This window comes from Pan paniscus, chromosome 8 (assembly GCF_029289425.2).
Source record: "Pan paniscus chromosome 8, NHGRI_mPanPan1-v2.0_pri, whole genome shotgun sequence".
Lineage (NCBI taxonomy): Eukaryota > Metazoa > Chordata > Mammalia > Primates > Hominidae > Pan > Pan paniscus.
Window position 1 is genome coordinate 103,046,746 of NC_073257.2, and position 72,089 is coordinate 103,118,834.

At 40.9% G+C, this 72,089-nt stretch overlaps 1 long non-coding RNA gene and 1 pseudogene across 1 annotated transcript; one reads left to right on the plus strand and one right to left on the minus strand.

The window, feature by feature from the left end:
• Positions 1–25,991: 25,991 nt before the first annotated feature.
• Positions 25,992–39,319, minus strand: LOC134731144 (uncharacterized). Its single transcript, XR_010113267.1, has 4 exons — positions 39,202–39,319; positions 29,763–29,905; positions 26,870–27,595; positions 25,992–26,121 (listed from the first exon to the last, which is right to left on the minus strand). It is a non-coding gene; the product is annotated as an uncharacterized LOC134731144 (long non-coding RNA).
• A 3,405-nt stretch (positions 39,320–42,724) lies between these two features.
• On the plus strand, positions 42,725–45,109 carry LOC103782772 (ATP-dependent RNA helicase DDX18-like; annotated as a pseudogene).
• The last annotated feature ends 26,980 nt before the right edge of the window (positions 45,110–72,089 follow it).

The following is a 72,089-nucleotide window of genomic DNA, read 5'->3' on the forward strand; positions in this document are numbered from 1 at the left end:
TGGAAATAAAATAAATGATAATAGACCCAAACAATGGCATCCACTGAAGCAATAAAAAAAGAAGCAGCTCCATACCTACTGAAAAGAACGCCTCTCCTATATATATATTAAGAGCAAGGTTAAGAAGTGTAAATTGTATAACGCCATTTGGTATTGCATAAACATATACTTAGATATGCACAGTGTATCTCTAGAAGGCTTAAAAGCATCTTTTAGAAAGGGATGCCTCTGGGGAGGGCTGAGTGGTGGGAGACAGACTTGGGAAGGAAAGGTTTTGCTCTATACTCTTCCGTATATGTATACACAATAATACATAGATAATACATTATGTATTGTATAATGTGGTAATATGCATAATATAATGTATATAATTTATTTTTATATCTATATTTACATTAATCCATGAATTTTTTTTCTTTTGAGATGAAGTCTTGCTCTGTCACCCAGGCTGTAGTGGAGTGGCGTGATCTTGGCTCACTGCAACCTCTGCCTCCCGGATTCAAGTGATTCTCCTGCTTCAGCCTCCTGAGTAGCTGCAATTACAGGCACTTGCCACCACACCCAGCTAATTTTTGTATTTTTAGCAGAGACAGGGTTTCACCAAGTTGGCCATGCTGATCTCAAACCTCTGACCTCAGGTGATCCACCCGTCTCAGCTTCCCAACCCATTAAAATTTTTAAGAAAAAAAGTTATACTAACATTTTAAAAAATCACTAACTTATTGTCAAGCCTCTCTAAAATCTCCTTTCATTTTTGAATTCCAAGGTCAAAGTTTAGGTTCAAATTTTTACTCTTACTTTTGAATTCTGAGGTCAACCTTTTGAGTTACTAGTAAGTCTACCAAAATTTTAGCTGTTGAACTAATTGCAGTTATTTTTCTTTTGCTATCTCAGATTCGGATTCAAACTGCCATTACTTTTTCTATCCAACATGCTGGTAAAAGCACATCCAAACCCACAAATGTGAAAAACAATGAGACCTAGAAATATAATTCATCTGTAGAAAAGTTCTGAGTCAGTTCCTTTTCAGGGAGTCCAGACGGTTCCTGAGCTTCTCTCTGAATGATTTCTCTGAGTCAAATAAAATGACAAGGCAGGCATTTAAATGACAAGAAGCCAACCCTGGGTCTGGTGTGCTGGGAGTGGAAAATTCTGTGAAGTTTTTATGTTCCCACTGTGTACAAGCACAGATTATCTTTCTCAAGCAGACACAGAAGCATATAGAAGACCCAGAAATTCCATTAGTTTCACAGTCTAGTGCCAATAAATTTAATAAGAAATGGAAGCAAGGTTATTTATTTGTTTTACAGCATTCTAAAGCCTGCACAGAAAGAAACTCTTAGAAGAGTTTAGCTCAGTAATTGACTAAAACATTCGTGATTATTCACCAAATCCCCAAATATTCCCTGAGCACCTTCTAAGTACTAAGTCACTGGGCTAGCCACCATGGTAGGATTAAAATGATGGGTAAGGAGTTTCTAATTTAATTCCATGCTTTCCAAAGACTCCTCTGAGGAGCACTAAAATCTGAGGAATATTAATATTATTATAAGACAAAAAGATTTTCTTGGTAATTAAGAATCAGAAAATAATCAAGCTGTTTTAATTGGCACAGGACTTTTCAGATCTTTTACTATGCTCACACGCAATGTGAACATTCTAGAGAGGGGTATGGTATGCAGTCTTTCCTAAAGCATACCCCAAATAATTCTAAAATTATTCGAACACAATTAACTTTTTTGTTTTGGGCAGCTGCAGGAACTAATATCTATGTAACATACATTAGGAAAATAATAACCTTAAATGCCGAGACAAACATAAATACATATGTGAAAACAAAACTATCCTAAAGCAAACTGGGGTTAACTGCCCAAATACTTGACCTGGATGTAAGAAACAGCTTGAGTTTAAAAGATAGCAGTGGTCTAGAGTTATAGAAGCTGGGTGGAGCAGGAGGAGCTGGGTCTAAGCCTGAAAAAAAGGAAAGTGTCCGTCAAGGAGGAGAAGCAGCTGAAAAGTGATGGAGCTATTTGGAGGATGAAGGAGACCAGCCAGCCAGAGCAGAGGGTTCATCATACAGGAAGGACAAGGAGTTAAGTCTAGATAGGACCAGATTGAAACAGGTCATGACTGTCAGGTTAGGAAGTCTGAACTTACCTTGCAGGCAAGAGGGAGGCTTTAAAAGCCTCTAAGCAAGACACTGAAATGTTCAAAGTGGTGTTCTAAGAAAATCACTCTGGTGCTCATTTGAAGAAAGGCATTGGAGTATGAGGGTGAGTGGAGCGGGAAGAGAAGATGGAAGCCTGGTGCTGACTGTGAGATGAAGGTCTAGAATAGGGTTAGTGCACAGACTAAGAAGAGCATTTTAATGAAGAATTGACAGAAAGGGAAGACTGGATGTCAGAACTGTATAAATGGGTCGTGGGGTTTGGCTTCTGGGTGATAAAGTACCATTTTTATGGGGAGTATAGTTTTTGAGATGTCATATTGCATCTTACTCCTTCCCCATCTCCAAACCCCCACTAATTCCACAAAAGCAGGGAGGCCTTTCCTATTTCTTTGTCTGAAGAGCTGTCAGCTCTACCTGTCTTTTTTAAAAGCTGAAGCTCACCAAGGGATGGTGGTGGATATCCCAGAATCATGACCAATAATAGCTGAGAAAGGAGTTTTTTCAATGTCAGGGGAAGAGAAGGCAGCAGAGGTGGATTTGAAGAGACTAGGAAGAGAGTCCCATGAGAAGCGTGCACCCGTCTCAGCTCCCAGCTGCCTTCCAGGAAGGTGGCTAAATTCAGAGAGGAGGGCTGTAAGGTGCACCTGGAGAAAACTAAAGATAGGTCCTCCCAGGAGGAGGAGTTGAAGATTCCCATGTCTCACATTTAGAAGTGTGTATGGATAAGGAGCAATGGAAATGCTAACTGCTATGTGAATATAATCCACTTTGGAGAGCCATTTAGCTCTAGCTAGTAAAACTGAAGATTCCCAGAAAACATCTAGGTATATACTCACATATAGGCCCAAGGAAAAAGGTGTAAGGATGTAGAAGGGCAAAGTTGTTTGTAAGACTAGAAAATTGGAAACAGCTTAAAAATCCAAGGGTAGGATGTTTAAACACATTGGGTATATTCACAAAATGGACTGCTAAATGAATGAACTAGAGAAACATGGATACATTTCAAAAAACAGTGTTGAATATAAAGAAGAAGTTTTGGGAGGAAGTTACCATTTACGTTAAGATTTCCAATATACAAACCACATGCAAGTATACTATGTATTATCTATGGGCATACAAACAAAGCATCTCAAACCTGCATGAGGTCCACAATCATTAAAGTCAGGATAATGCTTGCATTTGGAGTAAGGGAGGTAAAAAGGAAATTGGATTAGGAAGGATCATAGAAGTTTCAGGTATATCTAATGATTTAAATCTAAAGGAACCGTAGAAAAATGTTAAGATCTGTCAAAACTTAGTAGTGGGTACACGGATGTTTGTTATAATATCCTTTGTTTATCTGCACTTTTGAAATATTTTACAAAAGTATTTTTAAATTATTTTAACAGCTCTATTTAGGTATAAATGAAGAAACTATCATGTTAATAAAGATAGTGAACATATCTATCACCCCAAAAATTTTCCTCATGCCCCTTTTGAGGAGATCTGGCATTTGGTATTTGTTCATGCCTGTAATCCCAGGCCTTTAGGAGGCCAAGGAGGGCAGATCACTTGAGGTCAGGAGTTCAAGATCATCCTGGCCTACATGGTGAAACCCCGTCTCTACTAAAAATATAAAAATTAGCCAGGCATGGTGGCATGCGCCTGTAGTCCCAGCTACTCAGGAAGCTGAGACAGGAGAATCACTTGAGCCCAGGAGGTGGAAGTTGCAGTGAGCCGAGATCGCACCACTGCACACCAGCCTGGGTGACAGAGTGAGACTCCATCTCAAAAAAAAAAAAAAAAAAAAAAAGATGGGGCCTTGCCCCTATGATAAATGAATTGAACTTCCTGCCAGCTTGGGAGAAAGGGATTGCAGAGTCAGATTTATATTAATTTAAAGAAAAATAAGTAATGTGATGTTTCTTGACCTTTTGAGTTTATGATTAAAATTCATACTTGCTACAAACAGCTAGGGAAATTGGGTGGAAGAAAGAGTTTAAAGGTAACAGTGGAGACATGGAGTGGGCAATTAAACATGAAGGCTAGAGCTGCAAGGAGAGGTCAGCACTGGAGGTTGAGGCTTTGGTGGACATTTGCCTGGTGCAAATAGTTAAGACCATGTGAATAGATGAGATCTCCAAAAGAATGAGGGTAGACAAAGAACAGCCCTGGATGTAGGTCCCTGCCTTGGCATGTGCAATTGAGATGGGTACAGAAAAAGGAGATAGTAAAGAAGATCTAACTGTGGTGAGGCAGGTGGTGAATTAGTATATACTAATGGTCAGGAAGCCAAGGGAAGAAAGAGTAAGGCAAATAGCATCACATACCTTAGAGAAGAAAAGCAAATTGAGGCTGAGGAGCCATTAGATCCAGTGACTGAGAGATTGCTGATGTCCTAAAATGTGCAATTTCAGTAAAATTGTGAAAACAGAATTCCACTTTAGACACTTAAAGAGAGAGTGGAAATGAAGACACCTCCGAATAAATATAGATCATTCCAAGAGTTTTCCTGTGTAAAGCTGAGAAATGCAGGAATGGTGTGAGCAGGACCATTAGGAAAAAGTGGAAGGATTTACTGACAGAAAATCCTAGGATGTATGTTTAATAATGACCACCTTCTCCATCCTCAAGTATTACTATTGTAAAATAATTGCCATAATTCCAAAGCTTTATTTTTAGAGAGTTAATTCACTCAATTCATCCACCTAGAATAAAAAGAAATAACATTTGCATTTAAAACACAACTGTCATAAGCAATGGATGTTGCTTTCAAACCCTTAATACAAGTGGAAAAAAATTTGAAAACCTTGCTACTCAGAGTGTGGTCCATGGACCAGCAGCGTGAGCATCACCCAGGAGCTTGCTAGAATGAGAAAAGCAGAATCTCAGATCCTATCCCACATCCACTAAACCAGAATGTGCCTTCCCAGGTGATTTGTCTGCATGTTCAAGTTTGAGAAGGAGAGCTGTTGAAAACATTCAGAAATTATGACATGACTGATACTTTGAGAAGTTCTCTAAGGATCAGACAGCAGAGGAGCAAAACTAGTCTGTCTGGAAGAAATCTTCAGTTGATTAGTGAAACATCAATCAGGGATTAATCAAGAAGGATTTGAAAGAGAACAGGAACCTGGCAGCTAGGGAAACAGTGTAAGAGGCTGAATCTAAGAAGCAAGCATAATCTTACAAAAGCAAGATAGACCAGACTTCAACTTTCAGAAGCATAGTCTTTACTGGAAATTCTTTATCCCACTTGCTGATCGCAGGAAACAGTCACTTCCAGCAAGGTAAGGGGTGGTAGGAATGTGGTTGGCAGGAAGTCCCTTTGGGGACTTTGCAGGCAGGAACCTCCCTCTGTGACAGAGGGGCATTGCTGTTATCTCAGGCTAGGCTGGCCTCCATACTAGCAGGCCTGGGCTACCTGTGCTTACACCTCTTCCTTCTTCACTCAGCCTCAGCATCACTGTGCCATATGGTCAGGCCTCCAAAATCTGCCTTAGCTGTATTCCTCCGTCGTCTTTCTTTTAAAGGTTGAATTTCATCAGGATTTATTTGAAACTCTTGTTTAAAAGCCTGATTCTTGCCCTCCCATCTCCAAGTCCTCAAGGGACCTGATAGTGAAGGTCCAGGATGGGATCTAGAAAATACATTTGTAATAAGCACCATATGTGATTTTGCTGCAGATGTTTCCAGACTAGATTTGCAGAAGCAGCCTTCCTTCTGTCCCACTCCTTTGCTGCTCAGAGTCTTACCAATTGAGAGGTGAGGATATGGAGACTCTCAGATACATGCTGGATCCTTTGTAATATCTACTCCCTCTCTAACTTCTCCTTTGCAGCGTCAGTTTTCCAGACTATGTTCTTCTTCCCTACTCCTTCATCACTTTTTCCCTCTGCCCTCACTGCCTTCCAGTGACCTTCAGACAGGTACAGGCTACCCATCCACAAATATTCAGCCCTCACCAACTCTCACCCACTCTAAATTCCTCTAACATGGTCTCTTTCTTGCTATCTCCAATTCCACTTGTGGAATTCTCCTCTGGATTCCAGCCAGCTTGTACTCTTCTCTTCTACAGTTTCTCCAGGTCTCCAATTACTTCTCTGAGGGCATATTAAAAAGCCTCTTTATGCTTCTCCTCCTTGACCGCACAGCTGCATCTGCCACTGCCAATCACCCTCTTCTCTGAGCACCCTAGCACTGCTGGGATGGGCATGTTCAAGGCTGCATCACACTTTGCCTTTCGACAGAATCAATGAGCCTGGCTCCTGTACTGTAGATAGATCTCAGGATTTAGCAGGTGTTCCTTCTCACTGCCTCAGGTGCTTCCTTTAATCCTCTGGAAATTGTAATACTGCTGGGGAAGCCTAAAAGCTAAACTATCTTCACAATTGATTGTATTAGGACTGTTTGAAGGTCTGATCTTACAGTCAGGACTGGCTACATGGTTTGCAAGGGCCAGTGCAAAAAGAAAATGTGGACCCTTTGTTTAAAAGGTCTTAAGAAATTTCCAGATGATGGTAGCAGAACTTAAACCAGGGGGAGGGCTTTTTATTTTTAAGTGCAGAGCCTGTGTGACTGCATAGATCACATGCTCAGGAAGCTGGCTCTGCTGATGGTTGACCCAGCCTGTTAGCTTGGTGACCCTCAGGACCAGATAAGTTAGTGAGAACATGGTTAAAATTCAGATAAACTCATAGCTCACATTCCCAATATACCAGCTAGTTTTCCCAGTGCAACACCCTCCAGGGTCACAGTCTTCACTTCTCACTTCTGTAGGTTCCAACATGGGCCTCGTCATCACCAGAAGGACAGGGGAGCATGAGAATGACACAGCACAGCTACTCACCAAAAGGATGGGGAAGAAACAGCCCAACAGGGCAGGTCAGAAGCATCATCATCGTTGTTTTCATAATTGGAGTACCGAATAGTATAAAACTCAATCCTAAATGCTGTGCTCTAGCTCTTCCCCATTTCCAGCCCCTAAACCCCACAAGACCAGACTGGAGACAGAAACTGGAATCCAAGCAGCAACAAGCCTCCCTGCTTTCTTTGGGGCAGAGCCAAAAAGAGATAAAGAATGTGTTGTATTAGGCAGCAGTAAACAGGCAAGGGAAAAGCAGGCCTTTAATAAAACAGACCTTTATTGGGGCTAAAATGGCCCAGGGCTGACCCCACCCTAAATCCTGGCAGTGTCCAACGACAGGAATTCAGAGGAACAAAAACGCTGGCATTGCCTGCTGCATCCCATGCATACATAACAGAAAGCACTGCAGAACCTCGCAAGCAAGGAATACATAAATGCCATTATCCAGTCTTTCAGCCAAAACTTATTTTTTAGTCTGGGCGACTATGCTATTCTGCTTTCTCTGCCTCCAATTTCTGTCCTGTGACTCACAGGGAGGGCTTTGGGGAAATGAAATATCCCAAGACCTAAAATAGGTCCTTCTCCCTCCCTCTAATATCAGGATGAGTCTCCTAAGGCATTTGTTTCTTCCTTAATTAACCAGGCATGAATGATAATATTGCCTGGGTTGAAGAACTCATCTCTGTCACTGGTAAATATAAATAACGAGCCCTGTTCATAGAAAAGCATGCCAGAATTTCATTGATTAACATCCCGTGCCACAGCCTCTCTTTGAAATTAAAAACACTTTCAATGACACTGAAGAGAAAAGACATTGCACAAAAAAAAAATATTTCTAAGACAAGGTTGTCATTAAAGCATACCAGAAATAGAACTGTTTTTATTTAACCATCCTCACTCCTCCCCGCCCCCTCCCTTGCTGGCTGTGAGGCTGCACGCAGTTAAATCACAAGGATTACAGAAAGCAATTTCATCCATTTGAATTTTAGAAGCTTCAGAAGCAGACCTGTGGATAATGCTTAGTTGATGTGTCTCCTTGCCCCCATGGCAAGTGATAATTAAGGAAGTGATATGAGCAGATTTAAAATCCAGCTGTTTAGTAATTTACAGAATTTTTTTATTTCTTAACTGCACATCAGATTCTATCCCACTGTCACTGTCTTAGTCCTGACCCTCATTGTTGTCCCCACACAGCCTCCTAATTGGTCTCCTTGCCTCCAGCTTTAAGCCCCTGTTTCATGGGGACACGACTGCTGGACAGAATATGAAAACTGGTGATTGGAGGGCCAGAATCACTGCCGACTTGTTTATAAGTACAGTGGGTTGTTTGGTTTGGTTTGGCTTTTTAGATTGCAAAGCCTTTAAATGAGTTTAGTGTGCTTGCTACACAGCCTCCTCAGTGTTCCCCCTGCAATCTCTTACACGAGATTCTCCACCACATGACCCCCGTCACTTATGTATCCTGATGTGTCACAGTTCCTTTGCTCCTGTGGCCTCTGGTCCTGTCTGCCAGCCTTGGCCATCTATGCATTGGGCAGGAAGTGCTCTTCAGCCCACCACAACTCCTTGGCTTTTCCCAGTTCTGCTTGAAATCTAATGACAAAAACCACATGATTATCTCAATACATGCAGAAAAGGCCTTCGATAAAATTCAACGCCACTTCATGCTAAAAACTCTCAATAAAATAGGTATTGATGGAATGTATCTCAAAATAATAACAGCTATTTATGACAAACCCACAGGCAATATCACACTGAATGCGCAAAAGTTGGAAGCATTCCCTTTGAAAGCCAGCACAAGACAAGGATGCCTTCTCTCACCACTCCTATTCAACATAATATTGGAAGTTCTGGCCAGGGCAATCAGACAAGAGAATGAAATAAAGGGTATTCAAATAGGAAGAGAGGAAGTCAAATTGTCTCTGTTTGCAGATGACATGATTGTATATTTAGAAAACCCCATTGTCTCAACCCAAAATCTCCTTAAGCTGATAAGCAACTTCAGCAAAGTCCCAGGATACAAAATTAATCTGCAAAAATCACAAGCATTCTTATACACCAATAATAGAAAAACAGAGAACCAAATCATGAGTGAACTCCCATTCACAAATGCTACAAAGAGAATAAAATACCTAGGAATCCAACTTACAAGGGATGTGAAGGACCTCTTCAAGGAGAACTACAAACCACTGCTCAAGGAAATAAGAGAGGAAACAAATGGAAGAACATTCCATGCTCAGGGATAGAAAGAATGAATATGGTGAAAATGGCCATACTGCCCAAACTAACTTACAGATTCAATGCTATCCCCATCAAGCTACCATCGGCTTTCTTCACAGAATTAGAAAAAACTACTTTAAATTTCATATGGAACCAAAAAAGAGCCTGCATTGCCAAGTCAATCCTAAGCCAAAAGAACACAGCTGGAGGCATCACGCTACTTGACTTCAAACTCTACTACAAGGCTACACTAACCAAAACAGCATGGTACTCGTACCAAAACAGAGATATAGACCAATGGAACAGAACAGAAGCTCAGAAATAACGCCACACATCTACAACCATCTGATCTTTGACAAATCTGACAAAAACAAGCAATGGAGAAAGGATTCGCTATTTAATAAATGGCGTTGGGAAAACTGGCTCGTCATATGCAGAAAAGTGCAACTTCCTTACACCTTATACAAAAATTAACCCACGATGGATTAAAGACTTAAACGTAAGACCTAAAACCATAAAAACTCTAGAAGAAAACCTAGGCAATACCATTCAGGACATAGGCATGGGCAAAGACTTCATGACTAAAACACGAAAAGCAATGGCAACAAAAGCCAAAACTGACAAATAGGATCTAATTACACTAAAGAGCTTCCGCACAGCAGAAGAAACTATCATCAGAGTGAACAGGCAATCTACAGAATGGGGGAAAATATTTGCAATCCATCCATCTGACAAAGGGCTAATATCCAGAATCTACAAATAACTTAAACAAATTTACAAGGAAAAAACAAACAACCCCATCAAAAAGTGGGTGAAGGATATGAACAGACACTTCTCAAAAGAAGACATTTATGTGGCCAACAAACATAGGAAAAAAAGCTCTTCATCACTGGTCATTAGAGAAATGCAAATCAAAACCACAATGAGATATCATCTCATGTCAGTTAGAATGGCCATTATTAAAAAGTCAGGAAAGACCACTGTGCAACAAACTAGAACTCAGGATCAAGAAACTCACTCAAAACTGCTCAACTACATGGAAACTGAACAACCTGCTCCTGAATGACTACTGGGGACATAATGAAATGAAGGCAGAAATAAACATGTTCTTTGAAACCAATGAGAAAAAAGACACAACATACCAGAATCTCTGGGACACATTCAAAGCAGTGTGTAGAGGGAAATTTATAGCACTAAATGCCCACAAGAGAAAGCAGGAAAGATCTAAAATTGACACCCTAACATCACAATTAAAAGAACTAGAGAAGCAACAGCAAACACATTCAAAAGCTAGCAGAAGGCAAGAAATAACTAAGATCAGAGCAGAACTGAAGGAAATAGAGACACAAAAAACCCTTCAAAAAATCAATGAATCCGGGAGCTGGTTCTTTGAAAACATCAACAAAATTGATAGACCACTAGCAAGACTAATAAAGAAGAAAAGAGAGAAGAATCAAATAGATGCAATAAAAAATGATAAAGAGGATATCACCACTGACCCCACAGAAATACAAACTACCATCAGAGAATACTATAAACACCTCTACACAAATAAACTAGAAAATGTAGAAGAAATGGATAAATTCCTGGACACATACACCCTCCCAAGACTAAACCAGGAAGAAGTTGAATCTCTGAATACACCAATAACAGGAGCTGAAATTGAGGCAATAATTAATAGCTTACCAACCAAAAAAGTCCAGGACCAGATGGATTCACAGGCGAATTCTACCAGAGGTACAAGGAGGAGCTGGTACCATTCTTTCCAAAACTATTCCAATCAATAGAAAAAGAGGGAATCCTCCCTAACTCATTTTATGAGGCCAGCATCATCCTGATACAAAGCCTGGCAGAGACACAACAAAAAAAGAGAATTTTAGACCAATAACCCTGATGAACATCGATGCAAAAATCCTCAATATTATACTGGCAAACCAAATCCAGCAACACATCAAAAAGCTTATCCACCATGATCAAGTGGGCTTCATCCCTGGGATGCAAGGCTGGTTCAACATATGCAAATCAATAAACATAATCCAGCATACAAACAGAACCAATGACAAAAACCACATGATTATCTCAATAGATGCAGAAAAGGCCTTTGACAAAATTCAATAACTCTTCATGCTAAAAACTCTCAATAAAGTAGGTATTGATGGGACGTATCTAAAAATAATAAGAGCTACCTATGACAAACTCACAGCCAATATCATACTGAATGGGCAAAAACTGGAAGCATTCCCTTTGAAAACTGGCACAAGACAGGGATGCCCTCTCTCACCACTCCTATTCAACATAGTGTTGGAAGTTCTGGCCAGGGCAATCAGGCAGGAGAAGGAAATAAAGGGTATTCAATTAGGAAAAGAGGAAGTCAAATTGTCCCTGTTTGCAGATGACATGATTGTATATTTAGAAAACCCCATCGTCTCAGCCGAAAATCTCCTTAAGCTGATAAGCAACTTCAGCAGTCTCAGGATACAAAATCAGTGTGCAAAAATCACAAGCATTCTTATACACCAATAACAGACAAACAGAGAGCCAAATCAGGAGTGAACTCCCATTCACAATTGCTTCAAAGAGAATAAAATACCTAGGAATCCAACTTACAAGGGATGTGAAAGACCTCTTCAAGGAGAACTACCAACCACTGCTCAATGAAATAAAAGAGGATACAAACAAATGGAAGAACATTCCATGCTCACGGATAGGAAGAATCAATATTGTGAAAACAGCCATATTGCCCAAGGTAATTTATAGATTCAATGCCATCCCCATCAAGCTACCAATGACTTTCTTCACAGAATTCGAAAAAAATACTTTAAAATTCCTATGGAACCAAAAAACAGCCCGCATTGCCAAGTTAATCCTAAGCCAAAAGAGCACAGCTGGAGGCATCATGCTACCTGACTTCAAACTATACTACAAGGCTACGGTAACCAAAGCAGCATGGTACTGGTACCAAAACAGAGATATAGATCAATGGAACAGAACAGAGCCCTCAGAAATAATGCCACATATCTACAACTATCTGATCTTTGACAAACCCGACAAAAACAAGCAATGGGGAAAGGATTCCCTATTTAATAAATGGTGCTGGGAAAACTGGCTAGCCATATGTAGAAAGCTGAAACTGGATCCCTTCCTTACATCTTATACAAAAGTTAATTCAAGATGGATTAAAGACTTACATGTTAGACCTAAAACCATAAAAACCCTAGAAGAAAACCTAGGCAATACCATTCAGGACATAGGCATGGGCAAGGACTTCATGTCTAAAACACCAAAAGCAATGGCAACAGAAACCAAAATTGACAAATGGGATCTAATTAAACTAAAGAGCTTCTGCACAGCAAAAGAAACTACCATCAGAGTGAACAGGCAACCTACAGAATAAGAGAAAATTTTTGCAACCTACTCATCTGACAAAGGGCTAATATCCAGAATCTACAATGAACTCCAATAAATTTACAAGAAAAAAACAACCCCATCAAAAAGTGGGCAAAGGGTATGAACAGACACTTCTCAAAAGAAGACATTTATGCAGCCAAAAGACACATGAAAAAATGCTCATCATCACTGGCCATCAGAGAAATGCAAATCAAAACCACAATGAGATACCATCTCACACCCATTTAGAATGGCGATCTTTAAAAAGTCAGGAAACAACAGGTGCTGGAGAGGATGTGGAGAAATAGGAACACTTTTACACTGTTGGTGGGACTGTAAACTAGTTCAACCATTGTGGAAGTCTGTGTGGCGATTCCTCAGGGATCTAGAACTAGAAATACCATTTGACCCAGCCATCCCATTACTGGCTATATACCCAAAGGATTATAAATCATGCTGCTATAAAGACACATGCACACAGATGTTTATTGTGGCACTATTCACCATAGCAAAGACTTGGAACCAACCCAAATGTCCAACATTGATAGACTGGATTAAGAAAATGTGGCACATATACACCATGGAATACTATGCAGCCATAAAAAAGGATGAGTTCATGTCCTTTGTAGGGACATGGATGAAGCTGGAAACCATCATTCTCAGCAAACTATCACAAGGACAAAAAACCAAACACCACATGTTCTTACTCATAGGTGGGAATTGAACAATGAGAACACATGGACACAGGAAGGGGAACGTCACACACCAGGGCCTGTTGTGGGGTGGGGGGAGGGGGGAGGGATAGCATTAGGAGATATACCTAATGTTAAATGACGAGTTAATGGGTGCAGCACACCAACATGGCACATGTATACATATGTAACAAACCTGCACGTTGTGCACATGTACCCTAGAGCTTAAAGTATATATAAAAAAAAATCCAACTCATCTTTCGAGGTCAAGTTGAAATGTTACCTTCTCTATGAAGTGCCTGTTAAGTTTTGTAGTCAATCTAGTGTGGCAGAGAAAGCAAGGACTCTGACATCAGGCAGACCTGAGTTTGAATCCCACCTCTTTCATTTATCAGCTCTGAGAGCTTAGCTATTTTCTTAATATCTTTGAAGCTCCACCTATTGATTTGTAAAATGAGAGTGATTTATACTGCAGGTACCTATTATTATCATTATGTGTTTTGCTTCTTTTTTTTTTTTTTTTTTTTTCTGTTGCCCAGGCTGGAGTGCAGTGAACAATCTCGGTTCACTGCAACCTCTGACTCCCGGGTTCAAGCGATTCTCCTGCCTCAGCCTCCTGAGTAGCTGGGACTACAGGTGACTACCATCACACCTGGCTAGTAGAGATGGGGTTTCATCATGTTTCTCAGGCCAGTCTCAAACCCCTGGCCTCAAGCAATCCACTCGCCTTGGCTTCCCAAAGTGCTGGAATTGCAGGTGTGCTTTGCTTCTTTCACAGAATATTGTATAGCACTTTCTACATTTGTCTTTTATTTATTTTGTTGTTTTGTTTTGTTTTGTTTTGTTGTCTTTTTTTTTATTTTTTTTATTTTTTATTTTTATTATACTTTAAGTTTTAGGGTACATGTGCACATTGTGCAGGTTAGTTACATATGTATACATGTGCCATGCTGGTGCACTACACCCACTAACTCGTCATCTAGCATTAGGTATATCTCCCAATGCTATCCCTCCCCCCTCCCCCCACCCCACCACAGTCCCCAGAGTGTGATATTCCCCTTCCTGTGTCCATGTGATCTCATTGTTCAATTCCCACGTATGAGTGAGAATATGCGGTGTTTGGTTTTTTGTTCTTGCGATAGTTTACTGAGAATGATGGTTTCCAATTTCATCCATGTCCCTACAAAGGACATGAACTCATCATTTTTTATGGCTGCATAGTATTCCATGGTGTATATGTGCCACATTTTCTTAATCCAGTCTATCATTGTTGGACATTTGGGTTGGTTCCAAGTCTTTGCTATTGTAAATAATGGGGCAATAAACATATGTGTGCATGTGTCTTTATAGCAGCATGATTTATAGTCCTTTGGGTATATAGCCAGTAATGGGATGGCTGGGTCAAATGGTATTTCTAGTTCTAGATCCCTGAGGAATCGCCACACTGACTTCCACAGTGGTTGAACTAGTTTACAGTCCCACCAACAGTGTAAAAGTGTTCCTATTTCTCCACATCCTCTCCAGCACCTGTTGTTTCCTGACTTTTTAATGATTGCCATTCTAACTAGTGTGAGATGATATCTCATAGTGGTTTTGATTTGCATTTCTCTGATGGCCAGTGATGATGAGCATCTTTTCATGTATTTTTTGGCTGCATAAATGTCTTCTTTTGAGAAGTGTCTGTTCATGTCCTTTGCCCACTTGTTGATGGGGTTGTTTGTTTTTTTCTTGTAAATTTGTTTGAGTTCATTGTAGATTCTGGATATTAGCCCTTTGTCAGATGAGTAGGTTGCGAAAATTTTCTCCCATGTTGTAGGTTGCCTGTTCACTCTGATGGTAGTTTCTTTTGCTGTGCAGAAGCTCTTTAGTTTAATTAGATCCCATTTGTCAATTTTGGCTTTTGTTGCCATTGCTTTTGGTGTTTTGGACATGAAGTCCTTGCCCACGCCTATGTCCTGAATGGTAATGCCTAGGTTTTCTTCTAGGGTTTTTATGGTTTTAGGTCTAACGTTTAAATCTTTAATCCATCTTGAGTTGATTTTTGTATAAGGTGTAAGGAAGGGATCCAGTTTCAGCTTTCTACATATGGCTAGCCAGTTTTCCCAGCACCATTTATTAAATAGGGAATCCTTTCCGCATTGCTTGTTTTTCTCAGGTTTGTCAAAGATCAGATAGTTGTAGGTATGCGGCGTTATTTCTGAGGACTCTGTTCTGTTCCATTGATCTATATCTCTGTTTTGGTACCAGTACCATGCTGTTTTGGTTACTGTAGCCTTGTAGTATAGTTTGAAGTCAGGTAGTGTGATGCCTCCAGCTTTGTTCTTTTGGCTTAGGATTGACTTGGCGATGCGGGCTCTTTTTTGGTTCCATATGAACTTTAAAGTAGTTTTTTCCAATTCTGTGAAGAAAGTCATTGGTAGCTTGATGGGGATGGCATTGAATCTGTAAATTACCTTGGGCAGTATGGCCATTTTCACGATATTGATTCTTCCTACCCATGAGCATGGAATGTTCTTCCATTTGTTTGTATCCTCTTTTATTTCCTTGAGCAGTGGTTTGTAGTTCTCCTTGAAGAGGTCCTTCACATCCCTTGTAAGTTGGATTCCTAGGTATTTTATTCTCTTTGAAGCAATTGTGAATGGGGGTTCACTCATGATTTGGCTCTCTGTTTGTCTGTTATTGGTGTATAAGAATGCTTGTGATTTTTGTACATTGATTTTGTATCCTGAGACTTTGCTGAAGTTGCTTATCAGCTTAAGGAGATTTTGGGCTGAGACGATGGGGTTTTCTACGTAAACAATCATGTCATCTGCAAACAGGGACAATTTGACTTCCTCTTTTCCTAATTGAATACCCTTTGTTTCCTTCTCCTGCCTGATTGCCCTGGCCAGAACTTCCAACACTATGTTGAATAGGAGTGGTGAGAGAGGGCATCCCTGTCTTGTGCCAGTTTTCAAAGGGAATGCTTCCAGTTTTTGCCCATTCAGTATGATATTGGCTGTGGGTTTGTCATAGATAGCTCTTATTATTTTGAAATACATCCCATCAATACCTAATTTATTGAGAGTTTTTAGCATGAAGGGTTGTTGAATTTTGTCAAAGGCTTTTTCTGCATCTGTTGAGATAATCATGTGGTTTTTGTCTTTGGCTCTGTTTATATGCTGGATTACATTTATTGATTTGCATACATTGAACCAGCCTTGCATCCCAGGGATGAAGCCCACTTGATCATGGTGGATAAGCTTTTTGATGTGCTGCTGGATTCGGTTTGCCAGTATTTTATTGAGGATTTTTGCATCAATGTTCATCAAGGATATTGGTCTAAAATTCCCTTTTTTGGTTGTGTCTCTGCCCAGCTTTGGTATCAGAATGATGCTGGCCTCATAAAATGAGTTAGGGAGGATTCCCTCTTTTTCTATTGATTGGAATAGTTTCAGAAGGAATGGTGCCAGTTCCTCCTTGTAGCTCTGGTAGAATTCGGCTGTGAATCCATCTGGTCCTGGACTCTTTTTGGTTGGTAAACTATTGATTATTGCCACAATTTCAGCTCCTGTTATTGGTCTATTCAGAGATTCAACTTCTTCCTGGTTTAGTCTTGGGAGAGTGTATGTGTCGAGGAATGTATCCATTTCTTCTAGATTTTCTAGTTTATTTGCGTAGAGGCGTTTGTAGTATTCTCTGATGGTAGTTTGTATTTCTGTGGGATCGGTGGTGATATCCCCTTTATCATTTTTTATTGTGTCTATTTGATTCTTCTCTCTTTTTTTCTTTATTAGTCTTGCTAGCGGTCTATCAATTTTGTTGATCCTTTCAGAAAACCAGCTCCTGGATTCATTGATTTTTTGAAGGGTTTTTTGTGTCTCTATTTCCTTCAGTTCTGCTCGGATTTTAGTTATTTCTTGCCTTCTGCTAGCTTTTGAATGTGTTTGCTCTTGCTTTTCTAGTTCTTTTAATTGTGATGTTAGGGTGTCAATTTTGGATCTTTCCTGCTTTCTCTTGTGGGCATTTAGTGCTATAAATTTCCCTGTACACACTGCTTTGAATGCGTCCCAGAGATTCTGGTATGTTGTGTCTTTGTTCTTGTTGGTTTCAAAGAACATCTTTATTTCTGCCTTCATTTCGTTATGTACCCAGCAGTCATTCAGGAGCAGGTTGTTCAGTTTCCATGTAGTTGAGTGGCTTTGAGTGAGATTCTTAATCCTGAGTTCTAGTTTGATTGCACTGTGGTCTGAGAGATAGTTTGTTATAATTTCTGTTCTTTTACATTTGCTGAGGAGAGCTTTACTTCCAAGTATGTGGTCAATTTTGGAATAGGTGTGGTGTGGTGCTGAAAAAAATGTATATTCTGTTGATTTGGGGTGGAGAATTCTGTAGATGTCTATTAGGTCTGCTTGGTGCAGAGCTGAGTTCAATTCCTGGGTATCCTTGTTGACTTTCTGTCTCGTTGATCTGTCTAATGTTGACAGTGGGGTGTTAAAGTCTCCCATTATTAATGTGTGGGAGTCTAAGTCTCTTTGTAGGTCACTCAGGACTTGCTTTATGAATCTGGGTGCTCCTGTGTTGGGTGCATATATATTTAGGATAGTTAGCTCCTCTTGTTGAATTGATCCCTTTACCATTATGTAATGGCCTTCTTTGTCTCTTTTGATCTTTGTTGGTTTAAAGACTGTTTTATCAGAGACTAGGATTGCAACCCCTGCCTTTTTTTGTTTTCCATTTGCTTGGTAGATCTTCCTCCATCCTTTTATTTTGAGCCCATGTGTGTCTCTGCACGTGAGATGGGTTTCCTGAATACAGCACACTGATGGGTCTTGACTCTTTATCCAACTTGCCAGTCTGTGTCTTTTAATTGGAGAATTTAGTCCATTTACATTTAAAGTTAATATTGTTATGTGTGAATTTGATCCTGTCATTATGATGTTAGCTGGTGATTTTGCTCGTTAGTTGATGCAGTTTCTTCCTAGTCTCGATGGTCTTTACATTTTGGCATGATTTTGCAGCGGCTGGTACTGGTTGTTCCTTTCCATGTTTAGCGCTTCCTTCAGGAGCTCTTTTAGGGCAGGCCTGGTGGTGACAAAATCTCTCAGCATTTGCTTGTCTGTAAAGTATTTTATTTCTCCTTCACTTATGAAGCTTAGTTTGGCTGGATATGAAATTCTGGGTTGAAAATTCTTTTCTTTAAGAATGTTGAATATTGGCCCCCACTCTCTTCTGGCTTGTAGGGTTTCTGCTGAGAGATCTGCTGTTAGTCTGATGGGCTTCCCTTTGAGGGTAACCCTACCTTTCTCTCTGGCTGCCCTTAACATTTTTTCCTTCATTTCAACTTTGGTGAATCTGACAATTATGTGTCTTGGAGTTGCTCTTCTCGAGGAGTATCTTTGTGGCGTTCTCTGTATTTCCTGAATCTGAACGTTGACCTGCCTTGCTAGATTGGGGAAGTTCTCCTGGATAATATCCTGCAGAGTGTTTTCCAACTTGGTTCCATTCTCTGCATCACTTTCAGGTACACCAATCAGACGTAGATTTGGTCTTTTCACATAGTCCCATATTTCTTGGAGGCTTTGCTCATTTCTTTTTACTCTTTTTTCTCTAAACTTCCCTTCTCGCTTCATTTCATTCATTTCATCTTCCATTGCTGATACCCTTTCTTCCAGTTGATCGCATTGGCTCCTGAGGCTTCTGCATTCTTCACGTAGTTCTCGAGCCTTGGCTTTCAGCTCCATCAGCTCCTTTAAGCACTTCTCTGTATTGGTTATTCTAGTTATACATTCTTCTAAATTTTTTTCAAAGTTTTCAACTTCTTTGCCTTTGGTTTGAATGTCCTCCCGTAGCTCAGAGTAATTTGATCGTCTGAAACCTTCTTCTCTCAGCTCGTCAAAGTCATTCTCCATCCAGCTTTGTTCCGTTGCTGGTGAGGAACTGCGTTCCTTTGGAGGAGGAGAGGCGCTCTGCGTTTTAGAGTTTCCAGTTTTTCTGTTCTGTTTTTTCCCCATCTTTGTGGTTTTATCTACTTTTGGTCTTTGAGGATGGTGATGTACAGATGGGTTTTCGGTGTGGATGTCCTTTCTGTTTGTTAGTTTTCCTTCTAACAGACAGGACCCTCAGCTGCAGGTCTGTTGGAATACCCTGCCGTGTGAGGTGTCAGTGTGCCCCTGCTGGGGGGTGCCTCCCAGTTAGGCTGCTCGGGGGTCAGGGGTCAGGGACCCACTTGAGGAGGCAGTCTGCCTGTTCTCAGATCTCCAGCTGTGTGCTGGGAGAACCACTGCTCTCTTCAAAGCTGTCAGACAGGGACATTTAAGTCTGCAGAGGTTACTGCTGTCTTTTTGTTTGTCTGTGCCCTGCCCCCAGAGGTGGAGCCTACAGAGGCAGGCAGGCCTCCTTGAGCTGTGGTGGGCTCCACCCAGTTCGAGCTTCCCGGCTGCTTTGTTTACCTACTCAAGCCTGGGCAATGGCGGGCGCCCCTCCCTCAGCCTCGCTGCCGCCTTGCAGTTTGATCTCAGACTGCTGTGCTAGCAATCAGCGAGATTCCGAGGGCGTAGGACCCTCCGAGCCAGGTGTGGGATATAGTCTCGTGGTGCGCTGTTTTTTAAGCCGGTCTGAAAAGCGCAATATTCGGGTGGGAGTGACCCGATTTTCCAGGTGCCTCCGTCACCCCTTTCTTTGACTCGGAAAGGGAACTCCCTGACCCCTTGTGCTTCCCAGGTGAGGCAATGCCTCGCCCTGCTTCGGCTCGTGCACGGTGCGCGCACCCACTGGCCTGCGCCCACTGTCTGGCACTCCCTAGTGAGATGAACCCGGTACCTCAGATGGAAATGCAGAAATCACCCGTCTTCTGCGTCGCTCACGCTGGGAGTTGTCGACTGGAGCTGTTCCTATTCGGCCATCTTGGCTCCTGCTTTTCCTACATTTGTCTTTTAATACGGTATGTGTGCATCTCTCTTTCTCCTCCACTGAATCACAGCACTGGGTTGTCATCATTGCATTTCCACAGTGCCCTGCATGGACCTTAAACTTTGGCACTCAGTGGACATTTATTAAGTGTGTGTTTGTTCAAATTGTCTGCTTTGCGTTAATGAAACTGACAGTCATTTGTTTAATAACTCATGGGAGAGACAGATCTGAAAACTTTGTCAATTCATACCTGTACTTCTTTTCATTCCTCATTTTTAGATTTTTATTCACATGATTTATATTTTGACCCCTTAAATTATAACATAGTGGTAACAACTTATTACTTGTGTGTGTGTGTGTGTGTATATATATACATATACATATTTAAATTTTATTGTAGTTATATAGTGTTTCCTATTAGCAAGAAAGAAGTCTAAGTCCTTCATATATATTTCATGTGTAATTCTCACAACCAACCTGCGAGGTAGATACCACCCTAATCCCCACTTTACAGATGAAGGAACTGAGGCTTGGCAGGATGAAGGTTAAGTGATTTGACTAAAGTCTTGCAGCTGGCGCATGGTGAGCCTGGAGCCAAACCCAGGAAGTCTGGCTCCGGAGAAGAAGATTCTCACCACTAGCAAGTAATGCCTTTGACATACTATCACCAGATAAACCAGAAAGCAAAAAGTAAATGGAAATGATCTAATTGGTTACTGTTTCACACACACAAAATAACCTAGTTCAACTGATGTTCTGGTTAGCTAGACCCCCAGGTGCCCATATGTGAGTTGTGTGAGAATAAAAATGACTGACAGAGGTTTTGCATAAAAATGACTGACGGAGTTTTTGCCCACCCAGCTGCTTCTGTGGCCTCTGGCAGGTAGTGCTGGGTCTCCTGAAGACCCCTTCTCACCTTTCCTGTAGATCTAGATGTAACTTGCCAAGAAAAGCAGTTGTAGGACCCAAAGGTGTGCAGCACCAGGGGGACACTCCGGTCAGAGATCCAGATCCCTACAGAAGCAAAAGTCTCCAGGAGGGAGGAAGAGGATGTCTGCCACAAACCCCTAGCTCAGTCAATGACAACCAAGATGGCCTGGTCCTGAAAATGACTCAAAACTCAGAGCTGAAAATTTTTGGAGGATTCATGGAGTTGACAGCAGCAACCTCAGGCTTGAAGAGCGCACAGCCATTCTATGGCTGTGAAAACCACCCATGCTCATTCCTGTGCTCCAGGATCTCCAGACATACCCACTGGCAGTATGCTGCTACTTCTATTCCAGACTCAAAGACCATAGGATGCCATTTCCGTAATGTAATCTATGGTTGTGCTTCTCAAACGAATGCACAGACAAATAACCTGGGAGTCTTGTTAAAAATGTAGATTCTGACCCAGTAGGTTTGGGGTTGCCTGAGATTCTGCATTTTTAAAAACAGAGATGGGGTCTTGCTATGTTGCCCAGGCTGGTCTTAAACTCTTGGGTTCCAGGATTTTCCTACCTCAGCCTTTCAAAATGTTGGGATTACAGGCACGAGCCACTGAGCCTGGCCAGATTCTGCATTTCTAACAAGCTCCTGGGTGATATTGATGCTGCTGGTCCAGGGATTATACTCTGAGTTGCAAGAGCCCACGGATACTAGCCTGTAATGGGCTAAATTGCACTGCAAATCTTTAAAAAGTGTCTGTAATACACAACATTTCCAGGATTTATTTGCCCAAGGGACCCATTTTAGTAGAACATTTATTAAAATCTCTATTAGTTAATTAAGATTACGGTTTAATTTTGAGTAACATAAAATTCAGAATAGCTGACATTTTTTCCTTTATTACACATAAAAGAAATCTAGATAGTCTAGGGTTGGCCATGGCCCCAGACAGCCTCAGGAACCCTGTCTCCTTCTGTTGCATTGTTCTACCCTCCACAGCTTGTAGCTTCCACATCCATGTCCAAGATGGCTGCTCCAGTTTCAGCCATTACAAACACGTAACACCGGCAAGAACAAGGAAGGACAGCAGAAGGACATATGCACTCTCCTTTCCAATGACACTTCCAAGGAGTTGCACATACTACCTATGCTTTCATATCATTGTCCAGAACCTCATCACTTGGCACAGGTGCAAGGAAGACTGGTCAGTGTGGTCGGCATTCTGAGTACCCATATCCACATCCAAAAATCGAGGGCACTAGTACCGAGAAAGGGAGGGGAGTGTATATTTTCCTTACACAGTCTCTTAAAGAACTAGTAAAAATAGGGAAAGAAGTGATGCTCTGGTCTGACCCCTTCATTTTGCACAACTGGTTGGCAAGTGTCCAGCATAAGCATCTGTGTCTCTTGGCTGCTGTTTCACATCTTGCTCAATTACTCCGTGGTTCCTCTTCAGATGATATCCTTCCTATCCATGGTGGCAGAGAGGAGACCCTAGGAAGTCCCTGTCTTGGCTGCTTGAGAGCTGTAGCCCTGTTGGGAGCATCTGATTGACAGACTACTCTGCCTAGCTCCCACTGGGCTCAGAGAATGCATTAGTGTCACAAAAGAGAGGGAAGAGCACTGGAGAATAAAACCATGGTCCATTATTTTGCCATGTGACACATCTGTACAGGCATCAAAACGTCATAATATGTATGCAGTTTTATAGTGAACCCAGTCTTTGTGACAGCATTTCTGCAAGTTTCTCAATTCTGCATCTTTGCTTCACTGTCTTTGAATATCAGTGACCTGCCGTGGGAGGAAGGTAGGCTCATTCTCCAACACTGAATCATTGTACAAAGTCTCTTATGACTTAGTGCTGAGATTGCTTGCTAAATAAGAAAAGAATAGAATGGGATCTGGGAAAAGGCAGATTTAACATTTATTGACTGCCCACTATGTGCCAGGTATGAGGCTTGGTGTTCATATACGTGTCTTTTCATGCTAATTACAATTTATGACACAATACAGTTTGGTCTGGTAATGACCAAGCTGGGAGTTCAACCAGGTATCCATGCCTCTAAAATCCATCTCTTTTTATCAAAACAGAAAACAGGAGCAGCCTTCTGTGCAGCTCACTCTCTTTGTCTCCCTGATCTAGCCTTCCCCCTACCACATTCTTTCACACATTGACTTTGTGTTCATCTTTTCCCAGTAATTAGTAAATTATAACCCCCACATCTCAAATTCTTGACATTCATTTGCTGTTTCCCAGTAATTCATCCCATTTGGTATTTGCCTTGAAAAAGGATCCAAAGTGCTGGCTAATGCGGCACGCACTCCCTTGCCTGGATGCAGCCCTCCACCTCATTTATCACATTGAGCCGCTGGTCCTGAAGTCTGACAGGCAATTCAGGCTTTCTGAATGCAATTCAGGCATTGATTTTAATCTATAAAGCTTTCGCGTCTGGGTCCTGGCTGCCATGGAAATGAAATAGCTTCTTGGATACTTTTCCCCATGCTGCTGCTAACTATTCTGATATGCAGGGTTTTGAGAGACAGTTCTGTATTTCTGATGTACAAATGTCCAATATGAATAGCCTCGTAACTTTAACCATCATTGTTAAACGGAATGGAAATCTTAAACAAGGACAAATACATGGCACACACTTACACTTACGGCCCTAGGCAATGAATTTATTGATAATAATATCTGGCTAAAAACAAATTTAAAAATACAGACCACAAGGTGGCAAACACATTTGGTTTTCAAACAGGAAATCTCGAAGCCCAGGAGGGCACTGGGTACCAGGAAACCAGTGGAGAAGCACGATGTCTAGACTTTGGTGTGTAATCTGATTTTCTCTCACCCACACAGGGGAAGTTGGTGGCAAGGAAATGATTCTAAGATGTATGCTTTGTCAAGGTGGGGGCAGGAAGAATGAAAACTTGGTGCTTACACTAAAAGTATGGTGGCAGGAAATGAGCTATCATTTCAAGTCATGAAAAGACACAGGGAAACTTAAATGCTCATGACTAAGTGAAAGAAGCCAATCCAATAAGGGTCCATACTGCATGATTCCAACTGTAGAATCTTCTGGAAAAGGCAAAACTGTGGAGACAATGAAAACATCAATGGAGGTCAGAGGTCAGAAGAGAGGGTTGAATAGGCAGACCAGAGAGGATTTTAAGAGCAGTGGAAGAAGCTATTCTGTATAATATTATAATGGAGGATACATGTTATCATATATTTGTCCAAACCGTGGAATGGACAACAGTAAGAATGAACCCAAGTGTAAACGGTGGACTTTGGATGATAACGATGTGCCGATGTAACACATGCACTGCTCTGGTGGGGAGTGCTGGTCATGGGGGAGGTTGTGACTGTGTTGGGGCAGGGAGTATATAGGAAAGAAGTCTCTGTACCTTCCTCTCAATTTTACTGTGAACCTAAAACTGCTCTAAAGAAAAAAAAAAAAAAAAGAAAAAACAAAAGTGCAGTGGCAGGCAGTGTGCCCAGGGAATATGACACCACCTTTGTTCCAGTCGGCCCTAGAGGCTGGGAAATGGGGGAGGATGACGGGAACTGTAAAGGGGATTTAAAGTCTTCCACCACAGTTCTGCTTTCACTCGCTTCCCCGGAAGGTTCTGGCTGGCTGCCCTTACTGCTCACGTGGCTTTCATTCCAAAACGCAATTCCTCACTTCAGCTTTTTAAATTCTGATGACATTGGCGTTAGCAAAGAATGTGACAAAGCAGTTGATATGTTGACATATATCCCTAAAAGGATAGAGTTTTAATTAAAAAAATTAAGAATGTGTCCAAAAAGACAGAAACTTAAGTAAAAGTAGAAATAGAAAAAGATGACTCTGAGGCATTTTCAAGTAGCAAATGATGGTTGAATCCACTCATGGAGTTTTATTTTGCCATGGAAGAAGGCTGGTAGACCATGACTTATCATATAGAGAGAGCTGGGTGAAACATAGATTTAATTGAGTCCCTGAAACAGAACTTCACATAAAATGTTCAGTGGCACATATAAGTTAGGAGGCGGATGCCAGTCTCTGCTCTTATGAGCAGTGAAGCATAAACTCAACTACAGTTTTTCAGGAGCTTCCCCCTGTCCTTTTCCAATTATCCAGCTCTGTTTAGAAAGTGATAATTCTTCCAACACTAAAAAATACAAGTTTAATATCATAAGTATACTTTTTAGGGTCTGGTTTCAGCAAAGCCCAGCCAGGCCGGGAGATGAAGCTGCCATCAGCTGGCGTCAGGTCAATGCACACATAAATTTTTTCCAAACTAAAAACTGTGGTTGTCTGTGTGATATCAAAACAACTGTATGATTAAGTCAGTTCCATCAAGAATCCCTCACAGCAGTTGCTTGGGATGTAAACAGAGACTGACCACATTTTTCCTTTTCAAATGTGAATTGGGTGGCCTTAGATGTGTTATCTAGGAGGGACCAGTAGGCAGGAAAGGTAAGCTACCTTTACATTTTCACAGTTCCAAGCAACAACCAACATCCTTGGCTCTTAGGCGGCTTTGGTGCCTGTCGTCCCTGCCACAGGGCCTCCCTAAGCTCAAGTCCTCCCCATTGTCAGGTCAGCACAGTGGGCACTTGCCCGTGCTCACCAGCACTTTATAAGATTGAGTTTGTAACAAGCCCCCTTCAACCCCACCATTGTGGATTGCTCACAAGCATCCTGGGATATACCCAGCGGTGATGAGGCATTGTCCCGGCCCTTCAGGGGCTCCCGGTAATACTGTTCTCTCAAGCCAACTGCCTTATTATCAGGAATGGCAAAACAGGGTATATAATATTGGGGCTCCTACCTGTTTCCTCCCAAGGAAAAACTCTGTGCTCCAATTCCCATCCAGATTCTTGGATGTAAAAGACACCAACTGAAGCTCGAAGTGATTTTTCCTTCTCTGAGAACAGCAAGGACTCAGGGAGATGAGGTTCCAGGGCTGTGTCTGTTTTACACGGCCTGTTACATGCATGCCTGACAGATCCAGAGGAGAATGAACCCAAGGGGGATTGATCAGGACCCCACCTCTCTATCCACAATCGATCACCCCAGGAATAGGTAACAATGTTAGCTATTTGCCTGCAACTAGCAATTGCCTTTTTAAATGGTCAGAAACTTAAACTGGGACATCTGACCTGGGGAAGCCAGGCTCATTAGATTATTTCCACAGAGTTGGAACTAAAAGAAGAGGACCATCTCCCCTCTGGGGGTAGAAGCCACAGGACATAAGACTTTAGCCCTGTGAACAATCCTGTTCCCTGATTGGTTGAATGCTGGTCCCGATTCAAGGTAGTGATGCCTCTGCTCTTCAGAGAGAAGTAGAGATGAGAGACAAAGACAGCCCTGGGGACATTTGATCACTGGGTCAGAGCTGCCCCTTCCCCACTTTGTTGGCAGTTATATGAGGCACCCCCTTATTCCTCCAATAAATTCTCTTTTTGCCTGAGCTAATTAGCATTGGGTTTCTATAACTTGCAGGCAAAGCGACACACTGGCAAATTTTCTTGCCCTGACAGCTGGCCTGTCCCATAATTAGATGACCCTTCCTGTGTTTTTTGGCTCAAATCATCATCCATGTGTCCCTCTTTCCTAAAGGCTGTGTCTGAGTCACAGCCTGGTGCATGAACCACCCAGGTGCTCAAGATTTCTGGAGAACACCACTCGCTTGTTACACTCAGCTCACCATGGAATTCTTCTCCTCTACTATGGCCCACATTCTTACCTTCTCTCTGTGATTAGAATTCTGGATCTTGGCTCAATACCTTTCCATCCTTCCATTACATCCTTTCTCTGTGGTTGCTTGGAATTTCTGGCAGATGATGGTGCAAAATTGGCAGATGTTCCCCTTCTTCCATCCAGGACTGTGAACTTCCCTGTCCCTAGGAATTTTAAGTAGTAGCCTTTCTTCCTCCTTTCCCTTTCCTCTTTTAGCATTAGACCCAAAGCCATGGACAATTAAAAATTATCTCCCCTTTCTAGAAATCTGAGAGACTCCTGCTTTAAGGCCTTATTTTGAAATATTTGACATTGATTTCGATAGACATTAAGAGATCTTATTTCTGAAAACTATATATAGAGGTCCTTGACATTCTCAGATTTAATTCTCATCATCTCCCCATGTAGCAGATATATTTAGGCTGCGGAGCATTTGAATTTCTTTCTGGCTGGGCTCAGTGGTTCATGCCTGTAATCCCAATACATTGAGAGGCTAAGGTGGGAAGATTGCCTGAAGCCAGGAGTTCGAGACCAGCCTGGGCAGCATAGCAAGACCCTGTATCTACAGAAATAAAAAATAAAAATAAATAGCCAGGTATGGTGATGTGTACCTGTAGTCCCAGCTATTTGGGAAGCTGAGGCAGGAGGACTGCTTAAGCCCAGGAGTTCCAAGTTGCAGTGAGCTATGATTGTGACACAGCACTCCAGACTGAGTGACACAGCGAGACCCTGTCTTAAAATAAATAAATAAATAATTAATTAATTAAAAAAGAATTTCTTTCCTGTGATTGTAGACAAAAACCACTTTCTTCTGTAGAAGCCGAAAAGTGCTGATATTCACTCTTCCAGCTTTGCTTGCTACTAGAGCCTACGCACCCAGAGTAGGCTTGGCCCATCAGATGCACACATCTGGGGCTTAGAATTAGAAGCTAATTAGGCAAAGAAGGAGGAATCATGGATTATCCATCTGTTAGTGGCAGCAAAAGTGGCAACACCAACCAGTCTGTGGGGCAGTCATGGTCACGGTGCCCACCATGGTGGACCAGTGGGGTTCAATGCCCACCGGCAGAGGCATTCAGTGTCTGAATGGGACAACTGTGACATTGATCTTGGCTGTGGTCTGGCTGCCCAGGCCCACTTTTTGCCTGTCACTGTCTAAATCTTGTTCTCCAGCCTCCCGCCAAGGATTCTGTATGTCTCCAGTGTCCTTTCAACACATCACTTTTTTATTTAAGTTGCTCACAGCAAGAAACTTTGAATGGTCCACCCTTATAGGGTTCACTATAGGCAGTCATTTATTTATTCCTTGTGGTGCAAATTTGAAATATGTAGTCTGGAAGGCTGATATGTAAGAGCTGGTCACTTCACTAGTGAGAGAGCCGAGCAGATCTCCAGTTCCGTGACTCAGTACAACTTTAGTTTTTCCTTGTGAGATGATAAAAGATATTTGTTCCTTTTTGGGGGTGGGTATGAAGCATAGCTGTTCAATTGAAGCTGTGGGAGAAGTGCAGAGAAAGGGAGACATAGTTCTTACCTGGAAAATAACTTTATAAATGACTTAAGTCCTGTGCATAAAATATCGTCAAAGGTGTGACAGGATCATTTCCAGTTGGCTTTTTTCATTTTATGACAGAAACTATATTCTGTAGTGATCGTGTGACTATTCGGTTTATCAACTAAACCAGGGTAACACTGACAGTGAAAGGGGATGCTATTATTTATCATTCCATGAGAAACACTAAGATAACAGACATAATAATGGTCACCCTAAGTGATAGAGTGGAGATTGGAGATTCTAGATGGTCTTGGAGTCCCTCAGACACTGAGCTATCTATGGTGGTGCCTGCCCCACAGCACTCTCTCCATGTTCCTCAATCACATTCTAATTCTTTCTCTTCAGGACCAGTGCTGGAGACTGACAGGTGTCAGCCTGCCTGCCCCTTCCCCACACTTCCCTATTCATGCAACTGGCAATCCATTCTAGATTTGCACACATTTCTACAGACACGATTTCCATAGCAACAGCAGGACTCTATAAAAAAGGCACCTGAGTGATGCTCAAAGATAAATCACCCTCTTTCAGAGTCCTCCACTCTAGGGAATTACAGGCTACTGCCACTTGCAATTTCTTAGCTCCTTTTCACATATAGACATATGTACATTTCTAATCCCAGTTTACTGTCTTTCAGTTTAATTAATTACGAACATTTTAACCTCTTTTTTAGGCCAGAGATGCTTGCTGCACAGCAGTGGTTCAGAAGTGTTTTAATGAACTAAGAAGGTAGGAGGAAAAGAAGTCTCATGTTAAGAGTTCCTACTATGCACCAGGCACTTTTACCTAAATTATCTCCTTTTCATAGAAACCCAGGCAGAACAAGGACACCTCTGCAGCACAGGCTGAGCTCATGCTAAATTGGCAAATGTTATGTACAACATCCCACTCCCATATCTCATCACCAAGGAAGCCAGAGAAAAAGAGGGTCTGCATGGGGGAAGGGATAGGAGTGGGAGGAGTGGGTGGCAGGATTGCCAGTTGGGGAGCTGGAAACACAGGGCTCAGGCTGGAGATTCTGTTTCCAAATCATTTGTCTCATCAGAGCAATGGGGAAGGAGGTGGGAATGAATGATATTGATTTATTTTCTTATCTGAGGAGAATGATGCCCTGAAAGCAAAGAGTATTAAGTAATTGGGCCTTGCTTCCTTGAACCTACCTGTCAGCCCCAATGAAGTCTCTCCTCCTTTTTTAATTTCAAGAAATCTCTACACAGTGCTATGATTAAAAAAAAATTAGCAATTGTTTAGCTCCCTACAAGAATCTTTCAATTTTCATGATTTCAGGGTCTTATTTGTTTGGTTGGTTTTTGTGCTTTGGAGCAGATATGAAAAAGATTTGTCTTACCTGTACTTGAAAATTCAATTCATTCATTTGTCGTTCATTCATTCATACAAGAAGTATTCCCTCATCTCCTTTTTGGCCTAGTCATGGGGCTTTGGGCTGAGAAATGCACACAGTCATGGGCCTTATTCTCCTAAGCTTGTCATCTAATTCAAAGAAAGAAATTAACTAGTTCACTATACAATTATGTGATTAAAAACTATATAAGGGCAATGAAAAAAAGTACATGACAATATTAGAAGTGCAAGGGGTGGCCCTTGTTCCCACACTGTCCCACCATTAAGATCTATCCATTTGAAAAACGCGTATCTTAATGCGTAAGTCACCCAACTCATAGCATAAATAAGGTCAATCAGATTTTTTTCCTCCAAATGGGTTCATGAGATCAGTGTGCTGAGGAAGTGGGAGGATTTATGGAATCAATGAAGAGTAAAGGAATAATCTAGGAACATAGGACATCCATCGGTGGGCAAACCTGGTTAGGAGTTCCAAACAGCCTCACTGGAGCAAGAAAGCAACAGGTGCCAGAGAGAGAGAGGGAGAGGGACACAGAATGAGAGGCTGAAAGCACAAGGAAATAGATCTGTCCTAAGGAGGACCTTACCCAACGCTGCACACACCTAGACAAAGGGCAAATATAAGATATAGGGAATGACCTTTAATTCATTGATCATTAGTACCCAAGCTACTCAAAGCTAATTTTCAATAACTTCATGATTAATAACAGACACAAATGTTTGGCATTTTCTCTGAAACCAAGTGGCATCTTTTTATTAGAGATTTTCCAGATGGCTGTGTTTGATGCTGCCAACTATCCCAGATGGAAAGGGTTTCCTCACCTGCACCCAATCTGTATGTACCTCTCTCCAGTTGTTTCCTGTCAAGCTTGGACTCCTGAATGAGATAACACTGGAAATGGCTGAGTTAAATGAACATTTGTTATTTCCAGTTATGACTTAATCCCTGATAATGATTTATATCTGGTTTTATCCTTAATCCCTTTCTGCTCATTTACCTTAGTGAATCAGATCAAATCATTTATAAACTCGATGTTTCTTTCCCATTTTCCTTTATTTTAGCCAGAGGCCTAAGCCAGAGCTAGGTATGAGAAGCCAGTCCCCAGGGTTGCTTTTCCCTCGGCTTCTACTTGGCTCTGCATATTCCTCTGGATAAAAACAACACCCAAAATGATGGCTCAGCCAATGCTGTTTTATCAATCTAGAGGCAGAAGTGAAAAGAGAGTTCCCTGGAGCTATTTGTAATCCATTTGCCCTTCCATCAGAGTCTGTATTGCCAGGTCTTGAAGAAGAGTATGTGGACCCTCCACTAAGCCCATGTAAAACTCCTCCCTGAGTTGAGGGAAGGGAGTGTCCAAATGCTTTCCAGTTTGGGGTCAGTTGGGACAGTTTCTGCAAGGGCAATTATCTTCTCCTCCATAAAGAACTAATGTGGATTACCTCTAGAATTTCCCCTTCTCATAACTCAAGCAAGAATCTGAACTTTTTCTTGGAGTCTGAATCTCAATGGGATTTGGTTTTCCACAGATTGGAACCTTTGTATGTAATTCAACACTTCATTTTGATTTAAGAAATGTCAATGAGCTTCCTCTATGTGCCTGGGTTTGAGTGATCCTGGGACTGTAGGACTATGTCTACATTTCATCTACAATGTACCTTGGCCATAGCCTTTGCAAACAAAAAGTTTATCAGTTGCTCACGTTTAAGGCAACTTCTCTGCTTTCAGAAAATTTATAATCTGGCAGAAGAATAACAGCGAGCACACACAAAACAATACATAAAGTAGTATGATACAACGGGAAGTGTTTTAGGCTGGAAATCAAGAGCTCATATCAGAGTGGTAGCTCTGCCATCTATAGATGGTGACACAACATTTCTTTACTTCTCTGAACCCCAAAGTTCTCATCTGTAAGGTGAAGTTGAACTAGATAATATCAGAGGGCTCCCTATGGACTCTACCTATGATCATATTCAAAATATCTTCTCTTGTCTCCATCTTCACCACTGTTCCCATCCAAACTAGCACTGTCTTGCTTCTCTACATCTGTAAAATTTCCTAGTGCTGCTTCCAGTCTTGCTATCCTAGAATTCATTATTGCAGTCAGAGTAATGTTTTGAAAACACGAATCATATCTTGCTACATGCCCCTCCCCCTCTGCCTAAAATCTTCCAACAGCTTCCAACTGCCCTTAGAATAGACCATAAGCTGCACAGATGGCTTTCCACGCCCTCCGTAACCTGACCTTTCCTCCTGTGCTCTCTGACCTCACTGATTGAGTGTGTGCAGGAGTGTGTTCTCATCCTCACTCACTATGCTCTTACTACTTCTTTGCCCAAACCATGTCCCAACTAATTCTACCTGCTATTCCATCTAGAAAATTTCCTTTTCAATGGACTCATATTTTCTGGTATTTTTGCTTCAGGCACACTTAATTCTCTCTCTATCCCTCGAAGTGCAACCAGGGGACCAATGAGGTAAGGAGGAGAAATCAAGATTGGATTCTAGTCCAATCGAGAAATTAAGTCGAGGATGACATTAAGGTTTCTAATTTGGGAGACTAATGAAGGCTGGAACACAGAAGAGGAAGAGCAGGTTTGGAACCCGTGAAAGAAATTTCCAGTGGATAGTTTATTAAATCTTCACCCTTCTTTAGGTCCCTGTTCCTTACCTAGGACATACAGCCTTCTTTTTTCAGGAAGAAGATGCTAAGCATAGTTAAAGCTAAGCTGTTTGCTATGCTCAGTGTTTGGACTATTTGGCCAATGCTCTTTTCTATTAGTCAGTGCCCAGCTGATCCAGGTGTTAACATTTTTCAATATCACTGTTACTAGTGCTCTTTCAAGTGCCATGCTTCCCACTCTGAACCTTCCCTTGCTCTATGCTAGAAGGTCATCCCCAAGAAGCGCTTCTCAACATTTTCCTCCCCGGGACTTCTAAAGGCAGAAACTCCTGGATTTGAGGGTTTAGAGACATCCAAGAAACAGGCCAAATTTATTTGAAAGCTCTTCTCTTAAATCCTTACAATTCATGAAAATTTATATTCTGCTTCACAAGAAATCTATGCTTGTTTCAATATAAAAATAATGTTTAAAAGTACTATCAAGCATCACAGTTTAGAGAATGGGCTTCGAAGTCAGAAAGGTCAGAGTTTGGCTTGCGTCTCTGCCAATTACTTGTTGTTGGACCTGGAGAAAGTTCTTTGACCTCTCTAGGCCTCTGTGTCCCTCATGTGGTTGTTGACCACGTGGTCAATGTTCCATAGATTTAGCACCCTGAGGGCCAGAGTCTATCTTCTCTTCATTTGTGTCTCCCACACAGACACCAGAGGAGTGTCCTGTCCACAGAAGGCCCTTGGTGTGTGTTCATTCCTCTACATCAGACATTAGTGCACCTAGGGTTATCCCGTTTTTACCACTAGATGGAGAGCACGTATCCTAGAAGTTTTAATCCATTAGTAAGTGAGAGAGCAAACATTTGTCTGTCTTGTCTTCACCAAATCAACTTATTGAATGATGACAGAATCATTAAAACTAGCTTTCAATAAATGCAATTATAAGGTAACTTTATAACTTTCAGAACTATTTCTTTTTTTTTTCGAGAAAGTGTCTTACTCTGTCACTCAGGCTGGAGTGCAGTGGTGCTATCATTGCTCACTGCAGCGTTGACCTCCCGGGCTCAAATGATCCTCCCACCTCATCCTCTGGAGTAGCTGGGACTGCAGTTGCATGCCACCACTCTCAGCTAATTTTTTTTGTATTTTTTGTAGAGACAGGTGTTTGCTGTGTTGCCCAGGCTGGTCTTGAATTCCTGGGCTCAAGTAATCCACCTGCCTCGGCCTCCCAAATTGTTGGGATTACAGGCGTGAGCCACTGCGCCCAGCCTCAGAACTATTTATGCTTGAAGTAATGAAAAGGTGAAAGCAAGGGAGAAACATTAACTTCAGGATAGTGGCTACCTCTGGGGATGGGATAAAATGGAATTGGGTAGGACGAGGAAACTCTAAATGTATCTGGCAGCTTATTTCTTACTTAAGAAAAGATATGAAGTAAAAAATGTTGGCCAGGTGCAGTGGCTGACACCTGGAATTCCAGCACTTTGGGAGGCCGAGGCGGGTGGATCACTTGAGGCCAGGAGTTCGAGGCCAGCCTGGCCAACATGGTGAAACCCCATCTCTACTAAAAATACGAAAATTAGCCAGGTGGGGTGGCACATGCTTGTAATCCCAGCTACTTGGGAGGCTGAGGCAGGAGGATTGCTTGAATCCAGGAGGTAGAGGTTACAGTGAGCCAAAATAACATCACTGCACTTCAGCCTGGGCAACAGAGTGAGACCCTATCTCAAAAATAAATAAATAAATGAATAAAATCTACAAAATGTCCAAAAATATTAACTTTCGGTGAATTCTGGGTAGTAGGGGAGAAAACTTAGATGTCTCATTACTTTCTGTATTTCTCTGTTTGAATTTTTTTGTAATTGCAAATGTTTTTTAAGTGAGGGAAAAACTCAAAGGTAAAATTTATGCTTACTGTGTCTAGCTCTATTTATGCTGCCTAACGAGCTCTTCAATGTTCTCAGAGATACGCAATTTGCAAAAGGAAACAACAACAGAGCAAAAACCATACGGATGTCTCTCTACTTGGGCTCTCATGTTGCCACCCTTCTACTGAACCTTACATTTTGCCCTGAAGTTAAGTCTTTTAACGGTCATAGCTTAACTCAATTGCTAATTAGCTCTTGTCTCCAAACTGTATTGTTTTCAACTAATCTGAAAGGTGAAGAAAAGTTGTTTCCATACATCTGTTCAGGTTGGTATTCCATGTAACAAACTACCCCAAAACTTAATGGCATAAGACAACCATTTTATTATGTTCCTGGATTCTGTGGGGCAAGAATTTGGACAGAATACAGTGGGGATACTTTGTCTCTGCTCCATTATATATGGGGTCACAACTTGGGGGTGACTTGACAGTGGGGAGTAACTTACTTGATGACTGACAGCAAAACTCATTGGGAGGCGTATTCACTCCTGTGTCTGGTTGTTGATACTGGCTCTTGACGGACACCTCAGCTGGGGCTGTCTACAGAGTCATCTACTCATTACAATCATGTCACTATGGTTGGCTCAGATTCCCAGGGAGAGGTCAGAGACTCCCACCTCTCAATGGGAAGGGTGTCAAAGAATTTGCATGCATATTTTAAACCCCCCACAATATCCTTTTAACTCTGTTGTTACAATGAAGTGGTTTGATAAGTCTGGACCCCACTTTCTCTTTGTTTACTCAAGTAATCCGTAGGGGGAACATTTAAGTGTATCCACTAAATTGTCTAGGAACATGTCTGGTCAAGTTATAGCAGCTCAGATTATAAACTAATAAGAATATTTATTTTATCAGTACTATCCCTTGTGAAAGCAGACTAGTTTTTTAAAAAATGACCATTCAACATAAAGGTATATATCATAAATAACTCATAGAATGAAATTTTCACCACCAATGAAATATTCTCCAAGGCGGACTCCATTATCTATTGCTGCACAGCAAATTACTCTATAATTTATGGCTTTGTGGATTTAAAACAACAAACATTTATTATCTCACAGCCTCTGTGGGTCAGGAATTTGTGAATAGTTTAACTCGGTGACTCTGCCTCAGGGTCTCTCATGCAGTTTCAGTTAAGATATTGTCTAGGACTGTGTCATCTGAAGGCTTGACTGGGGCTGAAGGAGCTGTTTCCAGCATGGCTCACTCTCATGGCTATTGGCAAGAGGCCCCAGGTCCTACCATGTGGACCTCTCCATAGGACTGCTTGAGTGTTGTCATGACATGACAACCAGCTTCTTCCAGAGTAAGAGATCCCAAAGAGAGCAAAGAGGAAGCCAGAGGTATCTTTTATGTCCTAGTCTTTGTAAGTGACATGCTATCACCCCTGCCATATTCTCTACATTAGAAAGTGAGTTACTAAGTCCCACTCACATTCCAGGCAAAAGACATCAAACTCCATCTCTTGAAGGGAGGCATAGCAAAGACTCTGTGATGATATAGTAAGACTACCACAGGGAGCTGAAAAAAGGCCTCTCTCACTCCATCCTGAAGGAATCTGCCTTAGGGCATCTGTCCTTATTTAGGAAATGAATGTGGGGAAACAAGTTGTTTCCATATGGAAAATTATACATCAATTTCCACTTTGTCATTCAGGTAGGAAATACACCTGGACTACTCTCTTCTATTCTGCTCCTATCTTCATAGGATAAGAACTATGATTCTTGCCAATAACAGCCTGGGGAATGCTTTGCGTGTTTTATATTTACGTGCAACTGTGGTAATATCATGGAAGTATGGGTATTCCAGGGCCTATTCTAATGCCCTCATTGACACAAGGGTTCATTTGGTCAAGTCTCCTGGACAGGTGTGCTCTTTCTTGTATTCCATTCTATTGTGTATCTTTCAAAACTACGAACTTGAATGGTCAGGATGATAGATGGGGCTGTGCTTCAGGTCAAGGGAGATCATAAGATGCAGAAAAATTGCCATCTGCAAAAAGCAAAACGCAATGAAGTGAAATGCAATCCTGAGTGACTGTTTCTCATCTTTAGTGAGGCATTGCAGAAAAGATGCAATTACTCATTCATCTGAGAAAAGGAAACCTAGGGTGCACCCAGTTCAGAAACCTAAAAGAAGATCTGCTAGAATTTCTAACTTAGGAAATACCAGTCTTTAGGATGGGGTAGCTAGGTCACTGACAGGAAGGTGGGGGTCCCTCCCTTCAAAGAAAAATGGTAGGATTGTATCTGGTTCTGGATCTAATTCAACTTGACTACTTAGCAGTAAAGACAAATTGGACCCAAAGAGAAAACTGAAAATCACATTTTCCTGGCAAGTCCTTCAATGGGCTTAGTGTGTTAAGATTTATGAGGGAGTGAATGACCTTCTCTGCCACAGTTTTTTACATTTTCGTTTTTCCAGGACTGATTTTCCATCTGGCCTAACCAGAGTCTGAAGTTGCTGAATCAAACAGAGCCAATAGGTCGGACTTGAGCTGACTGGAGCATGCACAGAGCTGGGAAGCACAAGTATGTTCCTTTTGTAAAGGGCTATCAACCAGATGCCTCCTCCTCCCTCCTCCCAGCCTGCCTCAGATCATGGCCCTGAAAGAGAAGACATCCTGTTTTTCCAACTCAAGAGACACCACTGCAGGGGGAGCAGTAGCAGGCTTGGGGACATTTTCCACTCAAGAAGCTGGCTATGGGAAGAGGTGGGATGACAGTATTAAATGCAAGGACATTGTCAGACAGACCTGGTTCCTATGCCAGAATCCCAGGTTGGTGGGGGGCGGGTGGGAAGGGTCAGGGAAGGCCAGGGTTTTCTACTCATCTCTAGCAACCTCAGAGAAAACGTGGAAGAGCAGTGCAAAGTTTCCACACACTCGAGAAGAGTTCAAGAGTAGCAGAGCACTGATAAACCCAGGTATCCGGCAGAAGTGAAAAAGTACGTTATAAGAGAAAGCCGCAAGACCAGGTGAGGTAATGAACATTGCTGGAGTGCTAGTAACCAGAGGTGGGATACATCTCAGGAGAGGCAGGCTTTGCCAGAATACCATGTAGGCTACCCCACACAGGTGCCATCTAAAGGAGATGGAAGACAATAGAGAAAATCCAGAATTAACTGAATTTTAACATGAAAAGATTGAGAAAACAGAGAAGTTTTCTAGAAATAATTAACATTGCATGTTATAATGTTAAGTAAATTAAGTTACATTATACAAAATAATATTATCAATTTTGCACACTCAAGTTTGTGGCTTAAGAAAATTCAAACCTGCTTATCAATGTACCATTCTCTATTGTTCCTACAGCTTACCCTGTATTTCATGCAATACAAAGGAAGATGGCTGTTTGGGGTTGCCGTGTCTCTTAGCAATTAAGGAGATGGCTACAGCCAAGCAGTGTGAAGTGACAGCACCAGAAAGTTTTCTACACCAGAGGTTAGAAAATATTTTCTTTAAAGAGCCAAGTAATGAATATTTTAGGCTTTGCCAACTATACAGTCTCTGTTGCAATTCTTCAACTCTGCCCTTATAGCACAATACATAAATGAATGGGCCAGGCTATGTTCCCATTAAATTTTATTTATGGAAACTGAAATATGAATTTTATATTATTTTTCTGTTTCACCAAATATTATTATTCTTTTGATTCCTTTCAAGTAATATAAAAATGTAAAAACTATTCTTAGCTCATAGGCCATGCAAACACAGGAGGTAGACTGGATTTGACTACCGGAAGTAGTTTACTAGCCCTTGTTTTTGGCTGGTCACTGATCTCCACACCATGGAAGGAATTAATGTATTCAGGCTCATGGCCCTGGGTAAAAAGGTCCACCTGCTTAGGAAAGTGCTCAGGAGATAAAATCCTCCTGGGAATCACATAATCTTTTTTTTTTTTTTTTTTTTAACATCTTTTTCTCTTCCTTTGTCCTGTGGCTTTTCACGTGGTTTCAAGACAAGTGTCAAACTTTACATTTGACTTAGAAAAGCCACAACTCATATTCAGACTCCTTCTGCGGTGGCAGAAGACTGCTGGGCTCTAAGCCCCAGGAAGACGGGGACTGTGTGTCTTTTTCCTTGCTACTATATTGCTGGGGTCTAATGTAGCATCTGACAGAGTAAGGCACTAAATAAATGTTTGTTGATTGAATGACTAAGTGATTAAAAAGTCCTTTTAAAGCACTTTTTTTTTGGTGTTTTTTGTTTTTTGTTTTTGAGATGGAGTCTCGCTCTCTTGCCCAGGCTGGAGTGCAGTGGCACGATCTTGGCTCACTAGAACCTCTGCCTCCGAGGTTCAAGTGATTCTCCTGCCTCAGCCTACCGAGTAGCTGGTATTACAGGCGCCTGCCACCACATCTGGCTAATTTTTGTATTTTTTAGTAGAGACGGGGTTTTCCCGTGTTGGCCAGGCTGGTCTTGAACTCCTGACCTCAGGTGATCTGCCCGCCTCAGCCTCTCAAAGTGCAGGGATTACAGGCGTGAGCCACCGTGCCCAGCCCAAGCACTTTTAAAAACTGTTTTGTTACTCCATCTTACATGTGTTACACAACTCTCACTTTAAAAATGTCTGTAACAGTGATTTAGAATTCAGAAGACTCATCATGCATAAATAGATTTCCTTCAAAAGCTGGACAAAAATTTTATGTCAGTGTGAAACTGCAAAATCATTGTTAGCTATGTTTAAAAGAAAACCTGTTTGCACCAAGAAGTGAAAGAAAAGTAACTGCAAATATCAGAGACTGGTCTTAGTAAGGAAGCAGCCACCTGGGCCTCTCTCCTGACATTAATGTTGTGCCTGCCATTTGGCCTATGGAGGTGGTTTCTACCATTATGCCCATGACATGAAAAAGCTACCTGGGTAACAAAAGACTGGGAAACTTACCAGAGACCCACGACATGGGAGGAGCTGATGCTGAAAATCCTTCTGCTCTGTTCTAAGCTGGCAGCTTCTCTCCCCGTTAAGCCACACAACATCTAGGCAGAACAGAGCAAACTCGGAGAAAACCACACAGATTTTGGCTGTATGGATTCAGCATTTTATCTGAACAATCATCTTAGCTCTCCTTTTAAAGTTTTCTTTTCTTTTTAAAATCTCAAGTGAATTTGCAAAGGGAGGTATGAGAATGTGGGGGAATTGGGGATGAAAACTACTGTGTGGTACCAAGAAGAGGCAAAAGAAAAAGATCAAAGATTAGCTTTCCTAAACTGGGTGGCACCTTGGCACTGAATCCTGGGAACAGATGCTGGCTGATTTGAATTAAAAAAGAGCAAAAGTAACCAAAGATAAGAAATAATTGGCTAAAAAATACAAAACCATACTTCTGACTAGGGACGATAAAATGTTCCAAGCAGATGTTAGAATAACTGACTTTTAAAAACCAAGCTCAAAGAAAATAGGGAAAGAGACTCATTGCTAAATATTTTTCCCTTAATTGTGAATTAAGACATGGTCAGAGGAGAAGAGACCCTTTCCAGAATCTCAGCAGGATAAATCAACCTTGTGGAGGCCTTTGTGTTCCTGGAGAATGATGTCAGAACCCACCCCAGGAAGAAGAAAGAAATGTTTGCACTAAAGGTCACTTGAGAACTATAAAGAAAAATGCTATTTGTAATGACCTAGAAATCCTTCCAGGAAGAAGAGGAGTCAACTCACTGTTTTGGAATCAGTGGGGAAAAAAACAACAAAACTTTTCTGGTGAAAAACATTCCGAGGGTCATTTAGACATTCTAAGAAAGTCAATGAAACTTTGAGAGAAAAGAATCCCGGAGTAGGATTATGGGAAAATTATGTTTTTCTTAACTGTTTAAAGCATGTTGTGCATTTACATATGTGTTGGTCATACAAAGATAATTGGAAAGGTTTCTGGCAGTAAGCAGAAAGCAGGGACTGACGGCCTCTCTACCCTATTTACTGTTGACCCTGAGAATCCTTGGGGTAATCAGATATGCGTGGCTCACAGAGATATCCAGGGGTTTAGAAGAAAGAACACTAGCCTGTGAATCAGAAGACCTGGCGTCACATTTCAGCTCTATGGCCTTCTAGCAGGAGAACTGCTGCATGCCATTTAACCTTTCAAAGCTTTAGTCTCCTTATCAGTTAAGTGAAGATAATGTGTGTTCCTTGTGGGAATATTGTTAAATGCAGTCCCTATATAGAATAGACACATAGTCGGAGCTCAGTAGTAGTAGACTTGAATCTGTTGCCTCAGAATTAACTTACTAGCTATCCATATTGAGCACTTGCTATGTGTAAGTCTGTTATTCACACCGTCTTGGTTTTCCCAACAGCCCTATGACTAGGGGCAATTGTTATCCCCTTTATACAGATAAAGTCACTGAGGCTGGAGAGGTTAAGAAACTTGCTAGTGGTAAGTGGTCAAGTCAGGCAGCCTGGCTCCAAGCCCCTGCTCTTATCTGACCAAATATGAGGGGAAGATTTACTGAACTTATACCACCTTCTTCCTCTTTGTTTCTGTTATGACACAGGGAACAAGATGAAGAGGTTTTCCTCTCTCCGAAGCATAAAAAGCTACTGACCTCATCCCAATAACAAAAGTTAAAAAGAATGACTTTAAATACAAAAGATACGGTAATAATGACGCTTTATGGTCCAGGCAGTATTCTAGGTGCTTTTTTATATAGGCTAATTAATTAATTTAACAACCTTCTTAGGTAGGTGCTACCATCTCCACCATGTTATGCGGGGACTCAAGCAAATGTGCAGAGCCCTTGGAGCTCCAAAGACTGCTTTCAACCATCGTACTATACAGGCTGTCTAACACTGGGCTCTCAGAGGCAAGCCAACAGGCAATTATGGATGCTGCCTTGGCTAGGTATCAGGGGTGGAAGGCATATGGTCAGCAATGTAGTCTCAGGGCAAACTGTGAATTGAAGTTAAAAGAAAAGTGATATTTGTTGACAGCTTATAATTTAAGTGAGTAGGAATATTTTAAGTTAATAATGCCCTAACTGGGGATCCAAGTCCTTGGACTTCACCAAAGAAAATAACAGGGGTTCAGGAGCTATTTTTAATATTTCAAAATGCCTATTAGTATGTCACTAATCATATAAAATATAGTCTTTGTGTATGGTAACACAGTCTTAAAGAAGAAAACTTTTAGGGAAAAATTCTTAGACTTGAGCAAATTTTCAAGTATTCCTAATTCTGGAAACAAGTGAATTTCTCTCCTGTCAGAGTTGAAATAATCCTTATGCGTGTCAAATTTACCCTAATAGAGAAGATACTCATTATCAAAGCAAATGCAACAAGACTCAAAGACTTCAGGAAAGAAGTTGCCGGCAGACATTAAAGGCAATTTTAGCCATTTACTTAGAATTGCCAGTCACTGTAGGAGCAGAAGAGGCATTTTTCTGCCAACTGGTTGAAGCTTGTGCCAGAATGATCCTGCTGTTTCTTAATTGTCCTAAAAGCTCATAGCCAGCAATTTCCCTGCCAAGCCTGACCTCACTTTCATGTTTTTTGTAATATGCAGATCACGAAGTGTCCCATTCAGAGTGGGAAAACAAGAAATTACTTCCTCATCCTTACTCTTGGAGCTCATCACATAATCTGTATGATGTCTCTGTAAAATAATACATCAATGGCCATCTCAAAGCCTTCTGTGCCATTTTTTAGTACCACTGTCCTTGCCTATGTTTGAACATATGATTAATCCTCATGGCAAACTTGTAAGAGAGGGGACAACAGTGTTGTTCCCATTTATGAGTGATAAACCAACAGAATTATGACTGATGGACATACGAATCTATGTGTGGTGTATTAAGTTGAAAGCTGCATAATGAAATTTAGAGCATGCTTTCTTTTTTTATATAAAAGAAAAGGCATGTAACTGTGTATGTCTGTGCATGCATATGCAGGTGTGTACAGAGGTGGGATATAAAAGCTCAGAAAAGATTTTGTGATATACAATCTAGTTACTTCCTAAGGTGGTAATGTTACCTCCTAACAGTTACCTCCTAAAATGGGAGTAAGTGAAAGAAGCTACCGAGAATGTTCACTTTTATATCTATGCACCTCTGTATTGTTTTAATGTTTTGCAATAAGCATATATTGTTTTTATAATGTCAAAAAGAATTTTTAAAAAGAGAAAAGGTATAAAGTTAGTGATAGATGTTCTCTACAATCAACAGCCCTATCTAGTTTATTCCATTGGATTCAGATTTTCAGAGCAATTTTAAAGAGACATTAGAAAAACCTTCCTCAATTCTGGAAGAAAATATTTGCTTGGTATTCGAGTCTTGGGAAAGCAACCTTCTACTTAATGCTTTTTGGAGGCCCTTGCTCCTAGATGGAATGGAGACTCAGTTGGGATGACCAGAGGCTTCCGTCAACCAGCTCCTTGGGTTCATGGAGTTCTTTGAGGAGCAAAATCAATATGTAAAAAATGGGAATGCAGAGCCGTACTGTGGCACCGCGGTCTAGGCACTTCTTGGACAACATGTCTCACCTGCTGATGAAACTCCTGAGCAAGGAAATGGAGAAGCAGAACCTCAGATTGTGGCAGTGGAACCTAAAGTTGCAGGGGGCCTCAAATCTGACCCTATCAGAAACTCAAAATGGAGATGTGTCTGAAGAAACAATGGGAGGTAGAAAGGTTAAAAAATCAAAACATTCTATAAATGTGGCCTTATCAGAAGCTCAAAATGGAGACGTGTCTCAAGAAACAGTGGAAAATGTAAAAGTTAAAAAATCTCCCCAGAAATCCACCATATTAACCAATGGAGATGCAGAAATGCAGTCTCCCAACTCAGAATCAAAAAAGAAAAAGAAGAAGAAAAAGAGAAAAATGGTGAATGACGCTGGGCCTGATACAAAAAAAGCAAAAACTGAAAACAAAGGAGAATCTGAAGAATAAAGTGCCGAGACTTCTAAAGAAACAGAAAATAATGTGGAGAAGCTAGATAATGATGAAGATGACAGTGAGGTGCCCAGCCTGCACCTGGGACTGCCAGGAGCTTTTGAGGATACTTCATTTGCTTCTCTATGTAATCTTGTCAATGAAAACACTCTGAAGGAAATAAAAGAAATGGGCTTTACCAACATGGCTGAAATTCAGCATAAAACTATCAGACCACTTCTGGAAGGCAGGGATCTTCTAGCAGCTGTGAAAACAGGCAGTGGTAAAACCTTGGCTGTTCTCATCCCTGCAATTGAACTCGTTGTTAAGTTAAAGTTCACGCCCAGGAATGGAACAGGGGTCCTTATTCTCTCACCTACTAGACAACTAGCCATGCAAACTTTTGGTGTTCTTAAAGAGCTAATGACTCACCATGTGCACACCTATGGGTTGATAATAGGTAGCAGTAACAGATCTGCTGAAGCACAGAAACTTGCTAATGGGATCAACATCATTGTGGTCACACCAGGCCGTCTGCTGGACCATACGCAGAATACCCCAGGGTTTATGTATAAAAACCTGCAGGGTCTGGCTATTGATGAAGCTGATTGTATCTTGGACGTTGGGTTTGAAGATAAATTAAAGCAAATTATTAAACTTTTGCCAACACGCAGGCAGACTATGCTCTTTTCTGCCGCCTAAACTCGAAAAGTTGAGGACCTGGCAAGGATCTCTCCGAAAAAGGAGCCATTGTATGTTGGTGTTGATGAAGATAAAGCTAATGCAACTGTGGATGGTCTTGAGCAGGGATACTTTGTTTGTCCCTCTGAAAAGAGATACCTTCTGCTCTTTACATTCCTTAAGAAGAACTGAAAGAAGAAGCTCATGGTCCTCTTTTCAGCTTGTATGTCTGTGAAATACCCCTACGGGTTGCTGAAGTACATTGATTTGCTGTCTTGGCCATTCATGGAAAGCAAAAGCAAAATAAGCATACAACCACATTCTTCTAGTTCTGCAACGCAGATTCAGGAACACTATTGTGTAAGGATGTGGCAGCAAGAGGACTGGACATTCCTGAAGTCAACTGGATTGTTCAGTATGACCCTCCAGATGACCCTAAGGAATGTATTCATTGTGTGAGGAGAACAGCCAGAGGCCTAAATGGGGGAAGGCATGCCTTGCTCATTTTGCACCCAGAAGAGCTGGGTTTCCTTCACTACTTGAAACAATCCAAGGTTCCATTAAGTGAATTTGACTTTTCCTGATCTAAAATTTCTGACATTCAGTCTCAGCTTGAGAAACTGATTGAAAAGAACTACTTTCTTCATAAGTCAGCCCAGGAAGCATATAAGTCATACATACAAGCCTATGATTCCTATTCTCTGAAACAGATCTTTAACATTAATAACTGAAATTTGCCTCACATTGCTCTGTCATTTGGCTTCAAGTTGCCTCCCTTTGTTGATCTGAACATGAACAGCAATGAAGGCAAGCAGAAAAAGCAAGGAGGATTTGGCTACCAGAAAACCAAGAAAGTTGAGAAGTCCATAATCTTTAAACACATTAGCAAAAAGTCATCTGCAGCAGGCAGTTCCCTCACTCAAGAGATGCCTTTCTTTATCTTGAATAACTTTGTCCTAACATGAAATTTTCCCCCTTGATCTAACAGGATTTTTGTAGCCTTTAGAATTTGGACTGGTCTAACAAGAGTATAAACTGACTTGGGTTGCAAGCACTGAGCACTGTTACTTCTATCAAGTCTCTTTTATTTTTGGGATATAAAACAGGCTTTAATTTTCTTGGTTGCCCAAGGGCAGAGCAAGGAATGTCTGCTCTTTCTTGTGATGATATAATATTTTAAATTTTTAAATATCCCTCCTTCATACACACAAATGTACGTTATTGTTTTAATATAATTCTTTTTGTACCTTTCCTTCTTGGTTTGTGAAGATTTTTGTGGCATGGGTTGCTTTGCTTACTGCTATAAAAGGTGACCTAGTGTGCTGGGAAGCTGGTGGTAATGCAGAAAAGAGTCTCAGGTTATTTTTTGTTTTTAGTTATTTCTCGGACCTTGAGAGTACCTAATGACTCCTCCTGAAAATGCTGTAGTATAAAAGAGCAAAGAGCTTTGGAAAATACCTAAGAAGCACCTTAGGATTAGGGTGACATTGCTTTTATAGATTCTTGATTTTAAAGCAATGAGCCTTTCTCAGGTGTTTTGTTTTTTAGAGCAAAAACTATGGGTTGTAATTTGAATAAAATGTCACTAGCAGTCATAACATTTGATGAGTGTGGGGTAGGAAGAGGGTGGAATTGAGATGTTTGAGGCTCGTTTACATCAATAGAGGTATAATATACTGCATTTCTTCATTCAGTAACACAGCAAAGACTTTCAAAACACACATACAAAGAATGGTGCCGCTCCTCATTCAGATTTCTTTAATTCAAGGTGGTTTGGATTTTGGTAAGCCTTTTCGCTCTGTACAGTACTTAGAAGACAAGGGCAACTGCCCTGGACTTAGAGCCAAGCCATCAGACAGTGCCCAACACATATTAATGTTTGCTTCTTTCTGAGAAAAATTACCTCTTCCAGTCCCTGAAACAAAAAACACATTTGTTGTGAAGATTGAAAATGAACAGTCAGAAAAAAACAGCGAAGTCAGATGGGTTTTTTGTTTTAGGAGCATTTGATTTCTAATGTGTTTTGTATAATGTATAACTACAAAATAATAGATTTTGTAGCAATTCAAAACAAAAGTTGCTAGCATCATTTTGCTGTTGTGCCAGTTAATCATAGGATCCCATTAAATGTAAGTGTGCTAATATTTAATGTAGAGGAAACTGTTTGGTAAAGAATATTCCAGTAGGAAAAGAAAAGAACAATCTTCCATTTCTGGGCTTGGCCGTTATCACCCTGGTCAGACCTGTCCTGGGCTTCCAACCTTGACTGCTGGGCTCCTGGTTTGGCTTCTTGGATTCCTAATTCCTCATGTTTAGTAACTCTCTCCAGGATCATGTTTTCCTTTTTTTTTTTTGTTTCAGAAGTAATGTTTTTTAAAAGACAAAAGCGAAGGGAAGAATGTTTAATTACTGAGCAGAAGTAAATACTGTTGGTATTTTGTACCTAATCTAATTTTTATATGCATGTTCATGCTTTTTAACTTTTTTATCAAAAATGGAGTCATCTACCTACTACTTGTAACCAGCTTGTTTCATAACATATTATTTTCCTGTGTCATTTAATAATAACCTCAAAAAAAAAACCAAAAATGAGAATGCAGTCTTAGTTATTTATTTAGATTTTTGTACAAGTTTTTTATAAGGTTCCATAATAAAGGCAATTTGGGGATGAATACTCTACATAGCAAACTCCTTCCATCCAACTAGGAATGTGACCTAGGAATGGTGGTGTAATAGAAACAGCAAAAATTTGAATTTTGATAGACTCTTATTCACATCCTAACTGCTATTTAAGAGAGGTTTGGCCTCAGACAATCTACTTAGTGTCTCTGAAACTCTGCTCCCTCAGCTATAAAATAGAATAATAGAGACATGAGAGGTTATATGTAAAGGGCATCACATAATACCTGGCTCATGGAAGGTGGTCAAAAATTCCTAGGCTAATAAAAAGGTGTAAATGATTTTTAATCTATATTGACATTTGTAGTGAACAAATAAGAAAACTTAGAATTGTGGAAGATTGTCAGGAGATAGTGATGATTCTGTCCATGGTATAGTCACTCCATCATATTGTCTATCAGGCCAGGTCATTCCATCATACTGCACAAAAACTACTTGAGATGTATATCTTACTGAGGAAGAGCCAATAGTGTCAACTTTGCATATGAAACACCCAACATGCAAAAACTAGAAAGTGATCCATTTGTAGATTTAGTTGTAATTGGGCCGTGTTTGCAATTGGAGGTGTCTAGCTCTGGCATCTTCTCAGACATTCTGCATCAAACAGAGATGACAAAATCTATTAAATTTCTTAGAAACATTTCTCTGATGACTAGACTTGGCCGTGGAGAGTGAAAACCAACCAAAGGAAAATTTCTTGGTACTTGCTGAATAACAGGCACACACTGGTGACTGAGGAGTTCCAATGTGGCAAATCCAAAGAAGACACTTGAGAAGAACTAAACCAAACTGTATTTGTAGGAAGATAGGTTTTAGGTTCTCCAACATACCCCTGGAAAGACACCTGGATGTCTATCTTTCATTCACCTCATATTTGTAAGCAAGACACCACATTAGGCCCTATAGGAGGTTTAAAGACTCATAGTCCAAAAACTCATAGTCTCATAAAATTACAGAAGACAATGACTCACTAGGTCATCTAAGATTCAAATGCACTGACTGTAATGATCATTAAATAGCTTCCCTGGAAAGTGTTCCCTGTAATGCTTCTACCATTAGCTGATATCAAATGCTACGTTTTCACATGGAAGAGCCCTAAGTCTTGCAATAAACCATCAAAAAGATACAAAAGAGGACCACGAAGACCCTCTTTGAGACCACGGTCTTGGTACTGAAGTTCTTGCTCTATAATTTTTCATCTCCCTGCCTACTGGTTGACCACCAGCAGCACTACTTTCAGGTCATTGATGAAGAAAAGTGACTTTACAAGAGTGTGAGGAGTACTGGGACATGTTTAAAGAATGCCTGTCTTATAGGATGAGGGCAGTTTTTAGAGTCCAGCCCCTTCCTTTTTCTGTCTGGCTTTCTAAATCTGAATTTTTCTTCTTAATCCCACTTGCTGCTGTATCTCTTCAAATACTGACGACTTCCCCTCGGCTGTCCTTGTCCTGAAGCAAAAAGACTCTCTGATCTGCCCTTCAGAATTCCCACTCCCCAGATCCTAGGAAAATGGGAACCTTGGGTACTATGAGGAGCTGCTAATTGGATGATGATACTCCCTTGTCAACACACCCCAAAATTTTCCCATAGACTAGCTTCTCACAGACATCATCTTCCATACCTTCTGCTGTTTTTCATGATTCTCTCTTTCCCATAATGGCTGCTAGCAACCAAAGCCTGCACTCCATCTCAAAGCTTTTGCCCAGCCAGTGTGAAACTCTAACACAAATTACGCTTTATTCATTTAGACTGTTAATTGGTGGATTGTGTTCTCATGATGCCTCCATGGCCACGATTGAGTCAGTTCACTTCTCCGAGCTCCAGGTGACTAGATGAGGAAAACTCCATCCTTGACAAAGCCATGTTCATTGGGCACTCACATGCAAACACATGTACATACATGTAATTCCAGAATGAGTTATGAAGGTAGTTTGCATTTCCAGCTTCATTGTTTACTAGAATGTATAATCGTGGGCAAGTTAGTTCTCTGAGTCTCAGTTTCTTCACCTGTGAAGTGGAGAAGATGATACCCATTTCTATGTTCTATGAGTAGAGAATGAAATTATATGGGAGAAGCACTTAGAAGGGCCCAGGCTCAGAGAAAGGATGATTCACAAATATTAATGGTGAATAAACGTCTAAAAGTATTTTAGCATCACTAATAATCAAAGAGGAAGAAGGAGCAGGAATGTAGGGCAGGCAATATCAACAAAATTGTAAACAACCAAAATGGCCCACAATAGGCAGCTGGTTATATCTGAATACAGTGGAATATCTTGGAAATTTCAGGTTACAAAACACAGGGAAAGATTTAGTAAATGTTTGTTTCCATCATTGCTTTTCTCTCATTCATAGGATCTTGCAAGTGTCGCATGCTCTCCAAAGGCCCCTGCCCACCCTGCCCCCCACCACCCTTATTTCCTTCCTTCTTTTCTATCATATTAACTAAATGATTCTTTCAGTTTTCCTCTATTTTTCTCCATTTGCAGTGAAAGTGATAGAGGGCTGCAAAGAGAATGGATTTGTGCCCTTTAAATGTGCCACTTCCCACTAACTAAGGAATTATAGCAGTTGTACTTATACTTCTTTAGCCTTGGTAGCCAGTAAAAACAATATGATTAAACTGTAGAGCTGACCCTGAATTTCACTGAGACCAGTCTAACCATTTAAATCATAACTTTATGAACAACTTTTTATTGCCATCACATCATATTCTTGTGAGGAAAAGCCAACAGCAATATTAGATGACTTCCTGAAAATATTTTCTCAAACATTTTTTTCTGTGAAAATTATACTATAGGAAAAATTTGTGTATAATTTTAATATCTCTTTTATTTTTTCTTATAATTTATTTTGATTTGGCTTTCCTGTTTCATGTTTATTCTAGAAAATTGGAAATTACAGAAAAATATTTGGAAGAATTAAAATTATTCATAGTTATACTTCCAAAAATAAATATTGTTGATATTTGGAGAGTATTCTTTTTAAATGCTTTTATTTTGAAAGCTAAGAACATATTTGCATATATAGTTTGTGACCTGATTTCTTGACATTTTATGATGCCAATACAATTTTTTTATTAACAGAAATTTCCAAGATATTCCATAGTATCCAGATTTAACCAATTGCCTGTTGGGGGCCATTTTGGTTGTTTGCAACTTTATTGCTTTTGCCTGCCCTTACATTCCTTCTCCTTCTTCCTCTTTGATAATTAGCGATGCTAAAATACTTTTCTGTGTTTATTCACCATTAACATGTGTGAATCATCAGTTCTGAGCATTTTAAGTATCTCTTTTATTTATTTTTATAATGATGGTGGTGGCCATAATCACTGTCTTCATTGTGGCACTTGGGACCAGGAATTATCAAGGCCAGGTTAGCTCAGAGACCCAGATGAAGAAAAGAATTGCAGACAGGAACAGATTTTCTCTCATTCCCAGCATTGACCTTCCCAAAACTGGCATTCCCTGGGACCAGGTGGTTTTGAAAACAGTTGTTTTTGATGCCACAGAAATCTATTGGAAAGTGGACTTCCAAGCACATCCAGTCCTGGTGTGTATTCTGCAGCTGGATGAGAAGCTAGCAAGTTATGGGCCTTCTGAAGACAGCTTTAAGTTCAGCTAGAGGAATGAAATCCTAGGAAATAGTGAAATAAAACACAAAACATTTTTTAAAATTTATAAACAGAAATTGTTCCTCAAGGGAGGAATTAATTTTCTTCTAAATTATTCCCTTTTTGCCTGGATTGTTACCTTGAGGCCCAGGTCAACTCTCTACATGGAAATCTTCAGAGGACAGAGAATAGAAAATAAACACTCATGCTCCAAATTTGGGCTTGTACACCAACCAGGACTTTTTCACGGCCGCCTTCCTGCCAAGCTCACTGATAACCAGGTTTCACAAGTCAGGGAAGGCAAGTCTAATTTGGAGGACAATTAGAGATGTTGGTTCTTTCTCCAGGGATAAAAACCAGTTATTTTACCTGTCGCCCTAAAACGTTTCTGGGATGTCATCTGGCATATGTCCTAGCCTTGATGTTTCATAACCTCTACAACTTTTGGGCACACAAAAAAAATTCGCATAGTCTCCTCTATAAGGACATAACACTCTTGAACTTAGAAATGAAATCTTCAGCTTCTTTAGGACTCCCACTGCACAGAAGCTGCTCTAATCTGTCAGACTAGGAGTCACTCTGAAGGTGTATTGCTTTGCTAGGTGCAAGTACCCTGGAGGGCTGGCAGTCCCCTGGAGGGATGGATGTCACTGACTGAAGGGAAGGAAGTGGGCTGGAGCAAAGTCAAAGGCTGAGAACTTGAATCAAACATGAATTAGCTTATGCCAGTGCCCACTCAATGCCCTCCTCTCACCTCATATCACTTTGAGTAGAAGCCAGTGTTCTTTACAATGGCCTACAAGGTCCCCCATGATCTGGGCTACAATACTCCCTGCTTACCTCTCTCTCCTCCCTTTCCTTCTACTACCCATTCCACTCTGCACAATGACAGAGAGTGGAACAAAGTTGTTCCCCCTGCCTATAAGAATGTGGGGTCAGCTTGAAAGCTAAGGCTAATCCTGAGAGCCTAACAGCTGGATGCTATCAGATAACTGCATTTCTAGAAGCTGAACAGTACGTTCTTTCTTGAAGGGAAATCCAAGTGGTTTATTTCCATGGCTGCCACTCTCTCCAAAGTTATTTTTCCCAAGAGACTTTCCCCATAACCACCCCCTAACCTACCAACCATGTCTGGGTTGGATGTCCCAACTATGTGCTCTCTCAGCATCCTGTGTCCCCGCATTACTGCACATTCACACAGAGTGCAATCGCTCTTTTACTTATCTTTTCTCCCACTAGGCTGAGAACAGGGGCTGTGCAGTCATATTCAATATTGAGTCCCCAACCCTAACCCGGACCTGGCACATACAAGACATTCAGCAGATGGCTATTGAATGAAAATATATAAATGAATGAACGATTACCAGCTGCCTCCACTCCCTTAACCTGCTACAGAATTAATAAACTAATCTTGATCATAGTGGATATATAAAAATAAAAGTATCATTGAGGACGTCAGGCCAGCCTCTCTGTACTGGTTGCTACATTCCGCTTGTTGATTTATGCTACTAATTACTGTCACTTTTATTTTGGATTTGGACAGAAAACAGGAGTGTTACTTAAAGGAAGGCTTCCAAATTTCTAAGTGTAGGGAACCCTGCTAAGGACATGGAGCTTCAAAGGACTCCCAAGAAATTCATCACACATATGTGTGCACATGCATATGGCACACACACTCAACTTTGTAACATGTAGTAGACCACATCTAGAATAATATAAAATTTCTATCGCAAACGATCAGCTCCTGACTCTCCAAGCCCATGGCTGAGTCAAAGATGATATGGCATCCCTGTAAAGATCAGAAGGAAAACAGTAGAGAAGAACCCAGAGTTTCCCTCTAAACCAGGGTGTGTTTCTTTTTTTTCTTTTTTTTTTTTTTCTTTAGCGTGTGTTTCTAAACCTTGGCTTTACAACAGAATCACCTGGTGGGCTTTTAAAAATGCCAACACTCAGACCACACCTAAGACCAATTACATCAGAATTTCTAGGGAAGCGAACCAGGGAATTTTTTTTTCAAGTACCCCTGGTGCTTCCACCATGCAGCCAAGGCTGAGAACCACTGCTCTAGATTCTTCCTCTCCTTGAGCCCTACTATGTGCCGGCGTTATATGGGGCAATGTCTTTTCCTTCAATTTATTGATGTAAAATGTTATCCACTTTACATGGCCGAGCCTACACCCTGGAAGGGAGCAACTTTATAAGCCCTCATTATTTACTCTATATGGTCGGGGCACTAGGAAAATAAGAAAAAAAATGTTTTTTTTTTTTTGCACTCACTTGCTTAAGCTATCCCCTTAATACCTAAAGGGAAGCCTTTAGTATAATTCTTTATAAGAACAGTGACAGTAAGACAATTTGGGAACTGAAGCCATTCCATAGATGTCTACAAACTCTACAAAGTTTAATGTTCACACTTCAATTTACATGCGATGAGATAAAATTGTTAATGTTTGGAGGTTCGCAGCTTTCTCCCTCCATCTTTGCCCGCTAAGCTCCTTATTTCTCCTTCACTTTCTATTAATAAAAGGGAAAAAGTCAGATGCTGGTGAACGATTAGCATAGAACCAACCCTCAATCTCCAGGGTGCTTCTTGGAGCTGGGGATGTGATTCATCTAGAGCCTGTGTAGACTTACACATGGCCCAGAGAAGAGAAGGAATCAAGGGACCAAGGGGGCAGAGACATGGCAGAAGAAATAGAAGCCCAAAGGAATATAGGGGTGCTAAACATAGAAGCGGACAAGAGATTTTAATGAATTTCTAAGGACTAAGTGTTTGGACTCATTTACATGTTTTTGAGAGTGCGAAGTGTAAAGACTAAACCTGCTGTGTAGGCCGTGCTACTGAGCTCTAACCACCCTCTGGACAGGATGGCTGGGTCATGCCTTTATGTGAGTTGCATGAATGCGCTGAGTGGGCAGGTCCACCACTGGAGCACTCAAAATGTGGCTAGTACAACAGAGGTACTGCATTTTCACATTTTGTTGGTTTTAGCTAATTTAAATAGGCAAATGTGGCTAGTGGCTATCCATACTGAAGAGTGCAGGCCTACAGTGCTTAATCACAAGACACACACCTATCTGTTTATGCATGTATGGACACCTACTTACATAAATGGTTTTGTATTTGCACATAATTATATACCCTCATATCTCAAGCATATACGTACAGACACAACTAGACACAATTGCAAAAACAAGACACCTAGTCTTGTGGAAAGATAAAAAGAATAAAAATTAAAATTGGAATTATTGCATGGGTCCATGTAGGGAGATTTGACACAAGAAGAATTGGAGCAAAAAGTACATGGGTGTGTTGGACAACATGATGAATTTGGGATGATGCTTTGATAACAAAAAATGAAGGAAAGAAAACCCTGTGAGACCACCAGTGGTTTAGGAATACAAGCAGCTTTGTTTCCCTTGATCTTTTAATCTTTCAGCAAAAGACCTTTACAAATGACATACATCCTTCAAAGGTGGACTTGACTGTCAAGGATTGCCCTGATAACTGGGAAGAACTCCAAAGGGCATAGATAGAAAACGGAAGAAAGCACTTCTTAACAAGGATGACCAAATTCTCTAAATGATATTCATTCACCAAAAACAATTTAGACACTCTTGTTTCCAGAAGTATTTATTCCAAAGTTATTAAAACTGTATGAGATGGACTAGATGAATTTCCAGTTGTCAGAATTATTAGTTTACCTAAAAGTTATACCAATTCATGGACTATAATATTAACTTTTTCCCTATTGAACAGGTAACTGAATTCTACCCATATGAACTAAACAATAATTCCTCCACCCAGAAGTGGTAAAATTGTTGCCAGCTAGAAATATTATGATTTGCTTTCCAGTGCTCATATTACCCATCTCAGTCTCTTGATGTATACCCTTTACTAATGCTTGCCTTGCAGGTCTTTCAATATGCTGTGCTCCTGCCTGCCTCTTAGTCTTTGCCCATGCTGTCCCCTGTACATGAAACGCTCTTCCCAAACTCTTACTGAGTTAACTTCTGCAGATCTTCCAGGTCTCATCTTACCATCCTTAGAAATGTCATCTCCGACCTACCCTACCTGTCCCAGATTAGATCAGTCCTTCCTGTTTTATGTTTTCATAATACCCTGTTCTTCTCTTTCACAGCCCTTTTTTACAGTTATAATTACTGAATTATTTGTGTCTTTATTATTTAATTTTATTATTTAAGTTTATCTTACTCTCCGGATTGTGAGCCCCATGAATACTTTGGTTCGGATATTGTAATCTGCCTTATTCATCACAGTACTATGTCCCCAGGATGTAATACAATACTCAGCAAATAGTTGATGCTCAATAAATACCAATTAAATGTTCAATAAATGAATAAATGTTTCACTTTAGCTTTATTTATCTAATTCCTCCCTTTCTTCTATTTTTCTGTATCATAAGCTATACTATTATACAGTCCTATACAATGGTAAACAACTAAAAAAACTCCTAAGCCCTGTACACAGTTGATTAACTCTGATATTCCTCATTCAGTTCCCCTTAAGATCTGATAGACCATCTGGTGGTATATCATTTAAGTCACGGCAGCTATAAACATGTTAAGGCCCAGCATGAACCTGGTCTGACATCCAACCAGTCTTCTGGCTGTCACAGAAATGCCTCCATCCATTTTAGAAATGTGCTTACTACAGAAATACGATGCTAAGCTTGCTGTATTTATGAGACACTGAATTTTCAGGATGCCTTCAATCAATAGAAAATAGGCATTATATTCTTACCTGAAGGCAATAGTAATATGACTGGCTGTGAATTTGGGAGTGAGGGAAATAAGAAGGCTCTCAGATGATTATTTTAATATAGAGATGTGCTAGCTTACCTTAAAGAGCATGGCTCACAGAACAGTAGACTTGACTGTAATGAGAATGACAGAAAAATGTAAAATATATGTTGGTCCAAAGGGGATTGATCAGTGATGCAGACACAAAAAGGAAGAAACAAACACCAGCAGAGGAGGTCACAGGCAACAGAACTTGAGGGACTGTGGTCACATTGGCAACACTTTTTCTTCCCTAATGAGTGAATTGATCACTACCTGTGTCTATGGAGGTTTAACATCCATTTTATCTAACCCCCTGCTTTGACTCTATGCTCACCAAGCTACCTTTGATTATAATTCAGTTGCTTACATGCATCTGTCTACTGGGAGAGGGAATGTTCAGCTTGCCAATGTGCACTTCCCTGTTGGCATCACTATTTTGTTTCTGATTGGGAAGACATGCACTGGTACATCAGTCTTGGAAACTTGGTTAACCTGAGTTCTCCCCTGAGTGGTTCATCTCGCTAGGTGGACAGCAAGAGTCAGGTGTCAAAGCATGTACAGCTGAGGCCAGCCGGAAGCCAGAGCCTCCCCTACAGAAGGCTGCCCTGGCAAGCTTCCAAGAATTTTTTGCCCTCCAGATGCTCCAGACAACATTCCAAATCTTGCTCTACACTACTTCTTTTCCAAATTTAAAATGGAGATCGGGGGAAAGTGAAATGTCTGTTAGGAACAGCCACAGACTCCTAGAGATCTTTTTGAAGACTTCAGTGATGAGACTTGAAATCCTAGTCACATGCCATGATATAAACGAGTGGCTCAGGAAAGACAATGAAAACTGGGAGGTGGCCAGGAAGGAAAAGGGTGGGTGGAAGGAAAGAAAGAGGGGCTGATATCCTTATCTCAGAAACTGAGGAGACAGTAGACACTGTCTCAAAGACATGAAAATAAACACAGAGAATACAACTAAGGTACAGATAAAATCAAAGTAACTAAAAATAGTCATAGTGATTACATTGGAAAGATGAGGAAAGTGGAGGTGCAAGTGTGCCACATTCAGCTCTATCATAGCAGGGCATCATTAGATAATGCTGACAGTTGATAAATCAAGAAATGTAAGTAGAAGTATGTCATTTAGAGATCTCAGGACAACTAGCAGAAGACATAGCTTAAAAAAATTACAAGTGGTTACCTTTAGAAGTATGACTTAGAAGGTTTGGGGAAAAAGAGATTTTTTGTAAGTGATTTATTATTATTATTTCTTTATTATTTGATTTTTGGTCATCTGCATTTTGATTTATTTATTTGTTCAACAAATATTTGTTAAGTGTCAACTATGGGCAAGGCAGAAGATAGGTTCTAGAAATATAACACTAAACATAAGCTGAGTGTGGTGGTAAATGCCTGTAGTCCCAGCTACTCGGGAGGCTGAGGTGGTAGGATCACTTGAGCCCGGGAGGTCCAGGCTGCAGTGAGCTGAAATTGCACCACTGCACTCCAGCCTGGGTGACAGAGCAAGATGTCACCTCAATAAAGAAAAAAAAAAGATTAAACATCTAAACAAAAATCCTGCCCTCAATAATCTAGTAGAGGAAATAAAATATATAAACAAGTAAAATATTAATATATGATATGTTAGATGGTGTTACGTGCAATGAAGAAAAATAATGCTCTTTTATATCAGGCAAGAGATTTGGACACAGACTTGAAGGAGGTAAGGCAGGAAGCCTTGTGAATTCCTGAGGGAAAAGTGCTCCAGGCAGAGGCAACCGACAGTGCAAAGGCCCTGAGGTGGGAGTGCTCAATGAGTTTGAGGAACAGCAAGAGGCCAATGTGGCTGGAAGACACTGAGTGAGGAGTCACACTGAGAGAGGTGGTGGTGGCAGGATGGAGGGGAGGCCACTTGGCATAAGGCTTTGTAGCTATAGCCAGAGTTGGTCTTTAGTCTGAGTGAGGCGGAAAGCCCGTTAAAGGGCAAAGGAATAGCATCTAAGTTTTGCATTTGTTTTAAAATTCTGCCTTTTTTGAGGATAGACTTTTCTGAAATGGTCTGAAGATGGAGCAGAGGAATCAATAAGGATGAAGACTCATTGATAAGATTTTTTTTAATTACAGATAAATGAGGTTAAAAAACACTCTCCTAATTTATTACTAAATAAAAAGGCGTGTTTTCTTGTTTTAACATGTAAATATCTACATGCTAAGTATTTTTCATGACACAATAGGAGAACTTCCTATAGTTGCCCTTGGAGGTTCCTTAACAGGGTTGTTTTCAATGATCGTCCATCTACCAATGATTACAACATTGTCTTCAATGACAGTCCATCTACCAGTGATTACAACTAAGAATAGGTTTGAAGAGTTGAGCAGCTCCTTGGATATCCCGGCTTCCGCTCTTGACTTTGAATCATAGCTATTTGTGTCCCTGTTGTTCCCATATCAGCAGCTCCCAAAACTGGCTGATCATTAGAATCACATGCAAGAGCTTTTCATGAAAATAGACTCCTGGGCCTCACCCCCGAGAAGATTCTTAATATTTTGGTTTGAGATGGGATCCAGGCAGTGGCATGCCAAGGGCAGAGATGATGGGAGCAGTACACACAGGTGCAGGCAATAAGTGGGTGCATTCTCTGAGAATTTAAAGAACAATCATAGAACCAATTGAAGTCAGTCTGCTTTTTATTACCACTATGTGCTAGCAGTACTAAATGATATCAGTGATGAAATACCTCTCCCCTCCCCTGCCGAAAACTGTGTGTGTTTTTTTATTTTCTTTGAGACGGTAACTCTCTGTCACCCAGGCTGGAGTGCAGTGGTACAATTATGGCTCACTGCAGCCACCATCTCCTGGACTCAAGTGATTCTCCCAACTCAGACTCCTGAGTAGTGTAGCTGGGACTACAGTCATGCACCACCACCCCTGGCTGACTTTTCTATTTTTTTTTTTTTTTTTGTAGAAACAGAATCCCTCTATGTTACCCAGGCTGGTCTCATTCTCCTGGGCTCAAAAGATCCTCCTGCCTCGGCCTCCCAAAGCACTAGGATTACAGACCTAAGACACCACACCCAGCTCTGAAAATCTTTTCTTTTTTTTTTTTGTGGGGAGTCTACATTCTAAGCTGCTACTGTTGAGTTTAAGTAATACGTATGCAAGTTTTAAATTGCATATCATTATTACTTATCCTTTCATAAACATTATATTTAACATGGAATTAATTTGAGGAAATTCCAGTATTATATATGTTTAATATATACAGTCAGCCACATGGTCTCACCTACACATGTTCATTTGAAGAGAAGGTTTTTAATGGTTGGGAGTTTGAGTTTGCTTTGGGTTTAATTTGTGTCCTCAACATCTGTGGTACAACATTTTCTTGCATTCAAACAGTAGGTTCTAAATAAACAAGAATAACAAGTGGTAATAGTCTCAGTCTTATTACAGACTAAGAAACAGAACTTGAGTTACTTCAATTCTGTTATTCTGTGTAATTATCTGGAGGTTTTATTTGTGTTTCAAATTTAAAATAACAAAATAAGGCATAAATTATGGGTACGTTATATTTTGGAAAGAATGAATTTTATTTCATACATGAACTATTTTATCGAATAATATTTCTACATAAAAGTTGTTCTCTCATTTTTATTTTAATTACTTATAAACTAAAAATGAGTTAAGGAAATGTTATCTCATATATAACATTACTTATGTTGTTTTTATTATATGTACATGGTGTATAACACATACACACATTAGATATAACATTTATATGTCTTTATATAACATATTTAGTGGTTACTGATGATTGCATAATTACTATTAAATAATTTTGTCACATAGAGGAAAAAAGTGTTTATCTGCTCCAAGTGTCAAATGTACTAAGTACTAGGGGTCCTTATCTTTTTAAAAATTCATGTAATCCCAGCACTTTGGGAGGCCGAGGTGGGCGGATCACGAGGTCAGGAGATCGCGACCATCCTGGCTAACACGGTGAAACCCTGTCTCTACTTAAAAAATACAAAAATATTAGCTGGCCGTGGTGGCGGGCGCCTGCAGTCCCAGCTACTCAGGAGGCTGAGGCAGGAGAATGGCATGAACCCAGGAGGCGGAGCTTGCAGTGAGCGGAGATCGAGCCACTGCACTCCAGCCTGGGCTACTGAGCAAGACTCTGTCTCAAAAAAAAAAAAAAAAAAAAAAAAAAATCAGCAGGTAAGCTGGGCGCGGTGGCTCACACCTGTAATTCTAGCATGTCGGGAGGCCGAGGCGGGTGGATCACCTGAGGTCAGGAGTTCGAGACCAGCCTGGCCGACGTGGTGAACTCCTATCTCTACTAAAAATACAAAATTAGCTGGGCGTGGTGGCGCATGCCTGTCATGCCAGCTACTCGGGAGGCTGAGGCAGAAGAATCGCTTGAACCCGGGAGGCGGAAGTTGCGGTGAGCCGAGATCGTGCCATTGCACTCCAGCCTGGGCAATGAGTGAAACTCCATCTCAAAAAAAAAAAAAAGAAAGAAAAGTTCCGGAGGTAATTCACACATGCAGCCAGATGTGGGAATCATAATCTGTAGCGTGTTTATTACTTGCTCTAACTCCGCTTCTGTATTCCCCATCTTCCTTCTCTACACCTACTCTTCCCCCAGTTTTCACCACATTAGTTCTACTAAAGTCCCTGGTACAGGTGAAGAAGTGGTAATCAGAACCCCTGTTGCTTCTAGGCAATGGTGTGCTGGTAAATACTCAACAATGAGCTCTCTGGGGGATTTACACATTTACTGATTTTCATAGTGTAAATATTCCCAACGTGTTGATTTCCAACCACCAATGAGATGTCAGTCTGTTTGGGAAGTTCCAGATAATTTAACAGTTAGGTCTCCATGCTGGTGCAAGTCCCCAGTGTTCCAGGGATTCCTAAGACTTTCTGCTAGAAGAATAATGGAGTCCCCTATGGAAGAGTTTTGCTCATTTTTTTTTTTTTTCTAACTAAAGTTCAGTTTTCTGGATTATTTCTCGAATTTGTGAGCTCATCTTTAAAAATTAGACCACCGTTATACACATTCTCCCTACAAGGTTCGGGAATAACAACCTCCATGTTTCTTTCTTTATCCACATTCTAGGACACACTCCAGCCCTATATCCAGGAGTGCTTTCAAATGAGAAGGTGACTTTCTAGCAATCTGTGTGTAAACACCCACCTACAAAGTCTTCTTTCTCCCCTTAACTTTGTTGGAGGAATGTACCTGAGAGAATTTATGCTGCTTCCTCTGTCTCCAGCCAACCTGTTCCTCCATATAATTCCACTGTCTTTCTTCATTCTTTCCTCTCAGAAGGAGCTACTAAGGGATGAGGAAAGTTCCTGTCCTGACTTTGGTATCTCACTTACTGGTTAGAAGCTGAGACCTGGGTTCAAGTCCCAGCTCTTACCACTTACAGGATGTGAGACTGTCTATGCTCTCTGAGCCTCTGGAATAGTTGCTCCTTTATAGGGTTGTTGTGAGATTTAAATGATATAATATGAGCAAAGTGCATTGCCTGTGCCTGAAACATAGTTAGCCTCAGCATATGCTATTATTATTCTAATTCCCCTGATAAGTATTAATGATATTACTCCCTTAGACTTTTCAGTTACTGTGGAAATGAATAGCTGAGGTGCTGATGAGGTGCTGATGAGGCCTAGATACATACTCCACTGGACCCAAAACAATTGAAGGATCTTTTAATACTTCTCAGTCCTTACTCTTATAATTGTTCGCAAAGCATTGTTTAGAAACAATTCCAATATACAATTTCTCTCTATTACTTTGTATAAACAAAGTCATAATACTAAATTCCTCCTTATTATTAAACTGTTCACATATTGTGCTTTGTGGAATCACAGGATCCATGCCTTATTTATCAGTGAGCCCTTTCACAGCACTTAGCAGGGTACCTGGTATGAAGTGGATATTCAGTAAATATTTGATTGACTATGTTCTTTATAGAAAAGGTTTGCACTCTACTTTGTTTTCTTGCTTTCTTGTTGCAAATCTGTAATACTTACCTATTCTTGATTGCCATGGACTAAGAACTGTGGACAAAGCAAAGCAACACCTGCCCCCATCAACAGGAATGTATGCTATTTATATCAATACAAAGTGCACACATATAGGGATATATTCAGTTAATAAAAGTGATTAATGGCAACAATTCCTGGACAATGCCCTAGAATAAAGAATATAGCTTTATCAAAATGATAAGAATGAATTCAGGATCCTCAGACCCGTTGCATCTCTCTGTGCCTTTGTGAGAAACTAAGCAGCCCACAAAGGGCACTTTGGGAGTTGGCCTAAGATGTATGCATGATTAATTGTTCAACATCTGCCTGCCTCCAGACAGATCTTCCCATACTGTTCTTATAGTGGAGTCAGGAAGAAGGAAACCTAAAGAAATCCCAGACCCTTTGTACCAGCTGCATGGCTGTGGCTAGACATGAGTGACAGTACATGCTGAACGATACGTAGGGGATGAAAGACAGGGAGGACCATAGATGGAGCCAGGTGTCTGTATCCATGGGATGGATACAGTTGACTGAATTGGACAATTCTAGGGGGAGAAACAAATTTCAGAAGAAAGAACATTTTCTAGTTTTGGAAACATCAATTTTGAGATGCTTATAAGTTAGCAAAGTGCAGTTGTCAGGGAGGAAATTGGATATCGGACATAAGAGACCAGAACCCTAAAGAGAAGTCTTAGCTAAATACGTAAGTTGAGGGGTCATCAACATTGAGATGCCATTTGAAAACATAGGAGCAGATAAATTTGCCTGGGTAGGGAAATGAGAAACTCCCATTTAGAAAAGGCAGAGAGAAGAGTGAAAGCCTGCAAAGATACAGATATGGACAGGACAGAGAAGCGGGAGAAGGACCAAAAGAAAGTGGATTCACAGACGCCAAAGGAGGAGCACTGGAAGAGTAAGGTTGTCCGGGCTGGCTTCCTCAGGAAGCAGACTCTGAGACAAGTTTGGTGTCCCAGGATCCTTATTCAGGGGTGTCTTTGGGTTCAACATCATGGAAAGGAAGGGAAGAAGACAGGCGTGGGTAGAAAGAGAAGTTGAGCTGCGATGCAGAACTAAAGGCACCTTGGCCCACCTACAGGTTGTCTGGAGCTAGAATGGCTGTTCAGAGATTAGCTGGGGTGGCCAGACCTTTACCCTCCCACACGCAGTTATATTGGATGTAGGCTGCCTGAGAGGAGGGGATGGCTGAGGGGATGTCTGCGGCTGGGGTCATCCCTAAACAGGTGCACAGCCCTCCTTATCCTCAGTCGCTGAGGCAACAGCCCCTCACCTAAGGGGGATCTGGGTGGTGAATCACAGTGTCCAGCCAGACAGCAAGTCATCAGCAGTACTGAGGTTCAGGTACATTGAGAGTGTGAAGACATACATTGCTCTTGACAATCTAGTTTGGTGGCATTATTGGCTAGAACTCGGTTTCAGAGGGTTTCAGGAGTCCTGGAAGTGAGGGAATGCAGGAGGGTGTGACCATTTTTGCATTTGAAGGGGAGCTCATAAATGGGGTAGAGACTAGAGAATGGAATATGGGATAAAGGAAGTGTTTTTGTGTTGTTGTTGTTTTAATATGGAAGATCTTCCCCTCCCTGTGACCGAATTGCCTTTCCACACTTGGATTCCATGAGACACTCCCACATCCTTAAAATAATTACCCTTTCTAGGCTTAGGCTATGTGAAGGTGGTTTCTTATTACTTGCAACAAAAATGTCTCTATCAGTCAGGATATGATCAGAGAAGCAGTCTACTATGAGTGCTGTAGGATAAGGGATTTATTATAGGATTTAGATCTTACACAATAGTGGGATGTGTGAAGTCTATGTAAGGCTGTTGCCTCTGCTTCTGACGTTGGACCTAAGCCACTATAGATCAGCCAGGCTGGCAGGAAGGAAAGCTGCACAGGAAATGGGGGAGAGTAAGGACAAACTAGAACCCATGCAGACAAATGGAACTCATGAGGACAAACTGGAATACACAAGGACAAACCACCTCCAACCTTGGCAGCATGAGTGACCTGTGGGAGAAGCCAATGCCCTTAGCCATGGTGCTGCACACATGCCTGGCTCGGGCTTCAGAGAAACTGAAGGAGAAAATCCAGTGGGAGATGGAGGAGCTGGGAGCCTGGATGCTGCCCGTGCCCACAAGGGAGCCAGCAGATCAGTGACAATGTGTGCGAGCTGCCACCAAGCCTGGTGTGGAAATGGCTGCTTCACTTCTGTCTTCCAAATCTCATCCAAATTTCTCTTGTGGCCAAACCTAATCCCAAATCATATAAAGATGTAATTTTGCTTCTCTAAATGTACACAATAAAAAGCCACCACAGAGTCCCCAAAATAACACGAGGGCTATAATTTCCTTGCAGAATTATTGTAAAGGACTAGAGATAATGCAAGTAAATCCGACACAGAGACATGCACATAACTGGCTCTCAATAATGGGAGGGGAATGATAATGCTGTTGATGCGAATAATAGAAAAATTTGTCAAAATGTTAACTTATAATTTCTTTTCCTTATACTTCCCCTTATCTTTTAAGATTGCCCTAATTGAACTCAAACAAATTTACAAGAAAAAAACAAACAACCCCATCAAAAAGTGGGCGAAGGATATGAACAGACACTTCTCAAAAGAAGACATTTATGCAACCAACAGACACATGAAAAAATGCTCATCATCACTGGCCACCAGAGAAATGCAAATCAAAACCACAATGAGATACCATCTCACACCAGTTAGAATGGCCATCATTAAAAAGTCAGGAAACAACAGGTGCTGGAGAGGATGTGGAGAAATAGGAACACTTTTACACTGTTGGTGGGACTGTAAACTAGTTCAACCATTGTGGAAGTCAGTGTGGCGATTCCTCAGGGATCTAGTACTAGAAATACCATTTGACCCAGCCATCCCATTTCTGGGTATATACCCAAAGGATTGTAAATCATGCTGCTATAAAGACACATGCACACGTATGTTTATTGCAGCACTATTCACAATAGCAAAGACTTGGAACTAACCCAAATGTCCATCAATGATAGACTGGATTAAGAAAATGTGGCACATATACACCATGGAATACTATGCAGCCATAAAAAAGGATGAGTTCATGTCCTTTGTAGGGACATGGATGAAGCTGGAAACCATCATTCTCAGCAAACCATCACAAGGACCAAAAACCAAACACCGCATGTTCTCACTCATAGGTGGGAATTGAACAATGAGAACACATGGACACAGGAAGGGGAATATCACACACTGGGGCCTGTTGTGGGGTGGGGGGAGGGGGGAGGGATAGCATTAGGAGATATACCTAATGCTAAATGATGAGTTAATGGGTGCAGCACACCAACATGGCCCATGTATACATATGTAACAAATCTGCATGTTGTGCACATGTACCCTAAAACTTAAAGTATAATAATAATAAAATTTAAAAAAAAAAGATTGCCCTAATTGTCCCCCAATAGGTACTCCTTAGTACTAGAATTTCCTCCAATACTGTATTTCTTTTGAGCTAGGTGTGGCCTTGTGAACTAGTTCAGTCAACGGTTCAAGAATAAAAGTGACACAACAGCTTCTAGATCATCTTGTTAAAGACAAGTTTGCCCTTTCTGCAGGCTGTGCCACAGACATAAAGGTGACAAAGCTTTGGCCATGAAGATGGGGACATGGCAGAACTAGAAGGTGGAAGGAGCCCTGTGTCCCTGCAGGACCACATGGAGCAAGAGACGCCTCACTGGCTCAGTGACTGGCTGCTTTTTGAGTCATCTTACTTTTGTGTTTCTTGACACAGTTACTCGGCCTAATACCCTAACTAAAACTCATGCTATTTTCTTGTATCTAAGGTCTTCTTCTGAAGGCCTAAATCACAAACTGCTTGAAGTCTCCCCTAGACTTTAATACCTAAATTTATTGAAAAGATGTTCCTGGGAGAGGAAGAGAGAATAAGAAATGAACTTTGGACAAGAGGAAAGAGAAGGGATTATTTCAGAACCCATAAACAGTGAGGACCCTCTCTCCACTCTCTGGCAGAGTCCCACAAATAGTATGTCATAGGGGGAACTACTGCATTGTGCCCCAGGGAAGCTCCAAGTCTCATCGTACAATACCATGTTTGGAGGTGGTGGGGGCAGAGATGCCAGATGCGAGGGGAGAATTTGAACTGGAACAAAGAAAGGCTTAGCAATAACCAGCCAATCAGTTAACAAAGGGGGCATGCTAATGCTCTACCTTTGGAAAATCCAGGAACGTTTAATCCAATAGCTATCAGTGTGGAGCCTCAATACTAAGTAGGATGGATTTCCCATTTGCCTGGAAGGATGGAAACACTGAGATAGAATTTACTTTTAAATAAACACAGAAGTATGGTATTTCTGGCACTCCAAAGTTTGTGGGTATAGAGTCAATCAAATACATCATCATTGTTGTTGTTTTACCCAAGAGTCACACCAGGTTTTGTATCTATACCAGGGTAATCCCTGCCTTGGCCCAGGGACTATCTAAGGCTGAGCTGCAGAGTGAAGGCATTTGTGTCTCCAGTGAGGAGGACAGGGAAGGCAAGGCAGGAGGCAACCTCATGCTTTCAAATGACTATGGCTCTATATCTGGGTGCCTCTAATGTCTACCAGGTTATCTTTCTCTCTACCACAGTACTGAGCTTGACAAAATCAAATAGGGGTAGCTTGGGGACAGTGATTACTCAGTGTCCTTCATCTAAAGCTCCTTGGGAACAGTGAACTCCTGGGTATAAGCATCACAAGAGGATGGGGGTCTTTAGGGCCTTCCTTAGAATTGCAGATGAGCTGTAGCCAAGAAAGACTCTAGAGATCCTACAGTACAACCAGTCCTTTACCCACATGAGCAAACCAGGGCCCAGAGAGAATAGACTTGCCCACATTTACACAGCTAGTTGGAGGCACACATGAGACAGGGATCAGTGGTCTGGATTCTCAGACTAGTTTCTAATTTGTTACACATAGGAGGAACCTGGAGAAAATTTTGTCCACTGCTTTCACTGGGGGCAACTTAAAGGAGGATGAAATGTCCATATTCCTCTTCCATAGTCTTGCCCAAGGTGCCATAAATTCTCAGTATTTATTTCAACACTTGAAGCCTTAAGCCCATAAGCTCTTAAATGGACATAAGCAGGAACAAAATTCCACGTGAATGCAGAAGGGCATGTGGAAGACAAAAAAGTGCTGACAGGTGGGCTTCCGGAGGACTCATGGGAGAGCTGTCTTCCAGCTGTGTTCCAGCATCTCTCTTTCATTCTCTCCCTCCCTCCCTCTATCCCCTTCCATCCCTCTCTCCTTCCCCCTTTACTCCTCCCCTCTGTCCCTTCTCTCCCTTTCTCCCCTCTGTCTCCCTGAATGACAGATATGCACATCTTTCCTAGTTAGGGGAGGTGTACAAGAGGAGCTAGGGTTAATAAAGACAAGAATTTTTCTAGTGGCCAGTGCCTCCTGGAAACCTCTGAGATGCTTTGTAATTACAAAGGGCTAACAAACTGTGAAAAGGCTCACTAAAAAGGCCTGAGATTTTATGGCCCTAAGTCAGGTGTAACAAACAGCTAGAGAAGGCAAACAAAGCTGCTTCTTGGCACCCAAGTGCACTGGTCCGGAGAAGTGAAGTAGCCAGCCCAACTGTCTGTTCTCAAACTCTTCCTTCCTCTCTTCCTCACCGTCTCCCCCTTCTTCCCTCCCTCCTACTTTTCCTCCCTTCCTTTTCTCACCCATTAACTAATCCAAAAACATGTATTTGAGTTTATTCCATGAGCCGGGAACCCTGATTAGATTCTATGGTTACAAAGACAACCTTTAGTCTCTGCCCCAGAGGACATCGTACCATTTTTGTAGATTATTCATTTATTTATTCAACACACATTTAAGTGTCGCTGGATTAGGACAAATACGGCCCCCCAGGATTGAAGCTTACACGGATACACACCCTACACAATTAGTAACTCCCTTCTACTAAGCATCCAGAGAAATACACGGTTCTAAAGACTGATTACAAAATCGTCTTTCCCTTTTCCCACCCCTTTCTCAACTCCTCCATGCCTGTGTCCACTAATCTTTCTTCCCAAAAAGGGAAATAGTTTGTGCCTGAAATTCTAAACTCCCTGATTTCAGGCAAGGCCTGGGAGAGTATAAATAAGCATATGAATATTTAGCAAAAATGACTGCTATGCAAAGCTTGAAGCACTGTTGTCATAATGCAGAGCCCGCTTTAATCGCAGCCACAGGGAAAGCATTTGTCGCTGTCTTATCACACAGGAATGATTTTCCCATTGGCAATGGCAGCCTGCCAGCTGGCTGTAAAGCCAGCGCCTTCCTGGTCTTTCAGGTCGCAATCTCAGATGGCATGCACCACCACTGCCAGGCACTGACATTTCTATTTTTGCAGGACATGCTGGGTCAGGAAACAAAACTGCAGAATCACAGACTATTTCTTATTTACATTGAATGTGAATCTCATTTTGGTCCAGAAGCCTACGGATTTCCAACTCTTATAGTTCAATACACCAGAGATGGCTCAGAGCTTTGCTGATTGAAGTCAGCTGATGGTCTTTGGATCTTATCATTCCCTTTAAATCCCCAAGGTGGTTCATAGAGTGCATTTCTATAAATCTGCAGTAATTTGCCATTTATAAATAAAGCAGCAACTCAGCTGGGGCATCACTTTCATCCAAGCCCAGCTCAGAACAAACACAAAAGAGAGATGGCTTATATGGGAAAACAAAGTTCTTTAGGAGAAGGGTTTGGAATAACCATTAGTTGCCTCTCTCAACAAATGCTGCTAAGAGCTCCTTCAAATCTTTATCTGAGACAGTTCTTAGCCATTTATACGCCATGATAACTGCCCCTTGGAAATCTTTTAAAATTAGATCTGCACTTCTGATTCTAGCCAAGATGGAATAACAGAGATCAGATTTACTCTCCTACATAAAAGCAAAACAAAAATATGGACACAATATATGAAATAACGAACACCAAACAGCAGGCAATAAAGGATCCCTGAGAACTGAGAAGCAAACAAGATGAGCACTATGATTGTCTGACTTGAGAGACTTCAGGTTGCAATTCAGGGAGGGAAAACACAGGCAGAGTATGGTGGGCTCCCTAAATTGAAAGATGGGGCTGAGAGTCTGAGAGACCAAGGCAGCTAGAATTTGTAGGACAGAATATTGGGGAGGAGAGACCAGCATGCAGAGAGCACACTGAACATCTCAAGAGAGTCCCCCTCGAGTATTCAGCTGAATAATGATCAGTGCAAGCATGTGAAGAAACCACGTGAGGCTGGGGAAGGAATCACCTGAAAGGATTAGAGGTAATAGTGTCCAGCAATTACATACAGCTCAGAATAGTACCTGTTCCAGCTAGCCAGACTGAAAAAACCTCATGATTCATAAGCACTGGATAAAGTACACAAAAGAAATTTACTTCAGTAGTGGGGAAAAGTTAGACCTCCACTGTGCACTGCTCCAGTCCTGCTTAACAAGTTTTAAAAGCAAGACTCAAAAGGGTCAGAGTATTTCCAAATAACTTAGCTGTACCCCAGAAAACGGCTCAAGAATATTCACAGGAATACAAAAATATCCATCACTCAACAAAGTAAAATTCACAGTGTCTGGCACCCAGTCAAACATTACCAAGCATTCAAAGAAACAGGAAAACATAAGTCATAAGAAGGAGAAAAACTAATCAATTAAAATTAATCCAGAGTTCAAAGGGATATTAGAATTAGCAGACAAGGACATTAAAACAGCTATTATAACTACATTCTTTATGATCAAAAATTAAGTAGAAACTTAGAAGATTGTTTAAAGACTCTCAATTAAGCTTCTAAAGATGAAAACTACAATGTGTGAGATGAAAAATACTTTGGATGGAATTAATGGCAGATCAGACATTGCAGAAAAAAAGATCAGTGAATTTGAAGACAGAGCAATAGAAACTATTCAAAATGAAACATCCAGTGAAAAGAGAATTTTTGAAATCGGCAGAGCATCAGTGAACTGTGGGTCACTTCAAACAGTTTAATATAATTGGAGTCCCTGAAGGAGGAAAGAGACAGAAAAATATTTGAAGAAATAATAGCCAATATTTCCAAATTTGCTAAAAACTATGAACCCACAGATCCAAAAAGGTCAATAGACCCCAAGCACAAGAAATGTAAAAACAACAAGGGCTATAGGGTTATAATAATCAAATTGCTCAAAATTCAATGATATAGAGAAAATCAGAGGAACAAAGCAAAGGATACCAGCAAATTTTTCATCAGAAAAAATACAAATGAGAATCTAGTGAAGAAACACTTTAAATTACTGAAAAAAATTAAAACTAGAATTCTATACTCAGAGAGAAAATTTATTTTTCAAAAACAAGAGCTAAATAAACACTTTTTTACAAACAAAAAAGCTAAAAGAATTTATCATCAGCATATCCACACTATAAGAAATGTTAAGGAAAATTATACAACGTGGAAATACGGATGTACACAAAAGAATAAAGAGCTTCAGAAATGGTAACTACATGGGTAAATATGTAAGATTTTTTCTTATTATTTAAATCTCTATAAAATATAATGATTTAAACAAAAAGCATAACAACGTAGTATGGGATTTATAACATACATGTGTGTTTAGAAGTGTATAAAATGTATAACCATATCATAAAGTCTGGGAGGAGACAATTGGAAGCATATCATTGTAAGGTTCTTATACCATTCATTAAGTGTGCATTAAGTAGCATTATAGTGTCATTTGAATGTAGACTGTGATTAAGTTAAAGATAAATTTTGTAAACCCTAAAGAAATCACTAAACTAACAAAACAAAGAGTTATAACTAATAAGCCAACAAAAGAGATAAAATAAAATCATAAAATTTAATTAATTCCCAAGGTATATTGTCTAAGAACCTAAAAACAAATCCTACCAAAAATTGAGGCAGAAATTTGCAGGATACAGAAAGTAACAGAAGGGTGGAGGGCTATGAGAAGGAGTGGAATCAACTGATAGAAGAGAATGCTGAACAGAGATGCTGAATAGTATGGAAGGGTATAGAACAAGCTGAGGAGAATGCAAATAAAATTAGGGAGATGGAAGGTCAAGAAAGAGGGGCTTGAGACACCTTCTATGCTTTACCATTTAAAAATGATAAAAGCTTGCCCTTGGATTATACAAAAAAAAAAGTTAATCACTACATCTTTCCTCATTTCTCAATACTGTCCTACTACATTTCACTGGTGACTTTATCTCCTAAGACATTGAAGAAGATAGCAAACATTGGGCAGGAACTCTCTGATCTGCATATGAGCAATTCTACCAACCTGCTACATCTGCCCCTAACTGCTGCTTCCTGCCTCCTCATATGAAAAATATCCATCGTTCTCCTCCTCATCTTACCCAGGACTTTGTCTCTTTCTTTTGTATCATGGTCTCTTCCCCATTAACATATCATTCTTTGTGGCACAGATGTGTGGTCTATTGTTCCTTTGCACCCTGCTTCCCACCACATAATCATGGGCTAAACCTCCTTTTTTGTTTTTGTTATTTTGTTGTTTTGAGACAGAGTTTTGCTCTTGTTGCCCAAGCTGGAGTGCAATGGCTCAATCTCCACTCACTGCAACCTCCACCTCCCGGGTTCAAGCGATTCTCCTGCCTCAGCCTCCTGAGTAACTGGGATAACAGGCACACACCCGGCTAATTTTTTGTATTTTTAGTAGAGACAGGGTTTCACCATTTTGGCCAGGCTGGTCTCAAACTTGTGACCTCAGGTGATCCACCCACCACGGCCTCCCAAAGTGCTGGGATTACAAGTGTGAGCCACCATGCCCTGCCAGGATAAACCTCCTTCTAACCCTTGCCATGCAGACCCAATTTTGTGGCCAATCTTGCTCCTTGGTTTCCTGTTGAGTGTCCTGTCCTTTAACTACTAGCTATTTTGACTATAGTTCTGAATCTCACCGACATCACGCACATTCCATCCACAGCCATGGTCTTCTTTCTTGTTCCTCTTAATTATACTAAAATGATTCTATGATATATGCCAAGAAAATAATATCTCCATTTACAGATAACAAGACTGAGTGAGGTCAGATGATTTACCCAAGGTCACACAGTAAGTGGAACAGCTTGAGATTTAAGCCCAGGTGTTCTGACTGTAAATAATTTCATTACACCAAAGCAGCAGAGATAATGGCAATGACCACACTCTTGGGTGAGTTTTAAAATTCTGACTCCTCTTTAGATTGTACCTCTCATGGTAAATTTCTAGGAGGCTGATTCTTTTTCACAATCAGGAGAGTTCTCCTGTCCCATCTGGTATTCGGTTCTTCCAACTCTTCAGAAGCCCACAACTCTGGGGAGAAAGAGTCTCTGTTCTGTCTTTGGCCGTAGGTTATTTTGATTAGGGGTAAGGACATGAGGTAAGAAAATCAGTGTAGATCAAGTTTATGCAAAATATCCTAACTACATTAACTCACAGAACCATGATAACAATCATGTGAGTAGGGACTCAGGATACATTTATGTTTGTATGGGTGTGTGTATGCATGCATGTATGTATCTATCACTTGAATTAAGATGTAATCCATTAGCTACTTAACAGAAAATAAAAACAACACAGCAAGTTGGAGGACTCACAGTACCAGATATCAAAACTTATTGATAAGTTTAATGAAAACAGTGTGGCATTATTATAAAGGCAGACAAACAGAGTAAAGCAAAGAAAACAGAGTTCATACAGTGTAAGATTTTACTTAAGCTCTAGGATGGAAAAGCATGCAGTCATCTTGCCTACCACATATAAAATAGAATGATGGATCTAATTTCAAACATGTCAGTCATAACAACTGTGATATGGTTTAACTGTGTCCCTATCCAAATCTCATTTTGAATCGTAGTTCCCATAATCCCCACATATTGTGGGAGGGACCTAGCAGGAGGTAACTGAATCACAGGGGCGGTTATCCCCATGCTGTTCTCGTGATAGTGAGTGAGTTCTTACGAGATCTGATGCTGGGCTCTTCTGATAAGGGGGTCTTCTGCCTTCGCTCAGCACTTCTTCCTGCCTCCATGTGAACAAGGACGTGTTTGC